The sequence below is a fragment of the Dendropsophus ebraccatus genome, chromosome 8, assembly GCF_027789765.1.
Source record: "Dendropsophus ebraccatus isolate aDenEbr1 chromosome 8, aDenEbr1.pat, whole genome shotgun sequence".
In the NCBI taxonomy this organism is placed as follows: Eukaryota; Metazoa; Chordata; class Amphibia; order Anura; family Hylidae; genus Dendropsophus; species Dendropsophus ebraccatus.
In genome coordinates, this window is record NC_091461.1 from 33,409,497 (window position 1) to 33,481,585 (window position 72,089).

The following is a 72,089-nucleotide window of genomic DNA, read 5'->3' on the forward strand; positions in this document are numbered from 1 at the left end:
GTGAGTTTTAAAATAAAATAGTTTACGATCCAGTTCACATTTGTTTTCAAGTGCATTGTTCTGTATACAGCCAGGGCGTCGCGGTAATGGTAAGGCTACATGAGCAGCCAGCTGCAAGTTGCCGGAATGTGGCAACCAATGGGTGCTTGATTTTTCCAGCAAAAGAGTGCTTCCATGGCTGCTCATTTGGCTCTCCCCTTAAGGTGGCTTGTGCTTTTTTTCTTTTTTAGCTGTAGCTTTCTGCTACCCTCTTCCTGATATTTAACATCTCTGAAATAAGCTGTCCAGGAGGGGGCAGGTTTATACCCCGATCATTATGACCAATTGCTGCACAATGTCACAGTAAGCGCCAGGGAGCTATAGACTACAGTCGTCTTCTGCTCCTTGGATAACCCCTTAGGTCACTATGATGTACCAGTACGTCATGTGGCTGTTAAAGATATAGAGCGGGTTTGGGAGTCCTGCCCACTCCCTATACTGTAGCCCTCTGCTGCATTCAGCTTATAGAGTATGTGCGCACTCTGGAATTAGCACGGATAACTTCCAGTGCAAGCTCACGGTGCAAGTCCCACCCACTCACATACAGTCTGCCCAAGGAATTGACATAATTCTTTGGGCGGATGGTGGAATGTGCCTGCGCATAGAATGGAGCCTATGGGACTGGCTGTACTTCGAGAAGGGACGAGCCATGGAATCTGCTGGAAGTTATCCGAGCGAATTCTGTAGTTTGCACATACCCATACACCAAAAAAGCACATCATGGGTGGTTTGGTTGATCTGTCGCACTAATCAGCCAATTCGGCTCCATGGCTGGCAAGACCTCTCTATATTGCTGCAGCTTGCAAAAGCCAGGATGTAGCAATGAAGTGCTAAATTAAAGGGGTAGTGCGGCACTAAACAATTATTCACTAAATAACACACAATCGCAGCTGATGACGCGGCAGAGGGCGGCCGGCATGAGGGACAGTCGGAGCGGTTTGGCCGGCTGCCCAAAGATTACATCATTGTCGGAAAAGGTGAGTATAGCGCATTACACTTTCAGGGGTGGCGTGGGTGGGGGGAAACACTGGGAAGAGGGCCATTCACTAACATAACATACATTACAAAGTTGTATAACTTTGTAATGTGTGTTATTTAGTGAATAATTGTTTAGCGCCGCACTACCCCTTTAATGGATCAATTTAACCCCTTAAGGACCTCGGGCGTACATTTACGGCCCCGCTGCCTGGGATTTAAGGCAACAGGGCGTAAATGTACGCCCGCGGTTTCCCCGATCGCTGTGTGTACACACGCAGTGATCGGGGAAGATGGTCTGCTATAATGTATAGCAGGCCATCTCTGCTCGTCGTCATGGGGGGTGGGTAACCCCCCCCCCCCCGTGCCGACGATCGCTGCTATAGGCTGATCAATACAGATCAGCCGATAGCAGCTGAATACAGCTTTCCGGTCATCTGTGACCCGGAAAGCAATGGCCACCAATCGCCATTAGTGACCCAGCAAAAGATGGCGCCGGTGCCACCCCCACGATCGCCATGATGGGCCGGCCAGTATGGCGTGAAATTCCACAAACTCTGTGAGAGTACCTCAGGGTACACTTACAGATTTAGGGTACGTGCACACTGCGGAATGGCGAAGGATAACCCTTTGTGCATTCCGCAGCTGGCACCCACCGGCGGACTAATGCAGGCATGCGTCTCCACCCGTGTCATAGACTCCATTCTATGCACGGGCGGATTCCGTCGTCCGTCCAAAGAATGAACACGTTCATTCTTTGGACAGAGGGCGGAATCCGCCAGTGCATAGAATGGAGTGTGACACGAGCGGAGACGTATGCGCCTCCATCAGTCTGCCGGTGGGTGCCAGCTGCGGAATGCACAAAGGGTTATCCTTCTCCATTCCGCAGTGTGCACGTACCCTTAGAGTGTATGAAGGAAGGGACACCCAGATTCCCCCCCATCCTCCGAGATAGTGGGAAGATCGTCCGGAAACTGATCTTACCACTTCTGGATAAAGATTACCACCTGTACGGGGATAACTTTTATACCAGCACCCCCTCTTCCGGTCCCTCGATGCCCGAGCTACTGTAACTTGCGGCACGATCCGAACATATCAGAAGCAGTAATACCAGCCCTAATATTTAGCAGCCATGGAGCGGACCTAGCGCTTCTGAATATGAAGGACCCCGTATCGCACCAGGGCAATATTTTCCAGGTGACGTTCCCCACACTGGAGAACAGGAGATCCCAGAAGAAGTGCAGAGTGTGGCGTAACGGGGGGATCAGGAAGGACACCATTTTCCAGTGTGACACCTGTCCTGATCGCCCCGGCCTCTGCATACTGGATCGCTTCAAGGCATACCACACGTCATTGGGGTTCTACTTTATCTAAATTCTGTCCCTTATTCCTATTTCAGGGATCACGTTGATCCAGGGATTATTCTGATCGCCATTATGGAGTCGGGAAGGAATTTTTCCCAGTAATGAGGCTACTGTCGTCTGCCTCACAAGGGTTTTTTGCCTTCCTCTGGGTCAACACAGGTTGAATTTAAAGGACACCTGTCATTTTTAACCTTATAAACTAATAATTGGCCTAATACTTCCAAATAAATTAGAATTGTCCCTTTTCCCCAGCTAAATAGTAATGGCCGCCATTCCCATTAGAGGATGCCATGATGCAATTACAAAGCCTCTGTGCGGCCAGGACAGTAGAAACCCCCCACAAGTGACCCCATTCTGGAAACTACACCTCATAAGGAATCTAACAAGGGGGGCTGTGGGGATATGGCCCCCTGGAGACGGGCACATTTGGGACGTGAAAATGAAAGAAATTGTATTTTTTATTTTCACGGCATATGTTCTACATATGTGCCCGTCACCAGTGGGGTCCATATGCTCACTGCTCCCCTTGTTAGATTGCTTGAGGGGTGTAGTTTCCAGAATGGGGTCACTTGTGAGGGGGTTCTACTGTCCTGGCTGCACAGGAGCTTTGTAATTGCGACATGGCCTCCATCCTCCATTCCAGCCTCTAAATGGCGCTCTGTCCCTTTGGTGGCTTTCACTGTGCCCATATGGCACATTATGTCCACATGTGGGGTATTTTCGTACTCAGGGGAAATTACCCTACACGTTTTGTGTTCATTTTCTTTTTTAACCCCTTGTGGAAATGGAAAAAATCAACAGATCTTGATCTTTTCATTTTTACAAGGGGTTAAAAGATAAAAAAAAAAAAATGTGTAGAGCTATTTCCCCTGAGTACGGAAATACCCCACATGTGGACATAAAGCGCCATGCGGGTGCAGGGTAAGTCTCCAAAGGGAAGGAGCGCCATTTGGTTTTTGGAGGCTGGATTTTGCTGGAATAGATTTCGAGGGCCATGTTGCATTTAAAAGGCCCCTGTGTTGCCAAGACAGTTGAACCCCCCCCACAAGTGACCCCATTATGGAAACTACAACCCTCATGGAATGTAACAAGGGGTGTAGTGAGCATGTGGACCCCACTGGTGACGGGCACAAATGTGGAACAATGTGGTGTGAAAATGAAATATTACATTTTTTACACTGTAATGTTGGTTTAGCCTTAAATTTTTCATTTTCACAAGGGGTTAAATGAGAAAAAAAACACACAAAATGTGTAGAGCAATTTCCCCCGAGTCCGTAAATACCCCACATGTGGACATAAAGTACCATGTGGGCGCAGGGCAAGCCTCCGAAGGGAAGGAGCGCCATTTGGATTTTGGAGGCTGGATTTGGCCAGAATGGATGATGAACGCCTTGTTGCATTTACAGAGCCCTCGTGCTGCCAAGACAGTGAAAACCCCCCACAAGTGACCCCATTCTGGAAACTACACCCCTCAAGGAACCTAACAAGGGGTGCAGTGAGGATATGGACCCTTTGATGACGGGCACATTTGTACCGTGAAAGTGAAAAACTGAAAATTTTCCCTTTCATGTCACATTGTTCCACATTTGTGCCCGTCACCAGTGGCGTCCATATGCTCCCTGTACCCCTTGTTAGATTCCTTGATGGATTTAGTTTCCAGAATGGGGTCACTTGTGGGGGGTTTCCAGTGTTTTGGCAGCACGAGGGCTTTGTAAATGCGACATGGCCCTTGAAATCCATTCCAGTGAAATTCAGCTTCCAAAAGCCAATTGGCGCTCCTTCCCTTTGGAGGCTCGTCCTGCGCCCGCTTGGCACTTTATGTCCACATTTGGGGTATTTCCGTACTCGGGAGAAACTGCGCTACACGTTTGGTGTTTTTTTCCCCTTTTATCCCCTTGTAAAAATGAAAAATTGAACGCTAGAACAACATTTTAGTGTAAAAATTAGAATTTTTCCTTTTTTACACCACATTGTTCTTAAAATCTGTGAAGCACCTGTGGGGTCCAAATGCTCACTGCACCCCTTGTTACATTCCTTGAGGGGTGTAGTTTTCTAAATGGTTCCCTATAGGGGTATTTCTTATGTTTTGGCACCCCAGAGCCTCTGCCAACCTGAAGTGGTACAGTTGAAATTCACTAGGCGCTCCCTTATATCTGAGGCTTGTGGTTGCGTCAAATAGCACATTAGGGCCACATATGGGGTATTTCTATAAACTACAGAAACGGGGCAATCAATATTGGGGTGCATTTCTCTGGTAATAGGTTTATAATTTTGAAAAATATTGGATTACAATAAAATCTCTGCACAGAAAATTAAAATTTTCAAATTTCTTACACACTTAGCTTTTATTTCTGTGACTCCCCTAAAGGGTTAAAAAAAAACTTTCTGGATGTGCTTTTGCAGAGATTTGGGGGTGCAGTTTCTGAAATGGGGTGCTTTGTGGGGCTTTATAACATACAGTCCCCTCAAATACACTTTAAACCTAAACAGGTCCCTAAAAATATCTGATTTTGAAATTTTACTAAAAATTTGGAAAATTGCTGCTAATGTTTTAAGCTTTCTATTCTCTAAAAAAAATGAAATATAATTTAATAAATGCCGCCAACATAAAGTAGACGTGTTGATAATGCTATTTAATATATAATTTATGTGGCATAACCATTTTCTGTATAAGCAGAAAAGTTTCAAAGTTGAAAAAATTCAATTTTTCACGTTATTTTGGATTTTTTCATAAAGATTCGTTATAAGTGTCGACTCCAATTTACCAGAAATGTGAAGTACAATATGTCACGAGAAAACAATCTGAGAATCAGCTTGATAGGTAAAAGCATCCCGAAGTTATTAATGAATAAAGTGACACAGGTCATATTCATAAAATTTGTCTCGGTCCTTAAGGCCATTTCAGGCCCAGTCCTATAATATTACATTGATCCCTATGAGCAATAAAGCAGTTGCTCATGAAAGTCCTCATGTTTCCCTATTGCCTCCACCTGGCTACAGATTTTTTAGCTAAATTGACATGCGCCAATTATGTTTTATTTTTCATCAAAAAAAAAATTTTTTTCTTTGCTAGCCATGTGTCTGAGAGGAGACGCTTCATTCCTCAGACAAGTTAAGTATAACACATGTACAATGGGTGACCCTTCTAGATGTGGAAGAATCCAGGCACCAGCACTATAATAAAGATGTCATCTTTACACCTCACCTCCTAATACTTATTGTTACATCATTCACCACAGTGTTAACACCTCACTGCTCAGTGCTGAGTTTTATCACCTCTCTATTCAATACTTTACCACACTGCTTGGTTTTAACACCTTTCTGTTTAGCAATGGTAACTAATTCACATATAGTAAAACAATGACACCTCGCCATACCGTATCCACTATCCACCATTATCATAACAATGAACTGTACGAACATGACTGCGTTTCTTGTACAGCTATTCTTCAGGCTCATCTATCAATAAGCGGCGTCAGACCGGGGCCCTGTTATACGGAGAGATTACCTGATAGATCGGACAGATGTTACCCCATCAAATAGAGTTGATCATCAGCTGATCTTTGTCTATAAACTTGTGTAGTTGGAGGGTACAGCTGATCACAGCAAGGTCTGCACAGACATTGCTAACAATATCTGGATATCTGTACTGCCCTCTAGCCGTGTAATAGGCACAGTAAAGGCCCTATTCGTCTGATAATCGTCTTGTGTGATAGAAGCAAACGATCAGCGGACATGAATGATGTCGGCTAATCGTTGCAGTAGTTTGTCTTTCAACATGGAAAGACAAGAGACTAATATAGCAGCGATCTTCTGCCGTCGCTCCGTGGAATAGGAGCAGCGACAGCAGACCGCTTCTATCTGCTAAGGGCTGCCCGGACGATCTAGCGATCACCAGGGCAGCCCCCCGCAGCTCCCCGCAGCCCCCTCTGCACTCACCTGCTTGCTGTCGACAGGTGTAATAGGGGCTTAAGCAAGAGATGATCTAGCAGATCGGTGCCCACTTAGGGTATGTTCACAATGATTAAAATAGGCGTCAGTGTGTCATAGCCCGTCTATGGGAGAGCGCACGCTCCTCTGCTGCAGCCGCTCTCTGCACGAAGAAGTGACATGTCACTTTATTTTACTCAGTGTGAACATACCCTTACAGTGCAGGGTCTGGCCATCTAATATGGTCCTAAAGCTACTGTCAATCTACTAGAGCCGTCAAATCTAAAGCTGTGATTTATTGACCCATGAGATATCTACAGCTATCAATAAATCACGGGTTTGGATTTGACACAATCTGTAGGGCTTTTTTTTTTTTTCTCATTTACACAGTTTACACCTGCGGAAATATTCCTGGAGAGTAGGGATGAGCAAATTTACAGTAATAGCAAAGTGAAACACTTCGCTAGGTTCCTTTTTTCTCCAGAGAACCCCTTTAAAGTGTCCATACACCTTCAATAACTGTCACCTTCAGCGTTGGGCCGGCGGTTATCTTTTCTGTCCTTACCATACACACGAACATTGGGCATAGCCTATCATTCTTCTCTTTTCTAGGGAAGGGTGCACCAACATCCGCATTCGCAGGTTCCGTGAAATTGAATCCACGACCACAGACAATTTTAGGGGCCATTGAATCTTATAAGTCTATTCAGACAATCCGTGCCAAGAAAAAATAGGACGTCATAACTCACATTATCAGGGCACGGATTAGCCAGTAGAAGTCCATGGGATCCATGTTTTTCACGGACGTCTCGGATGTCACATCTGTGAAGAATGCGGTTAAAAACAAAACAAACCAGTCAAATTTTTTTCTTTTGCCAGGTCAACATTTTACGCGGATGCAGATGCATCAGGATGCAATTGCATGGACCAAATTGCACGGATCATGAAGTAAAAATACACTGAACATGTGAATAAGACCTTACAAACAAGTCAGGCCAATCTGCATTACTACACTAAGGGTACTATTACACAGAACGATAATCGGCTGAATCGGCCCTATCCGGCAGACTATCGTTCCTTGTAATAAACACAGCGATCATCCGATGACAACGATAATCGAATGATCGTTGATATAGGTTCGGACATATAATTGTCGGGCACCGGCCGCGCATTGCTACGTGTAATAGCGGTGTGAGACCGGCGGCTGACGATATGCAAAGTGCATACATTACATATCCATGGTCCAGGGCTCCTACTGCACTCTGCTTCTCCCCGGGTCCCGCACGCTGCAGCTTCAGAGCGGCCTGTGTTAGCTGACAGGCCGCTCAGCCAATCACTGGTTAAGACAGGCCGCTCTGAAGCCGCAGCGCGCGGGACCCGGGGAGAAGCGGACTGCAAGAGGAGCCCTGGACCATGGATAGGTAATGTATGCAGTTTAAGCAAGGGCTGCAAGGACATCGGTAACGATGTCCATGCAGCCCTTGTTAAACGATTATCGGGCCGTGGAATAGGCCCATTAAACAAGCGCCAATTTAGCAGATCAGCACTCGTTTACAGGTATTATCGGGCCCCCTGTAATAACACCCTTAACCTGTGGACTGGCGTGACACTGTTTCTAGAATCCTGGACAACCCCATTTTCTAAGTGCATTATCCAATACATGGTGATGTTATCTGTAAAGTTAATGTAACTATGTAAGCTTTCTACACTCCGACTCCATTGGGAGTCTAGATGGGATGATTTGTTCACTGTGAACAGGAGCTAATAGATACTGTGGATAAATTCATTAGAAAAAAGTATTGTCCATGTTGGGGAACGTCCCTTTGTACTTATTATAATTTGATTGTGTCATGTACAGATGTAGCAGAGTTTAATGAGTTTATCGTTTGTCACAATTCACAGTCAAATCATTGTGTTATCTGTAGTTTCACCAGACCTGACAAATCATCGGTGAGTGTATATGCCATCTAATAGAGAGTAGTAAGAGCTATTACAAGATCAAATTGAGTCCCTTGACTGTTTAGACCTTGTATAGCTGCATATGTTGTAAACATTGTATGTCTGTCTCTGTTAGGCTAGGTTCACACTAGCATAATATGGAGACGTTATTGTGTAGGTATTATGGCTACTAGTCCTGGCCCAACCACTGTCCTGGCCCAACCACTAGACCTGGCCCAACCTACAGTTCTGGTCATCAGTCCTGCAGTAAGGCCAGGATTTTCAACCAGAATATGGGTGTGAAAAGGGACCATATTATGCTAGTGTGAACCTAGCTTTAGAGTCCTTTTAGACTTAAAGGGGTTGTCCAGCGAAAATCTTTTTCTTTAAATCGACTGGTTTCAGAAAGTTATATAGATGTGTAATTTAATTTTATTTAAGAATCTCAAATCTTCCAGTACTTATCAGTTGCTGTATGTGGTGTATTCTTTCTGGTCTGACACAATGCTCTCTGCTGACATCTCTGTCAGAGACAAGAACTGGCCAGAGTAGTAGCAAATCTCCATAGAAAACATCTACTTCTCTGGCCAGTTCCTGTCTCGGACAGAGATGTCAGCAGAGAGCACTGTGTAAGACCGGAAAGAAAACATTTCCTGCAAGACATACATCAGCTGATAAGTATGTAAGACTTGAGATTTTTAAATAGAAGTGAATTACAAATCTATATAACGTTCTGAAACCAGTTAATTTAAAAGAAAAAGATTTTTGTTGATAACCCCTTTAAGGCCCTATTACACCAAGGATCTTGTTGGATTACTGACCGTTGCGGCTGATAATCGCTTGGTGTGATTTCGGCTGATCATGATCTTTCAACATGCTGGAACAAAACAATCAGCACAGTGACGGTCTTCTGTGTGTCACTCCGTGTAACAGGAGCAACGGCAACAGACTGCTGCCCTCTCCTATGGGCCCCTCAGACAATCTAAAAATCGTCCGGGCAGCCCCCACACAATCCCCCTCCCCCATTTAATAGCACAGACGGCAAGCAGGAAACAAGGAGGAAGTGAGAACTGATCTGACAGGTTCGCTTTCTACTCAATATTGGCCCATGTAATATTAAGCAATAAGGAATTTTTTACGATGAATGTTCGCAAACGAGATTGTTTATCATTTACCTGAATTCGTTCATCATATTACACAGAACGATATTCATTAGTTGGTTACTACGATCATTTACTCCATCTGATCCCAGCAAATGAAGCAACGATGTGGAACGATTAGTGAACGATTTCTCATTGGTCATTTTATTGTTGCCTGCATTTACACGAAATAATTATTGTTTAAATTCAAACGATACAATAATCGTCCAATCGTACAATAATAATTGCAGAATAATCGTCCCGTGTAATAGGGGCTTTAGAATTGGCCATTATTAGTGTTGAGTGAGCACTAAAATACTTGAGTGGTAGTCTGAGTATTTTTCAATGTTCTCGACTTGAGTAATGAATGACATTGATATCAATGGGAGACTTAGGGTGGTATTACACGGGCCGATGGGGGCCTGATAATACCTGTAAACAAACAGCGATCTGCTAGATCGTCGCTCGTTTACTGGACCTATTACACGGCCCGATAATCGTTAAACAAGGGCTGCAGGGACATCGTTACCGATGTCCTTGCAGCCCTTGCTTAACTATATACATTACCTATCCACGTTCCAGGTCTGCTGCTGCGGTCTTCTTTTCCATGGGTCAGCTGACAGGCCACTCTGAAGCTAGAGCGCGCAGGACCCGGGGAGGAGAAGACCGCAGCAGCAGCCCTGAAACATGGATAGGTAATGTATATCGTCAGTCGCTATCGTTGTCATCGGCTGATCGTTGTATTTATTACATGGAGCGATAATCGGCCGATTATCATTCCGTGTAATAGTACCCTTAAGCAATTAACCAGGAGCCCACTGCTCGGCAGAGTGGAGAGTGCCTGGGTCACCTTCAAGTAACATAATGCATTATTTTATTATTTTGTTATTATTTTTGTATATTTTGTCCCTTGAAGGGAGGTATAAATGAAATATACAAAAATTAGAACAAAAAAATGCAGTAGGTTTCTGCAAGACACATTAAAACTCCAGCATACTGCTGGGGTTTTGCGGAAACCTATTGCATTTTTTCATCCTAATTTTTTTTATTTTCTTACACATTTCTTCAAGGGACGGAAAACACAAAAATAGAAAGAAATAATGCAACAGATTAATGCGGTGGCGGGAGATATAGCTGATGGCCAAATGATAGTTTGACCTTCTGTTATTGAAGGTGTATGGCCACCTTTATCCCAGCACCTCGGATGAAAAACGGATTGCAAAAACGGATGCAGTTGTGTGCATCCGTTTTGATCCATTTTTCCATTGACTTCCATTTAAAAAAAAAACGAATCAAAACGGATTGCAAAAACGCAGTGTGAACCCAGCCTTACACGGGGTGATATATGCCTGGCTGTCCTAGTAGGCATTAGATTGCATTGAATGTCTATGGTTGATTTTAGATTATTACAACTACTGATCTGGTGTTATTGGGAGTTGTAGCTGTAAGTTGTGTACCCTCCTGCTACATACAATATATAACATTTCCCTCCCTCATTGCAAGAAAATTAATAACCAAAGCAAAAGCCAAAGTTGAGAACGATTTATAAATTAACATATTTACAAACTTCAATATTTTACTTATTAGGTTGAGACCAGACAGAATATTACTGTACAATTTAAAGTTATATTACTCAGATTGTCGACATTTCACACAATAGTTCATGGACTGATATATAATTTAAATTATCACAAAAACAAACAAACACAAAAAAGCAGCAAAAAAATCTGTGAAGTCAAAAAGTCCCATTGTTACATGAACTACATGTAACGAGAGCTGAAGAAAGGACTGTATTGTTCTGGATGGGTAGCGCTCATGATGGCCTGGTGCGGTACTGGTGGAGGCAAGAACCGTGGGTCGGTGGTGTACGCGGCCTCCTGGGCTTGATATGAATGGCTCTGAGTTTGGTAGAAAGGTAAATTATTTACAGATACAGGCGGTCCATGATAGTAAGGGAGGGGGTGGGTGTAGCAGACAGAAGAGGTGGTCAGCCGATGTTGGTGGTCTTGCATTTGTCTCTTGAGTTTCATCCTTCGATTTTGAAACCAAGTTTTGACCTGGAAAGAAATAATATTGTCATTGGTCTCAATGTGGAGGAAAAAGTATTTGGCTATGCCTATAAATAAGGAGGGACAACAAAGAAGGAAAATAATATGTACACCAGAGCACTGACACTACCCATGAACCTCCGTAGGAGTCCTTTTCTTTTTTATCAACATTTCAGACACTTGGAATACCAGCTGTCTCCCCCTAGTGGTGGAAATAGCCAATTACTGTTCTGCCCGATTTGAGGCAGAAAACAAGAGCCAATCGATGTTCATTTGCTTTGCAGTGCCTTTACAAGACTCGATTATTGGGCTTTCGGGGCTGCATGAATGATAGCTGGATCATTTGTGAACCCATTTAAATGCATTGTTATCAGTCATACATCCTGTGTTTAGTCAGGGCGAAGGGCAGACAAAATCGATAATTTATATGGTCGCACAAAAGATTCCGACAGACAATGAACGAGCGTTTACTGGCCCTTTAACACAGTACGATTATCAAGTAAACAAGCATTCCTAGGAAAGTCTTTCACCAATAATGGACCCGTGTAATAGGGCCATAAGTTTTCAGAATATTTTTGTCACATACATTTAGATAGGGCAGTACGTTTTCAGAATCTTTTTGTCACATACATTTAGATTGCATAAATTGACAAAGTCAATGGCTCAGATACAGCATGATTGGTCATTATGTTGTCTTAAAGGGGTAGTGCGGCGCTAAAAAATTATTCACAGAATAACACACATTACAAAGTTATACCACTTTGTAATGTATGTTATGTCTGTGAATCGCCCCCTTCCCCGTGTCCCACCACCCCCGTCCGTGTACCCGGAAGTGTGTGGTGCATTATACATTACCTGATCCGTGTCGAGGCCGTCCGCCATCTTGTGCCAAACGTCATCTTCGGATGGACGGCCGAATCCCTACCGCCGCCCCCCCCTCCACCGCGTCATCAGCTGCTCAGCCGCTATTGGCTGAGCATAACTGTTCTCAGCCAATCGCGGCTGAGCACAGTTGTGACGCAGCGAAAGGGGGGACGGCAGTAGGGATTCGGCTGTCCGTCCGAAGATGACGTTTGGCACAAGTATTTGCAACTTTTTTTTTTTTTTTTTACCCTTTTCTGGTTTGGGCTAAAAATTCTGATCAAGGGAGATTTATCAAACTGGTGTAAAGTAGAATTGTCTTAGTTGCCCCTAGCAACCAATCAGATTCCACCTTTCATTTTTCAAGGAATCTGTGAGGAATGAAAAGTGGAATCTGATTGGGCCAATTTTACATTACACCAGTTTGATAAATGTCCCCCTAAGTGTGAACCAAGCCTAAGGGTCCTTCTACATGGTCAATTATCAGCAGGTAGGAAATAAGTTTCGAGGACAGACGGGAACCCCACTGCCGATAGATGATCAGTGTAAACGGGCCAGCGATCCCCCGACAAACAAGAAATCTCTCGCTTGTCTGCTGATTGCATCTTTTGGTCGGGCATCAAAATCATGGACAGTCGCTTGCAAAAACAGAAATGTGAGCGACTATCGTGAAGTTGACAGGCTGCACAAACAATGCGGCACTGGTTGGTGCTCGTAATACGGCTCACAACGGGCCATGTAAAAGGGCCCTAAGAGAAGGAAGATAATATATGTAAGGGTTATTGTCCCACCAAGCAATGTCACATATAAGAGCGTCCTTATTTCACTAGTGTTGATGTATTGTTCTTGCTGTCATTGATGCCATAGTCACCTGAATTTCAGACAGTTGTAAGGAACTCGCTAACTTCTTCCTCTCAGATGCTCCCAGGTATCTTTGCTTCTTGAACATTTCTTCAAGTTTGCAGATCTGCTGGGGCGTGAAGGCCGTTCTCATTCTGCGTTGCATTTCACTTTTTGGACTGGTACCCCCATGGTCTATATCTTCTTGGAGGCCACTCTCTGGGGTATTACAACGGGCCTGCTCACCCTCATCCTCAGAACAACTGGGAGTCGACTCATCCGCACTTCCCCATCCTTTATGTGAAGCTGTATAACAATAAAAAGAACATATATCAGCCATGTAAACACTCCATACAATAGAGAAAGCAGATTACCGGCACGTTAGGTAGATGCAGCGGCTGTCAATATCCCTACCTCGAGAAATGTTATCACCTTTTCAAAGAATAAAGGTGAAGATAAGTCAAAGGAGAAGAACAGAGCATAGAGCTAAGGTTAGGGGATGTCATAAAACTATCCAATGTTACCGTTACTGAATCATAGGTTAACAATGCAATATAAACCAAGGTCTTATTGGTGGTACGATAGCCTGACTTTATCACATACTTTAATCTCAAAACCTATGTTTCATTTGTATTATAAAAATCATAACCTAATACATTAAAGAGACAATATTAAACAGGTATTCAGGACTTTGATATTCACGACTTATCCTTAGAATAGCCCAACAATAGCAGTACCGGCCTGGATGATCTTCACAAACACTGGCCATTCTGTGACCTGGCCGGGTCACAGAATGGATGGTGTTTTACACCGTGTGAACATGGCCTAAAAGTTCTTGTGAATGGGAAGAGGGGAGGTAAACCATTGTCAAAAAGCACTGGCAGCGGCTTATCCCTATAGCCAATATCTGTTAAGGTAGTGCCAGGAAGCTCCCATAAACAATAGATAATACTACTCAAATCACAGGGATGGCCGACCTTCAATAACTGTTGACCAATCATTAGGTCATATCCTGGTGGATTTTCACTGCCCAACCCCCAATCTCCAACAATATCATCTGGGACCAGGGAGACCCCAATGTATATTAATGGCCAAACCTTCATGGTTTACCAGGCACAAGTCTATATATGCTGTAGTTGCTTTGTTTGGCACTAGAGTTCCACGTGGTTCAGTTCCATTCAAGTCAATAGAACTGAGCTACCATACCAGATATAGCCACTGCAATACCAGATACAGCCACTGGAGAATCTATGGCGCTGTGTTGGGATTCAGACCCCACTGATCTGATATTGATGGTATATATAATCCATCAATATCAGATCAGTGGGGTCTGACTTCCATCATCAACTCGAAAGTTGCTCATTTACAGTAGTTGGAAGTATATAGTATAGCATAAATACATAGTACATACTGTTCTATTATACTATAAAATTTAAAGTTAAAATAAGAAAATGAAATGAATTTAAGTGTAGTTATACAAAAATGATACTCACTGCTAGTAGAAGACACCACGTATTGTAGACAATTTTCTTGTTCTTCTGTAAGGTTCTTTGTATCCTCAGAAGGTTCTGGTGGGTCACTCCTTTTGTGTTGGTTGGGCCTCTCACAGTACTTGCTTGGAGGCTGCGGCTGTGGAACACAAGGGATGTGGGGTCTTGAGGTTTCCTTCCCGGGCAGTGTCTCCTCTTTACTCCCTGTTAGGATAAAGTCTATAGAAAAGCTTTGTCTGACCATGTTGAAGCCCGATGTGTGGTGGCTGGACCCACCAGCTTTTGTCTTGTGTGCGTGTTTAAGAGCTGAGCCCATGGTGAGTCTCTGTTTTATAGCTTGTTGGATATGCAAGTGTGAACCACATCAAAGGCGAAACCAAAAACATGGATAATAGCTATCAGAAAGGGCTAATTAACGTAACCATTCCAGGTTCTCACTTCCCGACAAATGTCCCTGGCCTTGGCTCCAGTAAGTCTGCTGGATTACCGGTGTCATCTGGTGAATTTACAGTAAGGTTCTAGTCTGGGCTAATAGCACTGCTCCATTCTAATGTCCATGGATAGAGAAGGTAGAAATGATGGCTCATCCCAACACATTTTCCTTTCATAGCTTTATTTTATTTAAGAGCCGAGCGATAAGATGAGTCTATTGTTCCTTATCCATTTAGATCCTTTTATCTCCAATTATCACGGAGAGGAGGAAATAATGAAAAATTAAACAATTGTTTATAACTTTAAGGATGGGCCGAATCAACACAATGATACCGGTGAGTCCGACACAATGGAGGAATATCAGCTATATTTGCATATGTATACCAGTATGGTTTGATGCGGTCAAAGATATCTCTGATTCTAAACTTTATACATTAAGATAAATGATCTCTTTACCTTAGATGGGCTGAAGGCCTGAGGGGTAACCTGAACCTTGGATGATCCTAGTGTTAAATCGCTAACAGTGCTCTCCTACTTACCATGGTCCATTTATAATAGTGGTGTCTCTCTATGGAACAAATAGGGTCTTTTGGCTTCCTTGGGAACCAAGATCCAAGTATGACTTCCACCAATGAATCACCTACTACATACTATACAGGTATCCATTAATGCATGTTAAAGGATACCTTTAAATGCTAAAGACACGATCAGTTGATGAGACACGATCATTGGCTGATCTTTGACTCTTTGGCTGATTTGGCCAATTATCGCTCCGTGTATTAGGGCCCTAACCCGAACGTGCTCAAGGCTCGCTCATCTCTAGTCATTTTCAATAATTGGCCTATGTAAAAGGACTCTTAGAATGAAGTCCATAAATATCATCTAAAACATGTACCTCGTGCTTATTCCATCTGCATTGCTAGAACATAAACATAATTCTGAAAGAAATATGGGGGAACACCACTTACTAATCATAATATTGCCCCCCCTCCCCCACACTCTGTGTGACCCTGTCTGACCCCTTTTTTTATATTTAAATTTATTTAAATTTATGTTGTTTTGGGGGAGGGGTATTTACTCTATGAATAATTATCTACCTGTCCTTTGTATTCTTTGTAAACCTAGGCTTTTTACCTTGACTCATAAATAAACAGGGGTCATTGTGGTCAGAATATATCTTTTTCCACTTGTAAATGTCTATTTTGGTTTGTCTCTAGGATTTGTTGCTGCATTGCTGCCTTTTTTTTTTTTAATGCACTTGCCCTTGGCTCACACCCAGTTTTTGTTGTGGAGTGTCATGGGGTTGGCCTTTGTCTTTTTTGTTTTGGGTGATCCTCCAGACAGGCGAATAACAATGGACTTGCTGTTGACATGGAAGGAACTCATACAATTTTTAGAAACTTCTCGGAATTTTCTGAAAGTTGGGTCTGTCAGGTATCAACTTAATATGGGAAACACAACAGTGGCCTTACATCACTCTATTGTAGTCTGGTCTTGTATAATTAGGACTGTGATTAGCATATTTCTTGGCACAATGATGTCATAGGGCATTCTCTCTCAATTGAAATTCGTTGTCAAGGGGGCAATTGTATCAAAATGGTTATAAAAAGCATCAAGTCAAGTAATGGTGAAAATTGGTCATTTACTAATACATGTTATTATAAATGTATGGCAGGTTTATGTCACTTTTCCTACACCACTGAATGGTTTCTGAACCTTTGAAATTAATTTTTTTACAAAAAATTATGCACACTCTAAAGCTGGCCATACTCCTTCAATAACTGATGGTCGAGCGATCATTATCTCTCTCGTCTGGGCCCCATCCTTCCAGTACACAGGAACGTTCGGCAGGCTGATCGATCCTGTGTTCTCTAGGGAATGGGAGGGGTAAGCCGCACCCAGAGAGTTCTGGTTTTGGCTTATCTATCCCATAACAAAAAGGTCCATCACGCCCGAACCCTATCTCTTCTGACATAATCTGTTGGTGGTCAGGCGAGAGAGGCCTGTACACTTTTTGATAACATTTTATAACAAATTTTCTAGATTTGACAGGCGGGTTTTTGACGGGTTTTTGCGCTTATGCCATTTACTGTGCGTGATCAGGAATGTGATCATTTAATAGTTCAGGTGATTATGCACGCGGTGATACCAAATATGTTTATTCATTGATTTATTTTTATTTATAAAATGGTGGTGGTGATTTAAATTTTTATTAGTGGAGGGGATTTTTTATTAATGAAAAAAGATTATTTAAAGATCAGTGTAATAAACATAATACAGCACTGATACATTAGATCAGTGCTGTATTACTCTGGTCTGCTGTAGACAAGATCTGTCAATTACCGAGCCAGGATCAGTATTATTCCAATGCTAAAGCCACGGCTGGATAAGTTTAATGGATCGCATCGTGGGATGGGGGGCATCCGTCCACTAGACCACCATGGATGCGGGAAAATAGCTATTTAAATGCATCTTAATAGCAAATTAGCAGACGTGGCGTTCGGACGGCATCCGCTAACTGACACGGTCCTGGGCTACTAATAGCATCCGTGAACGCGGCAGTTTAGAGTAGGATCGCCTTGCGGCCCCCTTCTGAACTCCCCTGCCCGACCAAGGACGTACAGTTACGTTCTGGGTCATGAAGGGGTTAAAAGGCCATAGCACTTGCATTTTTTTCCCTTCAGACCCATATTTTTTGCGACAACAATTGTACGTTGCAATTACAGACATTTTTTCCATAAAATATGCTGCAAAACTGGGGAAAAAAAATATTTTTGCTGTAAAATTGAAGTAACAAACAATTTTTTTCTTTCATTCCGAGGGGATTTGTGTTTACTCTGTTCTTCCTATGGTAAAACTGACGTGTTATCTATGTTCCTCAATTCAGTATGATTACAATGATAAGCAAATTGTATAACTTTATTTTATTTGACAGTTTTAAAAAAATTTAATTGTTCTATTCTGATCCTTATATCCTTTTATTTTTTAGTCTATGGGGCTGTGTGGGGTGTCATTTTTTGTGCCATGATCTGTACTTTCTATCGGTGTCCGCTACCTGTGTCTTCATAGATGTCCCCCAATGTTTCCAGAGGAGAATACATCTGTAATATGGCATGGGATGAAATATATTCTGTAGGTGACCATACACATTAGCTTTCAGAAGAACATTTGTCTGGCTGACAACTTGCTGCATAGTATGGGTGGGTTCAGACTACGGAATCCGTGCAGATAAATTCCGGCGGATCCAGACGCTAGTACACACTCGGATTCCAATGTCAATTCTTTCGGCAGATAGCAGAATCGGTCCGCCCATAGAATGGTGTCTATGGAGCTGGCGGAAAGGCGTGGCCGTGAGGGGTTACTAGCGACGGAATCTGCCAGAACTTATCCGCGCAGATTCCGTAGTCTGAACCCACCCTATCTGTGGAACTTTCCGGCAATGAACTGTCAGCTGCGCATCCCCTATCACAAGGGGAGATGAGTTACTGACAGCCAATGATTTTTCTACTTGTCAGAATGACCTGATCAGCCGATAAATGACAGTTTGCTTGTTAGTTGTCTGATCGCTAGCCTTATTACACAGGCCTCTTCAGCTGACAATAATGGAGCCCTTTATGGTTATAGTATAGTGTATATACAGTATACAGTATGAAAAAAATGTTATCTAAAAACAAAAGTAATAGGGACCAAAGCATGATGCACTGTACAATATTAGTCCATGCAGGAACAGGATAAGCGTTACCTTGGACTTGAAGTCTACTCTATAGAAGAACCCTGTGGAGAAGGGATCAAAGCATCTCGGAGACGTCACACTCCATTAACTGCAAACAGTCCTCTATATAAAACCACAGTATACTGAGGAAGCGCACTTGTCATGCATCAGATATATGAGCAATACAAAAGGCTACAGGTAGCCATAAATAGAACTGCAGTATATAGGATACACGGTCACAGCCATTATCTAGTATAGGTAATTATCTACATAAGCCTTGTCCCTCTTGTATTAAATGTTCAATGAAATATATCAGATCAAACTTCTAAAATAATGGTGCCCTATCATGACAAGTAAAAACTACCTATATGTAGTACTGATCACACTATCATGATCACATGCGCTGCTGCCCCCATTCACTCTGGGCACATTTGAGCTTTATTTTCGTGATCAGTGGGGTTCCCAATAGTCAGACCCCCACCAATCAGCTAATTGCCTCCAATCTTGTCGACAATATTTATATTTTATATAGCACCATTTTATTCTGCAGCGCTTTACATAGCTTGTCATTACTCAGACCGGTCTCTGTCCTTATTGCGGCTCACAATCTCAATGACACATTGAACTATTTGTATGGTTTTTGTAGTGTGGGAATAAACCTATGCAAACACAGAGAGAACATACAACCTCCCTGCAGATGGTGTCCTTGGTGGGATGTTGTATATGTTGTATTTTCTGAGAGTAAAGCTGAGAAGAAACCTCTATACATTACCTATCCATGCTGCAGGGCTCCTCTTGTCCTCTGCTTCTCCCCAGGTCCCACGTGCTGCAGCTCCAAAGCGGCCTGTCTGAGCTGACAGGCCGCTCAGCCAATTACTGGCTGCGGTGGTTCCGTCCAGTGATTGGCTGAGCGGCCTGTCAGCTCAGACAGGCCGCTGTGAAGCTGCAATGCGTGGGACCTGGGGAGAAAAAGATTGCAAGAGGAGCCCTGCAGCATGGATGGTAATGTATAGAGTTTGGAAATCGTCAGCCGTCGGCCGCGCACCGCTGTTACACATATCGATGCACAGTCGGCGCCCGACAACTATAGGTCCAAACCTATATCAACGATCAGCCAATGATCGTTGTCATCGGCTGATCATTGTGTTTATTACATTGAGCGATAATCGGCTGGATAGGACCGATTCAGACGACTATCGTTCTGTGTAATAGCGCCCTAAGCGATTTTTTGTTTTCTGCAATTAACAATAAACAATCGCAAAAGAGAGCTTTTGCCAACCACCGGAGATCCTTCACAATAATACACAGAACAATAGTCATTGGTTACAATCGCAATTACGGTTGTTCGCATACTCTAGTATACAAACGATCGTAATTGCAAACGACATATGAACAAATTTTCATTAGTCATTCGATCATTGCCTGCATACAGACGGAAAGAAGATAGCTTATCAATGTCTTTATTACACAGAGCAATAATCTGCTTAATTGGTCTGATTGGGCAGATTATCGCTCCATGTAATAGGGCCTATACACCCTTGTCTCTGGATTACCCCAGGGGCCCAAACTGGTGAAAGATGCTCTTAGGGCCCTATTATACGGATGAAGCAATAATCTGTCCAATCAGGCCGATTCAGCAGATTATCGCTCTGTGTAATAAAGACAACAAGCAGCCAAATAAAAAAGATTATCAGCTGACTGTGTTATTTAATCCTTGCTCCTCGAAACTTCAGCCTCTGAAGTGACAGGCTGCCCAGCCAATCACTGGCAGAGACAGTGCCGCAGCCAGTGATTGGCTGAGAGATCTGTCACTTCAGAGACTCTCTGAAGTTTCAGAGGCAGTTGCGGGCAGAGGGTAGATATGAGAAGGACTCCAGGGAGTGTGGACAGGTGTGTATAAAGTTTATTATTTTACACTTAAAGAGAACCTGTCACTGGGGACGCGGGCACAGGGCCCGCCCGACCCCCCGGTGCAGCTCCCGGATACTTACCCTTTGCGATGAGTCCCGTTCCTGGAGCCAGTCCCGGGACGAAGATATCAGCGCCCGAAGATATCGGGCGGGCTCTGTGCCCGCGTCCCCGGTGACAGGCTCCCTTTAAGGCAAGGGCTGCACAGACATCACTAACAATATCTATCTATCTATCTATATAAATTAGACGTGTAATAGGCACAGTAGGCGAGCGGGGATCTAGCAGATCAGTGATTGCTTACACTGCTCATCGCGACTCATGACGTATCTCATGCATCATGGCGCCATTAGGGGCCACGCCTGCTAATAAGGACATTTAAATGCAGCTGTCAAACATGACAGCTGCATTTAAATGCCCTGCAGAGCAACATTCCTGATGTCTAGTGGCGGGATCTCCCCTCCATGATGTGATCAAGGAGGGGAGATGCCTTCTTCTGAGCCGGCCGGGGCTCAGAGTCGGACAGACTCTGAACCTGGCTGGGCAATCCATGCATCTGGTCTGATGCAGACCAGAGCAATACAGCTCCGATCTGATGGATCGGTGCTGTATTAAGTATACTACACTGTTCTCTATGAGATTAGTGTAGTTGTATTAGAAGTCCCCCAGGGGGACCTCTAATAAATGTGTATATTAAAAAATCCCCTCCTCTAATAAAAGTATGAATCACCCCCCCCCCCTTTTCCCATTTAATAAATAAAAATAAATAAACATATTTGGTATCACCGCGTGCATAATCACCCGAACTATTAAATTATACCCTTCCTGATCTCTCATGGTAAACAGTGTAAGCGCAAAAAAATTCCAAAGTGCGAAATTGTGCATTTTTGGTCACATCAAATCCATAAAAAGTTTAATAAAAAGTGATCAAAAACTCGCATATACGCAATAAAGGTACCGATAGAAAGTAAACATCATGGTGCAAAAAATAACACCTCACACAGCCCCATAGACCAAAGGATAAAAGCCTTATAAGGATGGGAATTGAGCGATTTTAAGGAACATTTAATTTTTTTTAAAGATTACATTTTTTTAAAAGCCATCAGATAAAATAAAAGTTATGCAAGTTACATATCATTGTAATCGTAACATTTTGAGGAACATGTATAACATGTCAGTTTTACCATAGGGTAAATGGCGTAAACACAACCCTTAATACAGCCCTTACCCAGGGAGACTTTTGTGTGATTTTCCTGGAAAATATGAAAATAGGATTTCACATGGCCTGAATTTAAAGACTGATACAATATGTTGTTTTTTTTATTGAAGTGGTATTGCCATTAACAAGCTGATCACTGGGTTCCAACCGCTAGGACTCTCACTGGTCCCATGAATGGAGAGACAATTGTCCCTGGAATGAACATAGCACGCGGTGCTTCTACGGCAAGTGCTCCCTTCATTCTCTATTGATAAGGGGCAACTTCTACAGATAGGAATACCCCATTTTGATTCCCCTGGCCCTATGTGAAATATGTTAGTTGCTACTGCAATTTGCTAGATTTTATACTTATCGCTGGATTTAAAAAAAAAAATTAAAGCCATCGATGCCGGAGCGTCAGGCCTTTCCTACACAGGGGCTTCTCTTTTATTTAACTTGATTCACCTTCATATCAGCTAAAGAAATATTACGGCATCTGGCACATTAGGACACGCAGCAATAATAATGTATATATACATAGCATGGCCTGACATTGCAAATATATATATGCCCTTAAATTAGTAAATATTTAAATGTTATTTAATTTACATATAATTAAATAAACATATTCAAACCATGTAACATCGAGAGACACAGTCAAGCGATTAGCAGCCGTCGTGCTGTTTGTAAGTTTGGGTTTGTCACATGACCAGTAGCTCAAACACTATAATCTTTTATAATGCAGTCTTTTGATAATATAAAGGTAGCAGTTAAGTCGAGGAGGGCACCACTTAACCAGTAACCATACAGGACAGCGCAGGACATCAGAGATCTATGACACACCCAATAAACTAAAAAGGGATTTGGGCTATTGATCAAAGGGTCTGTTAATGGGAAACTCTCACCTCATCCTGTTTGACTTCTCATTGTCTTCTATGCCGGCTGAGAGGAGACAATGGGCCCCAGCAGTTAAGTGGGTCATTTAGAATAGCACCTAATTATCTGTGGTGAATGGAGCGTCCATTTAAATATGACTGATAAGGAAATTGATCACTGCTTGTAGCTCTGCTTTCTTCTTCTTGAAGTGCTAAACCATTTACGCTCTACTGGCTCCGTTTTAACAGGCAATGACGTCTCCCATTAAAATTAATATCTGGTTATCTCAATTTGCGGCCAATTCTTCAACTGGATACTGGGGTTAAGGGACCAAGGGGGCTTTTATTTTTTTAAGTCCGTTGTCTAATCAACAATCTACTCGTAATAAAGAGAATATAAGGCATGGTGAATCTTTGGCCCTCCGGCTGTTGCAAAACTACCATTTCCATCAAGCATGGACAGCCAAAGTTTTAGCTTTGGCTGTCCAGGCATGAATGGAATTGTAGTTTTACAGGGCTGAAGGTTCTCCATCCCTGATCTAAAGACTACACAAGGCTACAAACTTGATAGTTGCATCTTAGGGTGGGTTCACACTGCGTTTTTGCAATCCGTTTAACGGATCCGGGTTTTTTTAACAGTCAAAAAAGTAGTCTCAACAGTACTTTATTGTGTGCCAAAAAACACGCATTCATTTTGATCCGTTTATTTTTATAATGGAAGTCAATGGAAAAACAGATCAAAAACGGATGCACACAAATGCATCCGTTTTTTGCAAAAAACGGATCAGTTAAACGGATGCTATAAACGCAGTGTGAACCTTGCCTCAACCAACATGTCTCGATAGCCGCAAGTCAATTGTTCCCTGGATAGTATAATGCTGTCTTTTTTAGAACATCATTTATGAAGCAACAACCCCTGTATTGAGCCGTAGTGAAGATCAGAAGGGAATAGTTTACATTTCTCTAGACTATTTTTAGTTCAAAGAAAAATTCGAAAGAACTCAACAAAAGGGGTGTTCATATGGGAAATGGTAGGCATGAAGATGATCTAGCGACACCAGTATTTCAGGCTATACAAGGACAGATCACAAGTTCTTCTGATGCCTTCACTCATCTGGTTACGAGGTTCATTATGATGTGAGAAGGTTTCATTCACCATTTACCTTAGTAGTGTTAAGGAAGCAATAGACCTAAAGTTTCTCCCCCCTCAGGTGTCTTTTATGAATGCATCACTCATCGAGGTTTGCATTGGTAGATATACTATATCTTTTATTGTATTTATGAGAAGTAGAGAAGAGCAAACATCGAAAGTAGAGACAAGCGAACCCCAAATGTCGGGCGTGGGGCGTTTGATTACCAGTGGTTGAAGAAGTTAGATGCAACCCTAAGACTCCCTAGAGCTGCATCCAATTCTCCAGCCACCAGTAAGCAAATGCTGCAGGATCGGGTATGGATGAATAGAAGCGTGCTTGAGGTTCGCTCATAATGAGAAGGTATCCAACCCATTGAGGAGACTACCATCATCCAGAATTGATTTGGAATTGCAGATAATGGCTGTTAAGGTTAAATTTATATGTTGACCTCTCTCTATGGAGAGAAGCCAAAAACCCAGGTGAAGGATGGTTTTTAAATTATATCTAGAGTTGGAATCCTGCAGTATTACCAGCTCGTTACTTATACGTCATGGACACAGATAAGACAATGTATCATGATTATAAGCCTGGAGAAAATGGCCCAAGTTTTATTATGGTCATCACATTTTATAGACAGATAAAATATAGGGTGGTAACAAATGCTAATAAGACATAGATGAGGCGGTGCTAGTGATTTAGATATTCAGTCATGCGCAATGGCATCTATATTAGTATTCATTATTATTATTCAAAAAGGTTAGAACAATACATTCTGTGCAATGATACTTTCACATTATTCCCACTGTAACAGACAGTCAACTTTCCTCTGAGAACGGCCTTGAACGCTGATAAACATGTCTCTGAGGGAAAACATTCTTTCTAGTGTCCATATCAGAAGTTTTCCAAGGTAAGAAATGGTCCAACTATAAGTTAACCCTATCAGGGACTCTCTAATGTACTGGAGCTTCTGAGCAAGAGGCCTATATATATGTGTAGTCATATAGGTACGGTGCAGGTAGGTAAAATCGCATATCCTGGCCTTATCATGGCTGACCCCCAATCCTATTAGAGGAAAGTCCCCCAACTTGTGGGTTTCAGGTTGACTGGTTGACTACCTTATGGTTAGTTGGGCTTCCAACTCCTCCCTACAAGATGATCTTGGGGAAAAAAGGATCAGACACATTCAATGTAATTCCCAGATCCTTTCATTGATATAAGCTACCAGCAGAGTTATCTGGTATCTCAACCCAAGGAAAAATAGTGTTCGGTATGCACTTTACTGATAAAATATCTTATGCATAGTCTATTCAGGTGTAAGTAGAGTTTTGCATGGTGGATTTTGGTTTGGCTTGTATGGGGAGATAGTAACCGTCTGAAGATATCCAATTCAATGGAACACTATTATCCTCAAGACTGCACAGCTGGGTGTGTCTCAAAAAAAAACAAAGATGGCCATCAAGCCTGAAGAAATGGTTTGAACACTCATCCATACACATCATTATAGGGGCTTTGGGACTCTCTCTTAATAGGTGATGTAAGTGTGGAGAAGGATCAGGTATTTTTCTGTTTTTGAGATACGCCGCCATCTGTTCAGAATACATCCCAGCTGAACATTCATCTTGTATATGATGGACATTCGTGTGACATCTATCGAAGGTGTATGGGAATCTCCTCAATGTCCATAGGTACCTTAACCCTCTATAAACATTTCACTCCTAAAATACAATAGCTTTCGAGGAACTACATGCCCCAACATGCAATGACACACTGCCTTGTCATGTCTTATGTGTAGATTCCTACCCTCTCTGAAGACTGTGAGGACACAGCAGGTCATTGGCTCCAACATTGTTTGATTCACAATTGCAAAGGCTGAAGTCATTACCTGAATTGATAAGAGTGCTGATAGAGTCACCATACTCAATGGTCTGATGTTCACCTCCCACCCTTGTCTCCAAGGCTAGTCCTTCACTGAGCCTCAAACAAGTCCCCATGTCTACAGCAGAGGCGCAAACAGCCTGAGATGTAAATGCTATCTGTCTTCAGGACTGTTTGCCATCTAATTGGCCATCAAAGGGAGAGATAATATGGGGCAATAAGATCTAATGTCTTAGATGTGTGAGATGTGACTAGATTAACAAGTAACACTTTGGTTTGCAGATGTGCTAATCGATGGCTCCAGTCTGTCTGCAGGGCCTTTTCCACAATCTGATGTGAATCTCAATGACATCTCCTCTGCTGCGAGGACAGCGCCGCTGGCATATCCTGGATTGCAATGGATTTTGGACCTGTACATGTGCGTCACTACAGCTTCTCCCATTTGGGGCACTTTATTGGATATGATCGATAAATAAAAGGATTAGCCATTGAGGTTATTATTGTGGGCCTAACACTGTACTAATAATTTCCTAATAGACATGAATGGAAGCTATCATAAGATGCTAGATTTCACTATCACTATAAGGTCGGGTTCACACAGCATAAGACACCGGCTGGGTCACAGACTGGCCAGTACAAGTTAAGATCATCCCGGCCGGTACAGCAGTACCAGCCGGATGAACTTCATTTATGTTGAATTGGGATGTGGGCGCACACATTCCAATTCACCATTGCACACAATGGAAAGTGCAGCAGGAGCCACACTTTCCATTGTGTAAACTGACAGGTCTGTGCGGCCGCTCAAAACTGACATGTCAGTTTTTCTTGCGACCACTAGAGATCCCGGTCGGAGCGTATATTATGTGTATACACTCTTGCCGGGATTCCATTGATTTCAGCGCAATGCATATTTTGTGCAATACATTGTGTGTATTCTTTTTTGACAAGAACTGTCATTGTTATAATTGGCAACAATGTCCATTTTTGTCAAAAAAAGAATACACTGTGTGAACATAGCCTAAATCTATTCTCTATGATTGTTCTTCTCTGTTACATTGAATGCAGCTGTATAAATCTTATATACATGGGGGCAGCAGATTTTCCTGTGATGTCTTCTATTTAGGGGATAAAACTTTAACGTTTGATGCTTTTTTTCGACAGTAAGAGATGTGTATTGAGGACAATGTTTTCTTCCAGCCTTATAAAACTGATCCTCAGTATAGGCCATCAATACAGGATTGGTGGGGGTCTGACTCCTGTCACCCCCTCAGCACCTGTTTGAAGGGGAAATAGCACTCATATGAGATCCGGAGATCTGCAACCATTTGCACCTGTATCATACACAGTGCTCCTATAGTAAAAAGCATAGGTGAATTCCTCTAAACCCCCCATCATGATTGTATATGGCAATACAACTGGCTCAGTTGCCCCTAGCAACCAATCAGCTTTCACCTTTCATTTTCCAAAGAGTCTGTGAGGAATGAAAAGTAAAATCTGATTGGTTGCTAGGGGCAACTGAGCCAATTTCACTTTACACCATGTTTGATAAATCTCCCCCCATGTCTGTATATGTCCCTTTAAATTAAAAGAGTTGTCAGCCACTGGTGGCCGCAAACAAGCGATGCTCAGCAGGATTGGCACTCGTTTGCCGTGCCTTTACATGGCACTACAAATCAAGCAGCTGGCTGCATGAATGATCCCTGCATTGTTTGTGCAGCCATGGAAACAGAACAGATATGTATATATCCATGCTGTCAGTTTCCAGGTCACAAGCAGCAGTGTATACTTACCTTCTGTGCTGTTTGTCGCATCCTGCTTTACCGGCAATCCTGTCTTTTCCGACTCCATCTACTCCGGCTGTCAATTGTTCTGGAGGAGGCAGAAGCCATTAAAGACACAGCAGTGGCCAGAAGACCGAAGAGCCGGGTGCCAGATCACAAGCAGCGCTGATGTAAGTATACACTGCTTGTAATCTGGAAACCGACAGCACAAATATATGTATATCTGTGCTGTCAGATTCTCTTTATCATTATCGGCCGCACATAGATGTGCAGCCTATAACAATACATTTTGAAACCTGCTCTAAAAACAAGATCTGCTGGGAATTGGACTTTTATTAGGTCCTCTGCTGATCTGTGTCACTTTAACACAGACTGATTATTGGCTGAAGGAGGGTTTCTAGCAATGCTCTAGGCTAAATGGCTGTGTAAAAGGCCCTTAAAGAGGTGCTCCGGCGGGGGGACCGGGGAGGAGGTGGCTGAAATAAAAGACGTAATATAGTAAACGGAGACAGCACTTAGGTGAAGGTGAAAAAAATCGTGGCTTTATTCACACCCCTGCGACGTTTCGGCTATATACACTAGCCTTTCTCAAGCAGGCTTGAGAAAGGCTAGTGTATATAGCCGAAACGTCGCAGGGGTGTGACTAAAGCCACGATTTTTTTCACCTTCACCTAAGTGCTGTCTCCGTTTACTATATTGCTTGGAGTCCGGATTTTTTGAGTTCAATCTGGTGAGGCGTGCACTACTCTAATTTTTATTATCTTTTTTGCCCTTTTGGCTGTTGTGCTGTTACCTTTTGCATACTCAGTTTGAAATAAAAGACGTTCACTTACCTCCCCGGTTCCAGCGGCGGGTCCCGCATCACGGCGCTCCGGTCCCCGGCCGCTTCCGGGTGTCTGACGCCACCCGAGACGCTACGTCTCAGGGCCGCTCAGCCACTCAGTGAAGGAGGCGGGATCCGAGCGGACTTCACACGGATCCCGCCTCCTTCACTGAGTCAGACACCCTGAAGTGGCCGGGAACTGGGGACCGGATGCCGTGATGCGGGACCCGTCGCTGGAATCAGGGAGGTAAGTGAACGTCTTTTATTTCAGCCACCTCCTCCCCGGTCCCCCCCAAAAAAGTGCCCCCACGCTGGAGCACCCCTTTAAGGGCCCTATTCCACCGGACGATTATCATTCGCATAATCGTTAACGATTAGCGATTTTAAACGACCGCTATTGCGAAAGACCTGAAAACGTTCACTCATTTCCATGGAACAATAATCGTTACTTATGATAGTATTTGCGATTGTTTTTTCTTCACTATATCTTTACTATTGTGTTCGTATCTACTGCGAACGACCAAACGATGTCTTCGAACGATTTGCGAACGAGCAACGATAAAAATAGGTCCAGGTCTTATAAAGCGATCAACGATTTCTCGTTTGGTCGTTAATTGTTAACTGCATTTCAACTGAACGATTATCGTTTAAATTCGAACGATTTAACGATAATCTGAACGATAATCGTCCGGTGGAATAGGGCCCTAAGTCTTAAAGGAGTAGTCTGGTAAAAACAGCTTTAAAGGGCTTAGAGAGAACTTACCTCCCCCAATCCCTGGTCTCCACTGATCATCGATCCCCTGTGCACACAGGGAATGGCGGCTTAGCTAATACCTACCCACAGTAGTAAGGCACCTCAACCTCTGATTGGCTGAGCAGCAATTTCCTTGTGTCAAAATATAAACCAGAAAGCGTTTATAGAAGGGAAGAGGTCACAATCATAAGAGCTATGACACCGGATTGGGCAGGTGAGAAGCCCATTTGTTGAGGCCAACTTGAGCCCAAAATTCTAGTGCTGGACAATCCCTTAAAGGGGTTATCCAGCGCTACAAAAACATGGCCACTTTTCCTCCTCTCGTATCCAGATTGGGTGGGGTTTCAAACTCAGTTCCATTGAAGTAAATGGAGCCAAGAGAGGGGGCAAAGTGGCCATGTTTTTGTAGCGCTGGATAACGACTTTAAGACTTTAAAGCTGGCCATACACATTCTGGTGGAATTGACTAGCTATTAAACGCTTCTCTTCATTTAGCAATTATTAACGCTCAACCAAGCTAAGCATAAATGTGGGGATCAGGAGACATAATGGATATTTGGCTGGGTTGTCCAGCGAAATTTTTTTTCTTTCATATCAACTGGTGTCAGAAAGTTATATAAATTTGTAATTTACTTCTATTAAGAAATCTCAAGTCTTCCAGTACTTGATGTATGTTATGCATGAAAAGTTTTATTTTGAATTTGACAGGGATTCCCATAGAAAAACTCTCCTGCTCTTGAGAGTTCCTGTCTCGGCCAGAGAGCACTGTGTCAGACTGAAAAGAAAACATTTCCTGCATGACATACAGCAGCTAATAAGTATGGGAAGACTTGAGATTTGTTAATTTGTTACAAATCTATATAACTTTCTGACACCAATTGATTTGAAATAGATTTTCGCTGGATAACGCCTTTAAGTCTAAGGAAGTTTCGAGTCCTGCCGGGGACAAAAGGTCGCCAGAAATATAATTGGCCTCAGTAAACGCAATATAAAAAGTCTGTATTTTTAGACAAATATTGAGCCCAATGTAATGTATATGCTGTATATTATAGAGGTGGTTACAGGTATAAACTACTGTATATACTCTGCAACCTCTGTAAACACTGTAACTTTAGCAAAAAATTTAAAATAAAATCTTACCATTAAGGCCAACAATGATAGACTAGAATCGGGGAGTAGGCATAAAGTGGCTATACCGTTAAGATAATGGTTGTGCAAAGTTGCATATTTTGGCAACCATGTTCCCTAAAATATGCTTGAATGGTAGTTTACGCGAATTCCACAGAAAACCCAATTAGATATAGGAGGGGGTAACGTCCTCCACGCCGATATACACACTCCTGTGCTACTATAAAGCAACAAATTTAATTCATAACAAAGTAAGCACTTAGGAACTAAAACATAGCTTTTAATCAAGATAAGAATAAAAAAGAAAAGTATATATAGCTCAAATATATAGAATCACCAATCTGAATCAAAATCACCGCACTTAGGAAAATAACAGTGTGAATGAATAGACAACGGAACGTATTAAAAGGGAAACACACAAGAGGACAAGGTGCACTCTGTCCACTCCTAGATTGTGATACTTTCCCTACCTTTTGGGGTGACCCACCTCCTTAAAAGGGTGGCCCCAACCACGATGACGTTCCCTTCCCTCCTCTAAGTGCAGGACAAGACACAAACAAACACAAAATGTGAATCACACAAAATGGGGTACCACACCAAACCAATATACAAAAAAGAATCCAACGCGTTTCACCTGTACAAATAATAACAGGATCATCAGGGATATAGTGGTGTACAACAAACAATAACAACAAAAGAAAATGTAGTGCAATAGATATACAGCGCAAAACCACCTGCACCACCTCCGGTGGATTGCTGGATAATGCTGAGGAGTAACTCAGTGACACATGTGTGTCTCAGAATACACATGGGATGATGCCAGTACTAGTAATCAGGACAATAGAAATCCTAAGTATTACAGCAAGTGAATACCACCAATAGGACTCTTGGGAGTCAGTACCCAAATGCCAGGATATAGCAGAAAATGAATGTGACAGGCATGCTAAGATACAGTATACTGTTTGCAATTAGCCCAGTCAGGCAGCTGATAGCTGCATCCTACTATCACTGGATTATTAAATGCTCAATAGCACAAAAGCACAAAGTATACATGTGTCTGAAAACCAGCAATACTTATCAATAGCGTCCCGATGGTGGAACAGGCATCCTGTTGCAGATGTCCAGTGTACTCCTAAGGTGGTAGGTGCCAGGATGTAATGCCCCTAGGGCATTACATCCTGGCACCTACCACCTTAGGAGTACACTGGACATCTGCAACAGGATGCCTGTTCCACCATCGGGACGCTATTGATAAGTATTGCTGGTTTTCAGACACATGTATACTTTGTGCTTTTGTGCTATTGAGCATTTAATAATCCAGTGATAGTAGGATGCAGCTATCAGCTGCCTGACTGGGCTAATTGCAAACAGTATACTGTATCTTAGCATGCCTGTCACATTCATTTTCTGCTATATCCTGGCATTTGGGTACTGACTCCCAAGAGTCCTATTGGTGGTATTCACTTGCTGTAATACTTAGGATTTCTATTGTCCTGATTACTAGTACTGGCATCATCCCATGTGTATTCTGAGACACACATGTGTCACTGAGTTACTCCTCAGCATTATCCAGCAATCCACCGGAGGTGGTGCAGGTGGTTTTGCGCTGTATATCTATTGCACTACATTTTCTTTTGTTGTTATTGTTTGTTGTACACCACTATATCCCTGATGATCCTGTTATTATTTGTACAGGTGAAACGCGTTGGATTCTTTTTTGTATATTGGTTTGGTGTGGTACCCCATTTTGTGTGATTCACATTTTGTGTTTGTTTGTGTCTTGTCCTGCACTTAGAGGAGGGAAGGGAACGTCATCGTGGTTGGGGCCACCCTTTTAAGGAGGTGGGTCACCCCAAAAGGTAGGGAAAGTATCACAATCTAGGAGTGGACAGAGTGCACCTTGTCCTCTTGTGTGTTTCCCTTTTAATACGTTCCGTTGTCTATTCATTCACACTGTTATTTTCCTAAGTGCGGTGATTTTGATTCAGATTGGTGATTCTATATATTTGAGCTATATATACTTTTCTTTTTTATTCTTATCTTGATTAAAAGCTATGTTTTAGTTCCTAAGTGCTTACTTTGTTATGAATTAAATTTGAATGGTAGTTTAGTTGTGATCAGCCATACTGGATTTTTTAGGTCAATTGTGGCTGGAAAATCCATTGTTTGACATATTCAAAGGAATTTAGCAAATCATCTGCGACTATACACAAGCTCAGTGTGGCTAGTTTAGTCTATTCAGCTGTTTCTACCAGCTCCTTCAGAGAATGAATGGTGCAGTTGCACAGAAGCCTGACCCACAGCTCCATTCTAACAAGAGACTGCAGTCCCCATTCTCAAGATCCCCTGTGCAGTGGATAGGGGATAACTTCCTCAGATGGGAATACCCCCTTTAAAACTAATTCTACATGTATTGGACTGATCAATCAAAGCTAACTACATTGATATGTATGTGCATTGAACATTATTAATTTTTTTATAGAATGCATACAAGAAAATCTGGCTTTTTTGCCCCTAAGAAGTAATCAGAGCTCAGCTTTTATTTTATCAGTGCAGCTTGAACGAACAATTGAACGGGTCATGGAACGGCCGGTCTCTGAAAAGATCATCCCAGCCGGTAATGCAGTACTGGCCGGATGATCTTTGCAGCCGCAGAGTTCTGATGTAGGCGCATCCGTGCGTGCCTGCATCAGAACTCCTCACAGCACACTATGGAGCATGCAGCCGAAGCCGCTCGCTCCATAGTGTGCACTGACAGGGTTTTCTGCGGCCGTTATTCAATAAATAGCGACAAAGAAAACTGACATGTCAGTTATTTGCGGCGCCGCAAGGGATCCCAGACATAGCGTATACTATGTGGGATTCTATAGGCAGCAATGTTACGTATATTTTCGTATAAATCACGGCCGTTGTTGCAATCTGCAACAACGGCCGTAGTTATACAAAAATATACGTAGTGTAAACATAGCCTAAAAATGTTCTTTTAATATATATTTTTTTAATGCAATTCAAAATAATTATTTTATCAAATTTAAATAGTAATAATAATAATAATAATAAATTATTATTATTGTTGTTTTAAAATGTTTTAATTATAAATTGCATTAAAAAGTTAAGAAATATTAAAAGAAACTATTTTTATACTGTGCTAACAGAGGGCAAGTGATATTCATAAGGGCTTTATTTGGTGTCTCTAATGATAATAGAGAACAATTATCAGCCACTTTAACTGTAACAACAGAACAATAGTAAACCAGAAATATTTAAATAGTTTTATTACACCATTTATCAATAATATTAACTTACACTTTAATTATTAGATGAACGCCATAAAATATAATGTAAACAAGATATAAAAATATTTTATCTACTCAATATTCAATATGAATAAAGTTTTCCATAAAAGTTTTCTCCTTTTACAATAATATATTACATATCCATCGATATCCTGCTGAGAAGATTTAGTGCAAATATTTTGTCTTCCTTTACAATAGGAAGGTAAATGGGAGCTTCTTTCTTACAAGTCCTAGCTCAGTCCTGGGAATACGGCCCTTTGTTGTGTTAATATCTCACAAACTGCTGGTCTTCATGGTGGACAATAGGGGGCATGAATGACTGCTGGGGTAGGTACATCACTTGTACTGGGGGTGGGCTAAAAGAATCATAAGCAGCAGGTGGGCTGGGGTAGTTGTAAGACATGGGGTCCACCAAGGGGTTCTGAACATGGTTGTACTGGTAGGATGACGAATAGCCGTACATGTTGTAGAACTGAGCGGGATGAAATTGCATTTGTCTTCCTTCCTGTATTTCACGCTTGTGTTTCATCCTTCTGTTCTGGAACCAAGTTTTAATCTGGAAGAAATAAAGAGGAAAATCACATTACTTTCATGTTTTCGAGAGATGCCAAGACTAGAGAAGACGTGGGACTCTAGAAAAATGGTAGGATACTATAGGACATATAGAATCATAACAAGGGGGCCAAGGACTTATATTTTCTTATAAGTAGAAGAGTACATACCTGGACTTCAGATAAATTGAGCTTAGCGGCAAGTTTTCGTCTCTCGGAGGCCCCCAAGTATCTGTGTTTTTGGAAGGTGTTCTCCAGGGTGGTTATCTGCTCAGTGGTAAAGGCTGTTCTCAGTCTTCGGCCTACTTTGCCCTCTTCATCAGATGTGTCACTAGACTCCTCTGCCCCACCACTTACTGGGGTTGTAGTGCTAGAGCGACTGGTTTCACTGTCATAGCCGGATTCAGTGCTAGAACTGCAGCCTATTGTAATAAGAAAAGGAAATAGAATTAATACATACAGTTCATAAACAGGAGAAAAATATGTAAAAACTGGTCTAATAAACAATATCTAAGCATGGTAGGTACTAAGCTTAAACTACAGATGCATTGTAAGAGGCAAAATGTTCTGGTAGGTTGTGGTATGTGCTCATGAACTTACCAGAATGGGCAAAGTCCTCATTGAAGCTTGTTTGTTCTCCTTGATTTTCGTATGGCTCTTGGTCGGATGAAGGAAGGTCTGGAGAAATGTTGGAATCCGGGCTGGTGCTGGTAAAATTCTCTGGTCCATTGTACTTTCCATTGTAAACTGGGCTACAAGATGCCTCCATATGCCTCTCACTGAAGGGAGATACTCTTTGGTTATCCAATGGGTAGGATGAAGTCTCATAGTCACTGGAAGGAGTAGAGCGATCACTGTCCCATAGGTAGGATGATGTATGGTTATTCCCTGAATATGCCAAACTCTGAGATCCTGGATATGGAGCCACATGGGCAATTCTTGGAATAGATCGCATTACTGGGCTCCAAGTATCAAAAGTAGTTTGAGGATCCATTAAGGTCAAGCTGGTGTTCTTGTTGTCCTCCTTGCAGCTGCTTTGGGAAAGCCATTCTACTGAAGCAAAAGACTTAGCCATCTCCTCTGTGGGTCCTTGTGCTCTGTTAGCTGAGGAGATCTTGAAATGACTACAATGTGGAGCAAGCTCAGCCCTTTTATACCCACCCCTAGAGAAAGGCACTGCTTATGTAAACAGACATCAAAGCGGAGATCAGTACCACCTAATTGTCATCAATTACCTTAAAGAAAAGAGATTGTGTCCCTGTATTCACACATAGTGCACCACACTGGGGCCTGGCTCCGCTCTGTCTGGCTTCAGTTGGCTCTCCCAGTAGTCACCCATTTACATTAGATGTTACATCCTTCCCTATATGCTGTGTGACCTGCCTAGAATTCTCACATTGGTAGGCAATAGTCTCCATTGCTAAAAACCCACCTATAATAACACACACACACATTATATATATATATATATATATATATATATATATATATATATATATATATATATATAATTTTTGTATTTTTGGACTGTTATGTCTAGTGATGATTCCATCATAAATTTTTTATATTAGGCAATAGAATGGCATAATATAGTTTTACGTTTTTTAATGGCATTCTCTTTAATTGAATATTCATCAACATTTATAACTTTATAAAGTAATGATCTAAGTAATCTAAGTAATAATAAATATTATGATTAGATTCTTGGATACATTGTATCGCTATATTATAACAATATCATATCATTTAAACAAGCCTTGAAACATTAGTTAAATAAATGATAATAAAATACTAACAATAAATATCAGATACACCGTACACCGATAAGACATCATGGCTTCCATCATTATAGTGATCATGACGATGCAGCAGATCCATTGTGTAAGGATTTTAATGGATCCCATTGACTTTTAAAGGATCCCTTCGGGTTATGCGTTCCTTATAAGAGTAAAAACGGAATCAGGTTACATTGCAGTTTCCAATACTGCAATGAAATTTTTCCATCACTTACTATATGAAACGGATTTGATACAGTTATTAACCGCAATGTAACCTGATTGTGTGTGTTCACCCTTAAAAAAATTTTTTTAAAAAATTATGGCCGCCAGAGAGCATTGTAGACCTGACAGATAACAGAATCTATGTTACATCTGGAAATCTGGGTCTACTATGGTGAAACAGATCCAAACATAGAACAAGAGATCTCTATATTATGCAGAAGCTTATTGCGACTGATAGATTATACATTATATAGATTGCATCCACATGATCTGCTCCCAATGTTTAATACATAGCCTAGACTGTATGCTGTCAATAGTCCAGACAGTCAAAAAATTCATAGACTTTCATAGACATTCATAGACTTTCACAGGATCACAATGAAGAACTAATTTGCATGAAAATATCTGGGACTAGATGGGAACCATGAACACTGGAGTAGGATCTCCTGATCGATGACTATAAACACTGCTGTATGTATATGCTGATCTGGAGACTTTGTGTGTCCAGTAGAAGCATACAGGACCACTGAACTGCAAATAGTCCTGTCTGTCTTATGGAAGAGACAATGATATGTAATAGTTCCCATGCAAACCAGGGCAATTCATTACAAGCAGTAAGCAGCTCCATATCGTGTCTATGGAAACCATATTGGGATTATACCGGGAATAAAACAATTAAGTTGTGCACTCATCTCTTTATACCACAATGCTATAATGCATCAGGTCATGGTCATTATAACACAATGCTATAATACACAAAGTCTTGGCCCACTTAACCGGTTATTCTTGTTGAGCCACTTTTATGGGAAAATTTGTGGGGTGGCAATTATCATTGAGTCAATGACCCATTGTAACTACCAGTAGATGGGATCAGATCAGCTTCTCCATGTGTCTGCCAATATGGCTAGCCTTCCAATGATGGCAGAAACCAAAGATAAATCCATCAGGTCTGTAGACTTTTCCAAATGCTCTGTCATCAGCTGATTGCATCATTTTAATCCGAACAGACATATGATCACAAACGATCCGGTGATCAACTGTGTGACTATCCTGCCCGGTGCTCTAATGTGTAATAGGCTCTGTAAGTGAAGGCCAATAATAATACGGGTCAGGCCTTGTATTAAGCCCCATAAGGTCCCCATATACATTTATACCATTGTTGGCCATAACCAACACTGGGGCGGGTTCAACCATAGTGATAAGGGTTATGGGGCACTCTCAAATGATCACCGATAGATGATGCCCGTATAGATAGGGGTCAGACAGTAAGGGTCCTATTAGACGAAGCAATTTTTAACAATTAGTGATTAGCGATAAATGATTGTATATGAGATTGTTTATCGGTAATCTGAAATAGTTCACCATATTACATAGAATGAAACTCCAGGTTTACTCCATCTGATCCCAGCAAAAGAAGAAAGAATGTGCAATTACACTGATCGATTAGTAAACCAATGCGAAATTACAACGAACGAATGTGGAATTAGGGTCAGATCTTAATCGGCGATCAACGACACACGAAAGATTGCCTGGACGATCTAGCGATCACCTGGGCAGCCCCCCGGGTTCTTTCCCGCTCACTGCTGACGCATGTAATAGCGCTGGCAGAGTGGGAAACTAGGAGCAAGCGAGCGCTGACCTGCTAGGTCAAGGCTCGCTTGCTCCCTCTTGTCGCCCCCTGTAATAGGGGCTTTACTCTATCCATAGAGAACACAAGAGTGCCAAACATTCCTGTGAAAGGGGGACGGGCGGTGAGGATTATTCGGTCGTCAATTATTGAAGGTGTATGGCCAGCTTAAGGCAGAGACTGGAATTTTGTATTATTATTCAGAATAACAAACATGATAGACAAGTGGATCAAGTTTTACTCAATTACTTTTCTAGTACATTTTTAGTAAACAACAGCAAGATGGTGCCATGCAGAATGACTCTGTAGACGATGCTTATACCAATACAATGCTTATCAATCACATCAATGCCATTACGTAAATAAGATATTGTGAAGGCCTTGGTCTCCCAGACATGTTTCTGTTGGACTCCTATCCTTTCCTATTAGGTATCTCTATGATGGGTGGTCTGTGTGGCACTTCACACACTCACACAGGTAATCACACTTGAACTGTTGGTCCCATTATCTATTAAGGATCAGTTTCCCAAATTTAAGGAGACATTAGAGAACATCACAGACACTTTAGCGGAGACTCTTTGAAATGTATTTTCAGTGATCTTAATCTTCAGCCTCTGCCCAACTGTGCTGAGACTCACCATCAAAAACCGTCAGCTAAGCTGTCAGTAGATGGTCAGTCAGATGTCTCACCCATACCGTCTGCCCATTTCTGTAACTCTCCATAACACAGACAACATTCTAAATTCTTTGATCCTTTCATTTTTTTTCCAACTGACAGGGCTGTACGTATAAAACTCATGATTTTTTTATTTAAATGTTGAAATTGCTTTTCTACATGGTCCATACCACAAATTGTGTGAAAATTACTGAGCAGTATAAAGTCATTGGTGTATATAAGGCTCCATTCACACATTCTGTGATATTGTCTGTGATCCACGACCTTGGACAATTTTAGTAACCATTCAAATAAATGCAGCCATTCATACGATCTGTGCCGAATACCCCGCCGCGTAAAAATAGCACATGCCCTAGTGCGGATCACGGCACGGATCCCCCTGCCAGGAGTGCAGAAGACAACTACTCACCTTCTCCCCCCTGTGCCGGTGAAGGGGGGAGCAGGCGAGTAGTTGTCTTCTGCGCTCCTGTCATCTCTGCTGCCGGGCGGCAGAGGGGGGCTTCACTTCTAGTGGGGGATTCGTACCGTGATCCTCCTCCAGTCATCACGGCACGGATCATGTGCATGATGCCTTAGGGTCCTAATAGACCAAATGATTTTTGTTTCTGCCGATTACCAATAAATGATTGCAAACGAGATTTTGGGAACGACCTGAAACTATTTACAGTAATATCCAAAACGATTGTCGCTAGTTACTATTGCAATCACAATTGTAATTATGGACGTTAAAATACTCTAGTGTAATAACGGACGAACTATGTGTACATACACCCAAAGATTGAGTGAACGATTAGGGAACGATTAATGATGATTTTATGGTCAGCTTGAAGGATGTGATCAACGAGATACAAATTAATTTTTGTGGTTTGATGGTTGCCGGCATATACACGGACAAATTATCGCTTATATTCCAATCATGTAAGACTTTTTGGTACGATAAACTTTCTATGTAATAGGACCCTTATTTCTCTCTTTTCTGCTATGTGGTTCTGAGAAGGTCTCAGAAGATCATTACCATATCAATACAGCCACCTCAGTCTTGCATGTTACCTTTCTTAAAAGTAGGTGAGATGACGGCAGTATTATTTCTTTTTGTTATGTCAATATAGGAATCAACAAGTCCCTGTTGAGGCATGTGTAATGACTGTAGTGTAGACAAATCCCTTATGGACCAGGAGTAATACATTCTACAGCAGGGATGGGGAACCTTTAGCCCTTCAGCTGTTGCAGGGCTATAATTCCCATGAAAGCTTTGGCTGTCCAGGCTTGATGGGAACACCAACAATTAATAGAATTAGCACAGTATTTTTCAGCAAAACCTTTAATATTTCACAAAGGCATGTGAAAAGTTTTTTTTTTTATCAATGGGGGTCTGGGTGATAGAGTCCATCTCCTGCAACTTGATGAAGATCGCAGTGAGCCAGGGAGAGAAACTCTAAGCCGTGTTCATCTCCTGACACATTCTAATGATTGGTCGGGTCTGTGCGCTCAGACCCCACTAGATCAAAACTTTACATGCCTCTTGACACTTTAATGGTCCCTTCTAGAGATGAGCGAATTGCTGGTCTCAACGAAGTGCAGCACTTTGTTTTTTTTTTTTAATTTATATTTATTTATGAAAAATTTCCATAATTATACCAAATACAAAAATGACATTTCAGCAAAACATAGCTGCCTACTCGCATAACAAATGTTTTTATACATAACCCCCCCCCACCCCCCCTGGACAGAAAGAGAGAAAGGGAAAAAAAAAAAAAAAAAAAAAAAAAACTTTGTTTAAAACTTTTGTTTAATTAGCGCTCTGCTCATCAAGCCCGCAGCCTTTCAACGCCGCTCCTCCCAGGGGTTAAGAACACATGATTTTTTTGGTTATTTTTTAGCCCCTACACTACCTATATATTACTTGTTGGCAGAGCACCTCCCCACGTGAACTATGATTTTATTGTATAAAGATGGGATCAGGCAACAAAGCAGAAGAGAAGTTTACATCTGGAATAAACATCACTCGCTGGCCCGTATGAAAGGGTGTGATATAGTACTAATGCGTAGGACCATGGATAGGGCACATTCATGTCAGTAAGGACACAATATATTCATAGATCCCTATGGATTTAAGTAAAACATAAAACAGGAACCCCTCCAGTTGCTCGGAATAACACTTAGGGACTGACTATATTTCTATGTATTCTTTATGTTTGGCAATAAACATTTACAATGAAAGTTTTCTAGAATGTAAGGATGGTATGAGCAGCTGCTTGTTGGACACCATCATAGAAAAGTTGCAACCCAAAGAATCGGTAGAGCAAAGTCGCCTTATGGCCGCCAACTGAAACACGTGAATTACTGGTTCTGTAATCTACTATGGATCAGCTTCCCTACATCACAGACACTTCACCGGAGACTCTTTGAAGTTTATTCACATTGATTCCAATCTATAATCTCTACCCACTTTTGTTTGGCTTTTGCCATCTTGTCCATACAGTGGACATCTTCTCTAGCATATACAATAAACCTCTCTATACGGAACTTGAAATGATGCAATGAAGGAGAACGGTTCCTATGTGTTATATAGTAAGAGGACTTTCTATTTGCTGACCCTATACATGGTGGTGACAGGTGTTTATTCTGGGACAATCTGTGTCCCCTTGTCACATACAGTGGCTTATGCTAATGTCCCTATAATAGACCAACCTCTCTCCGCAGGAGGCTGGAGCCAGCATTTTTACCATAGCAAGGGAGAGACACTAACAACTTCCTATTCTAAACGTTTACATCAAAGACATTAGATTGGAATTGCCAAAGTGTTTAGCACCTTAAATCCAAACAGCAAATCAAAGGAAAGCGACTCTTGGTGGCCACTACTGTGCAGGAGCCAGAGGAATCCGCTGCTGGGCCTCCCCCCATGCATAACACAGAGCCATCAATACTCGCCATAGCAGCTAATAATGACCCTGCTCATTGCAAGCCAGTGAGTATATATCAGAGCCCATAAAACTATTTCATGTGTCATTCCAAGGCCCCGGCTGTTCCATTAACCTTGATTTAATTGCTGTCATAGACACGAAAGGGGAACATCTTTCTCCAAGCCTATCTGTACATGGAAGCTGACTTATTGTAATTTATGTTGATTTCAATTAAAAGCTCTTCTCCAGAGAGTAATGTAACATTTTCTAGATTTTGTACCAATTTACTCCCCGAAAACAGAATACGTCAGTCCCATATGATTATAATATCAATAGTGTCAACTATTGTAACTATAGTAAAAGCCTTAAAACATTCTATATCGGGCAGTCAGTTTAGTTAAAGGGATATATCCAACATCAAAAGTTATCCTCTATTCACAAGATTGGGGGGGTACGACCACTGTGACCCCCACTGATCATGAGAACGGAGAAAAATTGTCCCGTGAATCAATGGCAATGTTTGGAAGCCTCGTAGAGAATTAATACACACTTTCTGTACTCCATTTTTTGAGAGACAATTGTCCACCATTCCCTGGTTTGGTGGGGGTCCCAGCTACCGGACCCCATTGATCAGCTGGTATCTCCCATGCTTTAGATAAAGGAAAGGTTTTAGTTTGGGGAAACCTTCTTTAAAATCTATTACTGCAATCACTTTCTTTACTCCTAGGGTATTCCAATACTACAGGCTAGCCACCATTGAAGACCATTGGCTGCTGGGAAGCCACAGGTTCCAACAAACTAGGTTCCCAATGGAAACAGTAATCTCCAGCTCCAAATAAACACAAAATCCACATTTTATGCGTGAAATGTGAACTCAATGCAAATGAGACCCTGACGTGTATTGAACTGTGACAGATCTTCCTTTGCCATGAGTAAGAACTGTCACTATTCGAAATGCGTTGGTTTTGCATTTGCATTCTATATTAATTTGATAGTTAACTTGACACTATCATCAAATTTAGTTTGGGCTAATTGGAGCTGGAGACCATCTTTCCTATTGCAATTATATATAATGTGAGCTGATTTTTTTTTTAATATCTTTTATTCCCTATAAATCCATTGGGCAGTATGGTTGGAAAATAATTTTTGCTGAACAATTTGTAGATTAATTTGTATTCGGGAGTAGGGCTTCGGCTCCTGTAGCACTGTTCTATTGAGGACAACACCAATGCTGTGGCTGATGTACTTTGTTCGATGGCCTGTTCTATTGAATGGAGGCTTAATAGAAGGCTGTGATCTGGTATTAGAGGAGAGGAGGGGTGGACTTTGCAGTTAAGTTGCGGCTTTGACTTAGATCATTTAGCTAAAGTTTCTTTACTAATCGCTTGATAATATGCTACATTGGAGGACAAAGGAACTTGCTAATTGCCACTCCATTTTCCAGAAGTCTCCCTTTGAAAAAGAAGCCGTGCTTACAATCCAAGATAATCTGCTGCAGTTAATGAGTTATTTAACATCTCAACAGGATGCTGATGAGATGTGAAACCGCAGCCTCTGATCTCTGTTTAGTATTCAATTAGAGGGGCTTTGAAGGGGCCGCACCTACAGTGACTGACAGCCTGATGTTCACCCTATGACACATCCATCCATTGTCTTCACCAGTAACATGAAAGGAGGCAGAATCTCCAGATTGGAGCCATAGCTGGCCATAGACGTTAGGAGCTCTGATCTGGATGCTTGTCCTCGAAGGAGTATAGACGAATAGATCATTCTTGTGATATTTTTCAAATGGAACATTGCGAATATCATGTATTTGCAATGATGGTCAACTGGCTAATGTGTATGGAGGTCTTGCAATGGATGTTGTCATGGAGAGCTCAGCTGTCCAATACTTTAAGGCCATGTTCACATGGCGTAAGAGACCGGCCGCTCCGTGACCTGACCGGGTCACGGAGCGGTCGGTCTCTGAAAAGATCATCCTGGCCGTTACTACGGTTCCGGCCAGATGATCTCTCAGCCCGTGGAGTTCTGATGCGGGCGCATTCATGCGCCCCCGCATCAGAACTCTCCATTGCACACTATCAAGTGTCACTATCACTATCAGCCGCTCGCTTCATAGTGTGCACGGACATGGTTTTCTGCAGTCGCTATTCACTGAATAGCGGCCGCAGAAAACTGACATGTCAGTTGTTTGCAGCACCGCTAGAGGTCCTGGCCAGAGTATATATTATGTGTATACGCCCCGGCCGGGATACCATAGACACCCAGCCAGCGTATTTTCTCGTATTTGCTACGACCGTTTTTGCAGTCTGCAACAACGGCCGTATAAAAACAAAAAAATATGTTGTCTGAACATAGCATAAGGCTGCATTCCCACATTCAGTGATTTTCAAGGTCCGTGGATGAAGTCCGCTATCTACCTCCATGATCCGTGAAAAACCATCCGTGATTGCATCCGTTTTGCATCTATGTCCGTGTTGTTCACGGATCTGTTTAAAGCTTTTTAAATGACACTGATTACATGACATCCATGTTTTTCACGGATTGCACGGATGTCAGATCTGTGCAATCCATAAAAAAACACGGATCTCATAGACTTCTATGGAGGAATCTGTGCTGTGATCTCATCCAAGTTATGACATGTCCTATTTTCTTAAAATACGGATCGCTGATCCGTGAACAAAACGGAACTTGTGAATAGCCCATTATAAAGCAATGGGCTATAATATTGTCCATGATCAGAGATCATCACGGACAACTTCATGGAACTTGTGAATGCAGCCTGGGCTATGTTCACACTATGGGGGAGATTTATCAAAGGGTGTAAATATACACCTGGTGTAAACTGCCCGCAGCAACCAACCACAGCTCAGCTTCCAGCTCTGGTGAAAGGAAAGAGGAGCTGTGATTGGTTGCTGTTGGCAGTTTACACCAGGTGTATATTTACACCCTTTGATAAATCTCCCCCTATGTGATTACTACGGGACCTTTGTAGTGCTGGCGTCTATGGAATCCCAGCCGGAGTGTATACACATAGTATATACACTCCGTCCGGGATCCCTAGTGGCGCTGCAAAAAACTGTCAGTGCACACACTAGTGGCGACCACAGAAAACCTGTCAGTGCACACAATGGAGCGTGCGGCTCCGGCCACACGCTCCATTGAGTGCAGAGGGGAATTTAGATGCGGGCGCGCATGGATGCGCCTGAATCCGAATTCAGCAGCAATGAAGATCATCTGGCTGGTACTGCAGTACCGGCCGTTCCGTGCCAGTGTTTTACGCCATGAGAACATTATTATGTTATTATTATTATGAAAGAAGCTAAGGCTGGCAGCGCTGTATCCCCCTCCTCCGCAGAAGTCAAAGACACTAGGCCATGATTAAGGTTCACGTATAGAGAAGAATCGGGAGAGATCGTTCTACGACTATTTGGCTGATAGCTATTTCATGTTTATGGGCAAATTATAATAAGTGTCCATATTGAATAATAGATTTCTTGCAGGGGCAAAGATTAGGAGGTGCGGTGGAAGTATTTGCACACGCCTAGTACCTATGGGGCTCACTGGCCTCACAGCCACCTTCCCTGTCTAGTCTAATGACAGATTTCGCATCAGGGCCCAGAAACGACATGTCACACCTCTATGTTCTGTATTCTATTAGACATAAAGGACAACAGCACAGCAAGGAAAAATGGTCAAGTGACACTTCAATGGATGACAGCCGCAAGGTGTTAGTCCCAACAGACTATCTAACAAAGATCCACCGAAGATTCATCAATAAATGAATGAATGAAAATTATTTCATTAAATATTTCTCTATATTTGAACCTGGATATGTACTATGACCCCTAAAAAGCTTCTCACAGGAAATCAAGAACACATTTAAAGGGGTATTGTAACCTAGTGAGATATAGTTATGCCCTATCCTGAGAATATACAGAATAGAGCATAACTAAGAGATCTCAGGGGGTCCGACAGCTGGGGAACCTTGAAATCCTTGCATGATAGAGCTGTTCCAGAGACTGAAGCTGCATTCGGCAGCTCCATAGAGAATGAATGGAGCTGCAGCCCACAGGTCTATTCTGCTGGGATTTCAGGGTCCTCACTGTCAAATTAGATTTGTATCACCAATAACTATCTCTCCAATCAGAGAGCTGCTGCCAGACTGCTCTGGTGGTGGCTTAACCAGGGCCGGGACAAAGGGTAGGCAGGGGTAGGCGATGGCCTAGGGCGCCATCTGGTGGTCAATTACAGGGGGCGCAGTTCATTAATCCAGCTAAGACACAGCAAGGAGAAGGCTCCTTTCCCCCAGGCATGTCCCTGCAGCATGGCACCATCCCCCGCCTCCCACAGCCTCTCCCTGCCAACAACCCCCGCCCCTCCACGAGACAGATGAGGAATATGATCCTCCTCATGTCTCATCTGAAGCTGTGTGTGCAGAGAGCAGGCCGCAAGCAGGATATTAGGGGACAGTGTCAGGCTCCGCCCCTCCTCTCAGTCTGTGAGCAGGAAGTGAGACCGCAGAGGCAGAGCAGCCAGGACACAGAGAACACAGGAGAGCCTGGTCCTGGAGCTGCTGCCTGTACAGGAAACCCACAGACTGCAGCTCAGGAGCCGCTCTCACAGCTACTAACAGATCACCTGCACATTGTCTATGGTCTCTCTGTCCCTGGCAGAAACCAGCCCCATTTCCTCCCAGCATGCTCTCCTTCTCCAGTCCTCCAGGCACAGTAAGTTATTTGGTGAAAGATTGACTGCCCAGATACCTGAAAGAGCATGTGAGGGTCCTATACTGTACTATAGTGCAGCTGCCCCCTTTCCCTCAGTCCCCAGTCTGCAGCATCCTGCCCAGCTCCATCATCTAGTGCTGATATCTGTGCATCATATGACTGTCTTATGATCTCTATCTATCTATCTATCTATCTATCTATCTATCTATCTATCTCCTATCTATCTCCTATCTATCTATCTATCTATCTATCTATCTATCTATCTATCTATCTCCTATCTATCTCCTATCTATCTATCTATCTATCCATCTATCTATCTATCTATCTATCTCCTATCTATCTATCTATCTATCTATCTATCTATCTCCTATCTATCTATCTATCTATCTATCTATCTATTATCTATCTATCTATCTATCTATCTCCTATCTATCTATCTATCTATCTATCTATCTCCTATCTATCTATCTATCTATCTATCTATCTATCTATCTATCTATCTATCTCCTATCTATCTATCTATCTATCTATCTATCTATCTATCTATTATCTATCTCCTATCTATCTATCTATCTCCTATCTATCTATCTATCTATCTATTATCTATCTCCTATCTATCTATCTATCTATCTATCTATCTCCTATCTATCTCCTATCTATCTATCTATCTCCTATCTATCTCCTATCTATCTATCTCCTCTCTATCTATCTCCTATCTATCTATCTATTATCTATCTTCTATCTATCTATCTATCTATCTATCTATCTATCTATCTATCTATCTATGATCTATCTATCTATTATCTATCTATCTATCTCCTATCTATCTCCTATCTATCTATCTATCTATCTATCTATCTCCTATCTATCTATCTTCTATCTATCTATCTATCTATCTATCTATCTATCTATCTCCTATCTATCTATCTATCTATCTATCTCCTATCTATCTATCTCCTATCTATCTATCTATCTATCTATCTCCTATCTATCTATCTATCTATCTATCTCCTATCTATCTATCTATTATCTATCTCCTATCTATCTATCTATCTATCTATCTATTATCTATCTCCTATCTATCTATCTATCTATCTCCTCTCTATCTATCTATCTCCTATCTATCTATCTATTATCTATCTCCTATCTATCTATCTATCTATCTATCTATCTATCTATCTCCTATCTATCTATCTATCTATCTATCTATCTATCTCCTATCTATCTATCTATCTATCTATCTCCTATCTATCTATCTATCTCCTATCTATCTATCTATCTATCTATCTATCTATCTATCTATCTATCTATCTCCTATCTATCTATCTATCTATCTATCTCCTATCTATCTATCTATCTATCTATCTATCTATCTATCTATCTATCTATCTATCTCCTATCTATATCTATCTATCTATCCTTCCCATGCATCCCTCTGGTCTGTCAATCTTATATCGGCCTAGTCATATAATACAGTAATAGGCCACATTCACACAATGTATTTTTTGATTAAACAACAGCTGTTATTGCAAGTCTGCAACAACGGCCGTTGCTTAATCACAGTGGCTGATCAAATTAATCCTGGCTGGAGTGTATACACTCCGGCTAGGATTCTATGCGGCCGCACAGAAAAGTGACGTGTATTTTGTGCAGCTGCTATTCAGTGAACAGCGGCCGCACAAAATAGACTGCGCACACAATTTAAAGTGCAGCTTCCCGTCATACTTTACATTGTGTGCTATGGCTAATTGGAGTGTGGGTACACCAGAAGGGGGCTATACTCTGTGGTCACTATACACTATGTGGGGGCTATACTATGTTGGGATTATATACTATGTGGGGGCTATACTGTGTAGTCACTATACACTATGTGGGGGCTATACTCTGTGGTCACTATACACTATGTGGGGGCTATACTCTGTGGTCACTATACAGTATGTGGGGGCTATACTCTGTGGTCACTATACACTATGTGGGGGCTATACTGTGTTGGGATTATATACTATATGGGGGCTATACTGTGTAGTCACTATACACTATGTGGGGGCTATACTCTGTGGTGACTATACACTATGTGGGGGCTATACTGTGTGGTCACTATACACTATGTGGGGGCTATACTGTGTGGAGATTATACAATATGGGGGGCTATACTATATTGGGACTATACACTATGTAGGGGCTATACTTTGTGGGGATTATAAACTATGTGTGGGCTATACTCTGTGGGTACTATACTATGTGAGCACTATACAGTATGTGGGGGCTATATTGTGTGGACATTATACACTATGTGGGGACTATATAGGGGAGCACAGGGGTTGGCCTAACTACTATATGGGGCACAGAGTTGCAGAATTAATACTACAGTACAATCCTAGTGGCTGGAGAAGATGGATGCAGCCTAGGCATCCATCTTCTTCAACCATCAGCATTCAAATAGCAAGCTTTTAGGTTTGTGTGAACCTGAACTTATTGTATTTAAAAATGTGTATATATGTCTTTTTATACAGATATATCACTTTTGTGTGTGTGTGTGGGGGGGGGGGGGGGGGGGCGCCATTTGCCCTCTCTGCCTAGGGCACCGAAACTCCTTGTCCCAGCCCTGGGCTTAACTATCCAAGAACAAATGGTTAGGGCAGTTAAACTCCAACATGCTTGATCCTTCTTTTTCCCAACATTATCCACAGGGGAAGAGTTCAGTGCAGGATCAGATGACTTTTCTCTATTGAGCATGGGGGCCTTAATGGAGGCGTTGATATGCTGTTGTATTACAACCATGTGAAACTGACCACAGTGTATACCAGGGATGGGTAACCTTTGGCCCTCCAACTGTTGCAATACTACAATTCCCATCATGCCTGGACAGCCGAAGCTTTAGCTTTGGCTGTCCAGGCATGATGGGAATTGTAGTTTTGCAACAGCTGGAGGGCCAAAGGTTCCACATCGGATGAGAAAAGGATTGGGCATGTAGGATTTTATCTACCCAACCCTTTTGCTGAGCGGAACGTTTATGTATATGGAGTTATCAAGAGAAACAGTGGTCAGCAGACCGCTATTAGAGGTGTATGGGTACCTTAAAGGACTTGAAAATACACATGTACTTTCTTGCAGAAACAGCACCACCCCTGTCCTCAGGTTGTGTGTGGTATTACAATTCAGCTCAATTCACTTCAAGGGAACTGACCTTCAAAACCCATACTCAAACTGAAGACAAAAGTGGTGCTGTTTCTGGAAGAAAGTGGCCTGGACAACGACTTTAAGAAGCCATATTATCTGTACGCTGTGTGCTTTTTTCTTCGTCATTATATTATATTCCCTTTGCTCACAGGACATGGGCACAGATGACAGCGGAGAGGAGAATACACCGGCAGACGGCTTTCTCATTCATAATCATTAGGAAATAAAGCTAAAGGTGACTACGCTATCGTCCCATAATGATCGAGCGCTTCGCTGGCTTCTTTTCCTCCTCTTTACCGCTCAGCTGTGATCAATGACAAAAAGTCACAAATAATAGGAAATGATTATAGTGAAGGATCCTGCACACAATATCTCACCTACACCTTGTTCTTACACTCCCCGCTGTGCTGGCGGTGCCGTCAGCTGTCTCAGCCTGTCTTCTCTATGGAGCAAGTTTAAAAAGATGGCAAAGAGGTAACTACACATCGGAGGTGCTCAGCCTCCCCCAGCTCAAATGGTGCCAGGGGACAAACTATCTGTTGGGATATGGGCTGCTTTGTAGTGTATAGCCCCCGGGTATGTATACCCCCAGGAGGAGGGTGGATGGTCAGCTATAAAGAGGTGGAATTAAACAGCAAAGATGGATCAAGGCTTTCCTACTCAGCAATATGCCCTAAATTTGAGGCTGAGTAAAAAATAATAAGATCATAATATCATACTGACACTAAATCATATCAAACACTAAATATGGCCACAGCTATTAGGGCCCTATTCCACCGGACGATTATCGTTTGCATAATCGTTAACGATTAACGATCTCAAACGACCGCTATTGTGAAAGACCTGAAAACTTTCACTCATTTCCATGGAACGATAATCGTTACTTGCGTTCGTATCTATTGTGAACGACCGAACGACGTCTTATTCAATGCGAACGTTTTGCGAACGAGCAACGATAAAAATAGGTTCAGGTCTTATTAAGCGATCAACGATTTCTCGTTCGGTCGTTAATCTTTAACTGCATTTCAACCGAACGATTATCGTTTAGATTTGAACGGTTTAACGATAATCTGAACGATAATCGTCCGGTGGAATAGGGCCCTTAGATTAATGTTGGTTGAACCCACCAACCGGCTGACTATCTAATGTGTATTGTGGCCTCCTTAGGTAGATGATGCAGGAGAGAAGGATCAGGCTGATGAATTTCAACATCCACAATCCCTGTGATCTCCTGGCGGAAAGGCTGGTTCCCTAGTCTCTGGCTACTGCTTAAAGGGGTTGTCCAGTGAATATCTTTTTCTTTTAAATAAACTGGTGTGAGAAAGTTATATAGCTTTGTAATTTACTTCTATTAAAAAATCTCAAGTCTTCCCATACTTATTAGCTGCTGTATGTCATGCAGAAAATGTTGTTTTATTTTCAGTCTGACACAGTGCTCTCTGCTGACATCTCTGTCCGAGACAGGAACTGTCCAGATCAGGAGAGGTTTTCTATGGGGATTCATAGAAAACCGAGACAAAGTTCCTGTCTAGGCCACAGATGTCAGCAGAGAGCACTGTGTCAGACTGAAAATAAAACATTTCCTACACGACATACAGCAGTTGATAAGTATGGGAAGACTTTAGATTTTTTAATATAAGTAAATTACAAATCTATATAACTATCTGATATCAGTTGATTTGAAAGAAAAAGATTTTCGCTGGACAACCCCTTTAAAGGGGTTATCCAGTGAAAATCTTTTTCTTTCAAATCAACTAAAGGTGAATATGAGGCTGGAATACCCCTTTAATCTATGCTCTGGTATTTAAGAAGACAGATGAAAAAGAAATAGATTAATCTAGACAATATTGTGAACAATACCATTCACAAGAATCTCAGCTGGCTGCTTTACAAGTCAGAAGGAAATTTTCTTTGCCGAGTATACTGCGCATAACAGGCTCATGCCTTCTACATGCCTTTTCTCCAGATGAGTGCTGCCCCCTACTGGCAAATAGTTTACCAACACTCAAAATGGAACACTTTTCTTATCCTGATTCATTATTCATTCAGAGCCAGGCATTCACATGTTTTGTGAATATTAACCCATTTTGGCCCTTTGTTCTTAGGTTCTTCCTTGAAGACTTAAGGGGTTGTCCAGGCCTAGAAAACCATGTCTTATTTCTTACGGAAACTTCATCACTCCTGTCGTGGGTGTGGGGTTTGGCAGCTGAGTTGCATTGAAGTGAATGGAGCTGAACGGTAATACCACATACAACCTGAGGACAGGGGTGGTGCTGTTTTTGCAAGAAAGTAGCTTTGATTTTTCTAAAGATCTCATGTTTCAGGCCCTGTCATATTTTAATAGGGAGAGATGGGGCATGTTCAGAAGCTGTACAGAGAAAGCTTGCTTCATTCATTCCAGGGACAATGCCCTTCTTGGGAATAGTGGAAGAGCCCAGCAGTTGGACCCCCACCACTAAAAAAACTGTGGATAGGGGATAAATATTCATGTTGAGAGTACTCCTTCAATCTCATCTAATACACAGGTCATAAAGCACCAAAACAAATCTTAAAGGAGCACTCTGGAGGAAATTGTTTTCAGATCAAGTGGTGCCAGAAAATTATACAGATTTGCAAACAGTGCTCAGGTACTCACCTAACTGCCTTCTGCCCCACAGTGTCTCAGGGTTTCCGTCCTACTGGGGTAGTATGAGTCCCAGGTCCCTGCTCTGGGTGTAGGTGGCTTGTACAACCCTTCCTACAAAGCTGAGTGGCTTGACAGTAGAGAGAGGCTTGCTAGCACTGTGCTCTACTGCAGGTCCAGTCTTCAGTTATCCGTCACTTTTCTCTAAGGTGGTCGATTGTCCTGTTTTTGCTGTATGTCTTTGGCATAGGCAAGGGTGTAGACTCCCTCGTCTCTGGTTTCCCTAGAGGTCTGGTCTAGTTACCCATAGTGGTTGGGTAACTAGTGCAGGAGCAACTATATACACGTCCTGCCTGGCCTGTGGCCAGGCACTAACTAACTAACTACTAAAGGAAGTTGTCACTATCAAGGAAGTGTGTATGTAGCTAGACCTACGTGTTAGTTGCAGCTGTGCTGTGTGAGTGTGACATCTACTGGTTGGAATAAGGAACAGCGGCCTCCTGTCCTATCCTGTGACACTAGAGAGATACACTTTTAACAAGGTGTATAAGGAAGAAAAGAAAAACGCGTGCTATAGAAAAACCTCCAGTATTCCAGTACTTATCAGTTGCTGTACGTCCTGCAGGAAGTTATGTATTCTTTCCAGTCTAACATGGTGCTCTCTGCTGCCACCTCTACCTTTTTCAGGAACTGTCCAGAGCAGTGGTAAATCCCCCATAGAAAACCTCTCCTGCTCTGGACAGTTCCTGTCAGGAACAGAGTTGGCAGCAGAGAGCATTATGTCAGACTTGACAGAATACACAACTTCCTGCAGGGCATACAGCAGCTGATGAGTACTGGAAGACTTAATATTTCTCTATAGCAGTAATTTACAAATCTATATAACTTTCTGGCACCTGTTGATTTGAAAACATAATTTACCCCACCGGAGTACCCCTTTATAAAAAAAAAAAAAAAAAAAAAAGACAGAATGGGACAAATCCTTTATGAAACAAAACACCAGATGCTTAGATCAGTAGCACAGAGTTGAGGTTTGGCATCTTGCACTTTCTTTCCTCATGTAGGGTGTGTGATAAGTTATGGGCACTCATACTTAAAGGACTTCTACTTCTTCATAATAAATGTATTTATTTTTTGCATTTTTACATCGGTTGGCAGCAGTAAGGGGCAACATGGCCTCTCTGCTGCCAACAATGGCTCTTTTGGAAACTGCAGGGCTGCTCAAGCTCTGGTGCAAGAACAGTTCCATTCCATGCACATTACTTATAATAGCGATACTAAGCCTCCCTGGATGTTTATTTGAATGCATGTTAGCATTAGAGTGAACGTTACACTTAAGGAAGTCGCATAATATAGTAGAGCGAGTGGGAATAACTGTCAATCACCGCTCATTCTGCTACACTGTTCAGGGGTCCTGACAAAGACAGCTTCCCTTAAAGGGGTTGTCCAACAAAAAATATTTTCTTTCAAAGCAACTGGTGTGAAAGTTGTATAGATTTGTAATTTACTTCTATTTAAAAATCTCAAGTCCTCCCATACTTATAAGCTACTATATGTCCTGCAGGAAATGTTGTTTATTTGAACTCAGAAACTGTGCTCTCTGCTGACATCTCTGGCCGATCAGGAACTGTCCAGAGCAGCAGCAAATCCCCATAGAAAACCTCTCCTGCTCTGGACAGTTCCTGACTCGGCCAGAGATGTCAGCAGAGAGCACAGTTTCTGAGTGTAAATAAACAACATTTCCTGCAGGACATAAAGCAGCTAATAAGTATGGGAAGACTTGAATTTTAACCCCTTAAGGACGGAGCCAATTTTCGTTTTTGCGTTTTCGTTTTTTTCTCCTTGTGTATATAAGGCCATAGCACTTGTATTTTTCACCTAGAAACCCACATGAGCCCTTATTTTTTGTGTCACTAATTGTACTTTGCAATGACAGGCTGAATTTTTGCATAAAGTACACTGCGAAACCAGAAAAAAAAAGTCGTTACGATTACATCGATATATAACATGTATAACTTTTCTTGTATCTGATGGCCTGTAAAAAATTCAAACCATAGTTAACAAATATACGTTCCATAAAATCGCTCCATTCCCAGGCTTATAGCGCTTTTATCCTTTGGTCTATGGGGCTGTGTCAGGTGTCATTGTTTGCGCCATGATGTGTTCTTTCTATCGGTATCTTGATTGCATATATGCAACTTTTTGATCGCTTTTATTACATTTTTTCTGGATTTGATGCGACCAAAAATGCACTTTGGGATTTTTTTGCACTTACGCCGTTTACCGTGCGAGATCAGTAATGTGATTAAGCAATAGTTCGGGCGATTACGCACGCGGTGATAGCAAACATGTTTATTTATTTACTTTTATTTAAAACATGGGAAAAGGGGGGTGATTCAGACTTTTATTAGGGGAGAGGGCTTTTTACTAATAACAATACTTTTTTTTTTTTTACACTTATACTAGAAGCCCCCCTGGGGTTAGGGTTATTCCCCCTGGGGTTAGGGTTATTCCCCATGGGGGACCTCTAGTATAAGTGCATTGATCTCTCATTGAGATCTTTGCTGTATAGTTAAACAGCAAAGATCAATGAGATCGGCACTCGGATGCTTCCGCCTGCTGCAGCCTAAAGCATCCGAGTGCCCAGCCGGGATCAGCGCCATTTTGGAGCTGACACCCGGCCGGTAAAGATGTGTGGATCACCCCCACTAGACACCAGGGAAGTGCTGGATCTGGTAATCAGATGCAGCTGTCATCTTTGACAGCAGCATCTGATTACTGTATTAGCGGGCACGGCGATCGGGCCGTGCCCCCTAATACCCGCGGCCCCGGGCTACACGCAATATTCCATTACTTACTGAGATGTAAATATCCCTTTAGAATCTGACCCCAATATAGATAGAAATACAGATTATATTAGAAAATACAACTCTTTAAATCTGGTCTGTAGATTTTTTTTTTTCCATGTGCAGCTGTAATAATCAGTGCTGCAGGGAGATCTGGGAGACGTTCAGCGGCCGCTATCAGCCACAACATGTTTAATCTGCCAAAATTCATTAAACTCAAGGCCGCCGACATGACAGTGAGATAAACAGGACTTACAGAAGCCGGGAAATTTACTGGAAGTAAAACAAAGTTAATTCTTCACAGATGGGAACGTACCAGGAATCTGGATACTGTGTCACATCTTAAATGTAAGATCTGTTATAGAGCGCCCGGCCACCCTCGCTGTAGGAAAGTATCGGGTTCCCAATGAGTAAAGGCCACATTAGATCTGTTAGATCGGTGCTTTAAGGAGCCTATTACATGACAGCATTTAAAGAAATGCTTTACGGTAATTTGCATGGATGTAGGGGTAAATAGACTTGGCCTCGCTCTATTCAGTCAGCGCAACCTAGAAACACATGATAAAGTATGGCTATAGTAATATATCATCCCACTCCAATTTTATCTGAGGCACACAGCCAGATTATTGGTTCAGTTCTGTGGTAGAGTTTTCTAGGCATCCTATGTGACCTGTGCAGAAGAGGTTATTGTGCTGGACAGGGGAGAAGGGAAGCTGTGACCATGATCCTATTGTGAGTGGCATCAAGCAATCTTATCTATATACTGGTGTCGCATTTCATTAGGATTTTAGCTAGGATGATAATTACAAGACTGCTGGAAAGTGAAAGTGTTATTTTTAGGCCTCGTGGCCTGAATGAATACTGCAAGATTTAACAGTATAGATAGCAGAATGAGATAGTAGAGAGAAATAATTTTAACACCAATAATCACCTAAGGAGGTCAAAAATGCTCATATATTCCCCCATCCAATTGCATTGTAAATATATGTTTTATTCAATGTCTTAGCTAAAAAACCACAGTGACTCCTATTCACAATGTAGGATAGTGATGAGCAGGGGGATGGATGACATCATGAACTGCAAGGAACTGAGGTAGGCGAGTATGCTGTTTTTTTGTTGGTTTTTTTTTAATAGCCCTCTACCTAAAAAATTTATATATATATATATATATATATATATATATATATATATATATACACGTGCCCAGATACCCCTCTTTAAAAGGGAATTTGTCCTCAGAAAACTACCTATGGTTTAAATCAACTTTTCATGTTCAACAGATTTTTAATTTTACAATTTTGGTAAAGTTTTTTCTAGTTTTCCATCTTACTATTAGTTTTATAAAATAAGCCTAAAATCTTGCAGTTTTCATTATGGCCACTTGGCTTAAAACTAAGCTCAGACATCATGTTCTCTTTGTGATGATACATAACGGGCTGCTGGAAAGTGACCTGTCCAGAATTAGGCTACGTGCACACAGAGCAAAAGTGACGGAATTCTCCACCGCAGAATGCAGCCAGCCTCCCTGTCATAATGAATGCGTGCCTCTTCTCTCTGCTCTGAAGAATGAACATGATCATGACACCAGTAGATAAGAGAAGGCAAAAGCAGACCTGCTTCCCTCTCACTGTATAATAACCTTCCCACAGGTCACTGAAGCTACTGAGCATGCTCACAGCTGTGCCCCATGCAAAGAATAGAAGTCTATGTCCATGAGGCTTCCAGTAAAGCAAGTCACTAAATGCTGTTAACAACAACTCAGGTGAGATAACTACCCCATAATAGTGTACTAAAATAAAATTTTAAAAGTTACAAAAAATAGAAACAGATTATTCACTTATAAAAAAAACAAACACATTATTTCAGTTAAGGATGGTCCGAACCTGCCGAACACTCGGCATCAGATGCCCGCTCTCCGGTCGCTCCGTGCCGCGGGTGGACACGGCAGGAGGACCGCCTGGAAAACTGGGATATAGCCTATGGCTATGGCTGTATCCCAGTTTTCCAGGCAGTCCTCCCGCTGTATCCACCCTCTCCACGGAGCGGGCAGACAGCGGGAATCATTGCCGAGAGTTTGGGTTCATACGAACCCGAACCTCGGCAGGTTCGGACCATCCCTAATTTCAGTATCTGATTCTAATCAGCAAAAACAAATCTAAGCAATTTGTGTCATGTGCAAACTTGAAGTGGTTGTCTGGGATTTAAAAAACAAAAAATAAAAAACCCCACAGCTACTGTGTTACAAAATGAGCACCACTCTTGTCCTTGAAGTTGTGTGTGGTATTACAATTCAGCTCTATTCACTTTTATGGAATTGAGCTGCAAAACCGGAGGGAGAGAGGGAGAGAGAGAACAAAAAGAAAAAAAAAACGGCTCTACTGGATTAGGACAAATATGGAAATATAGTAGCTTTCTTTGAAAAACAGCACCATACCTGTCCACAGGTTGTGTGTGGTACAGTTCAGCCCCACCAGCTTTATAGGAGTGGAGCAGCAATGTCTGATACAACCCATGGACAGCTATGGCACTGCTTCTGGGTGAAAGACAAGCTGTTTTTTAATCCCCCTACAACCCTATTAATGGAGTTATTCAGGATTAGAAAACACTTAGCTACAATTTTGCAAAACAGCACCACCCTGTCCTCAGGTTGTGTGTGGTAATACAACTGGACTGCAGAAGTTGGATGCAGCCCTAGGGAGTCTGGAAAAACATGGACACAGCCATTAGCCACAGACTGCATCCATGTTTCCCGGGACCCCCTAGGGTTGCATTCAACTTCTTCAGCCTTGGCAATGAAATGCCAAGCGATCGGACTTGAGCATGCTCGGGTTGCACTCGTCTCTAAGGGCCCTATTACACGGGACAATTATCGTGCGAAAAATCGTTAAATTGAATTTAAACGATAATCGTTTCGTGTAATTGCAGGTAACGATCGAAAAATCGTTAGTATGTCGCTGATCATTAATATAGATCTGAGCCTAAAATTATCGCTAATCGTAATTCCACATTCGTTCGCTCAAGTTCCGCATTTCTTCACTAATCGTTCAGTGTAATTGCACATTGTTCATTGTTTTGCCGGGATCATTGTAGATGTAGACAAGAAAAAAAAAAAAAAAAAAGCAGAAAAATGCAAACACCAACACCTAACATTAAACAAGTGAGGCGCATTTATTATACAAATACACAGATCAGACACAACAAACCAGCATTACACCAGGGAAACTAAACAATAACCAAATCCATTGGAAGAGATATTTATTTTTGTATCGTTTCAACACGTAATACTGAGGCAAAAGGATCATACATACAAGAGAAGTACAGACAAGGGGTTAAAAAGGGGGAGGCAACACAAAGACCATAAAGCATTCTACACAGTACATCTGTTTCATGGGCCGTGGATAACAAATCATACAAAAATAATAATATAACAATAATAATAATCATGGAAGGTGCCTGACCCGGCCCGTCACACTGGCCTTTCCACCGGGGTCATGATACTGTACATATAAAGCCCAGCGCTCCAAGCAGTTCTTTTTAACCCTTTCACACACTGAAGACTCACCAATATTTCGCAGACCTCGGTTCCAGTAAGACAAAAATATTTCTGAAAGTTACTTCATGCGGATCTCAAGCAAAAAAATATTGAGTTGACTTTAGTACCAAAATATTAAGAAACATGCTTGTCATTGTCCATTGGATGTGATTTCTCATCGGCCTGTTCACATCCAGACAGATTCACTCCATTCCAGGTGTCAATTATACAAAAAAATATTTTTTATTTTTTTATTTTTGCTTTACGTCTTCCCCCCCCCCCCCCCCCCCCCCCCCCTCTCATCAGGACAAGTATGGCTTTTTCTTTATGGCATATTATATCTACTTCCAGCAAAAGGTAAAATAGGAATAGAACATGCCAAGAAGATTCTGCCTGTTACTGTTCTGAAGTCTTATCCGGCACAAGCACTTTTTTTTTTGCAGAGTGTTTTTGTCGCTTATATTGTTTACAGAGAAAAACCACATGGTTCTTTAAGGTTGCATGTTCTAGATTCAGACCTATGGTAAATGGTGGACATACCATAAATCCAGATCATGTGGCAGATCATGTGGCTGATATGGTCTGCTTTGGAGAGAGGGAGCCCATCCCTTTACTATTTAGTGGTGAGAACCTGTCCTAGACCCCTCCCTACTCAATAGGGGGTCGGGGTATTGGTCCAATGGGGGAACCAGCAGACTCTTCTATCCTGGGTGGAAAAACCATTATAGGGGGGGGGGGGGGGGTCATTTTAAATGGGCACTGTCACTTTTATAAAAAAAAAAATTGACTTTGTAGATTTTTACAAGCCGGAAGTAGTGCGAGTCAAGTGCATTCTCTCCCGGCTCTGTGCCATGTGACCAAGATGGTCTCATCATGCACGGCTATGGTACAGCCTAGGAAGAGAGCAGGGAGAGAAGCGTAAGTTCTTACAAATACTCAGACCGGACTGATAAAGCTGAAAAAAGTCAAGTTTTTTTTCCGTAGTGACAAGAACACTTTAAACTTTGCATTAGGTTCTCTGTGAGTGGCCCAAGGTGTTCATTGTAATATACAGTACGTTTATACAAGTATAGAAGCTCAGAGACATGCAGTCATATAACCATAAGCCAAGAACAGTTGTAAGAATTGTACGATGAAAACCTTTGACACAGAGGTTCTCACTCCTTGGCAATTGAATATAAAACACTACTTAGCTCCTCCCATGAGGAACCAGGAAGCTACATTTTATGTTATACAATAGGTCATACTTTTGGCGCATCCCTGCTTTGTACAGCAATTGGTTGATTTGTTCCTGCGTCTCTAGGCTAGAGAAGTTAAACAGCCATCACCATGCAAAATTATCACAGTCTGAACATGGAAGACAATTGCTTGTAAACATTTAATGTGACCATGTAATCCTATGGACTAATAAGCATATGGATGCACTTAAAGGGGTTATCCAGTGCTACAAAAACATGGCCCCTTTTCCCCCTCTCTTGTCTCCAGCTCAGGTGTGGTTTGCAATTAAGCTCCATTTACTTCAATGGAACAAAGTTTCAAACCCCACCCAATCTGGAGAAAAGAGCGGTGCAAAAGTGGCCATGTTTTGGAGTGCTGGATAACCCCTTTAAAATATTATCAACTTCTGTCCATCTACAGAAAATGGTGCCCACACATGGCAAGAGGCTCTAAGTAATCACAATCGGTGCATAAAAATATCCTTGAACGCTACAAAATATGGGCCCACTTAGTCATTTATGTCAATGGAAAGTGGAAACACTTTAGTGCCTGAGGTCTAGTGATAAGATGGTGGCTCATGAGCTGTTACATATCTCTGGGCATATAAAAAAAATTAAATACACTTACTACTACTGGTGGCAATAAAGGAAAAAAAAACAAAAAACAGCTGAACTCCCCTGAGCTCAGTAGCTGCTGCCCTGATGCTTGTGGTCTCCGCTACTCACCAGTCACATGTCCCTATGTGCTCAGCTGATCACTGGATGCAGCATTGTCCTGACAAGGACTAACTGAGTGAGCAGTTCCTGTGAGGACGAGACGTCACCGGGAAGTAGCGGTGATAAACGGAGACCAGGAGTAGTATAGCTTTTAGTTTATGCCACCAGTCGTCATTTGTGATTTTTTTTTTAACATACAAACAGAAATCAGGCAAATTGTTCATCAATCTCAGGGTCCGTTTACACACACAGATTATCTGACAGATATCTGACAGATTTTTGCAGCCAAAACCAGAAATGGATTTGAAAAAAAGAGAAATCTCAGTCTTTCCTTTATGACCTGTTCCCTGTTTATAGTCCATTCCTGGCTTTGGCTGCAAAAATCTGTCAGATAATCTGTGTGTGTAAACGGACTCTTCTGCTAAGTTTACACAAGGCGATTATTGGCCCAATCGTACGATTAACGATTTCGGAGTAACGATTTTTTTTTTAATAACGATCAGCGTTTAGATAGAACGATATATCGTACAGAAAATTCGTTTTGCGATCGTTTTGCGATCGCTTAAGCCTATCTCACGCATAGGTAAAATTAGTTAACGACTGTTTACACGGAATGATCGGCGAATTTTTTGCAAACGGCGATTTAAGAACATATTAAAAGATCAAAATGAACGATTTATCGATCGCTCGCCGCGTTTACACGTACGATTATCGTTCGAATTCGATCGTTATAGCGAAAATTCGCCTGATAATCGTTCTGTGTAAACGTAGCATTACATGTATTGATGAAATTGGTGGAAAGAAGAACTGGAAATACTGACATTCAACACCCAGACCTTATATTCTCGGTGAAGATCTGCTGCCTCCAAAGGTTTAAAGGGGTTATCCAGCGCTACAAAAATATGGGCACTTTCCCCCTCTCTTGTCTCCAGATTGGGTGCGGCCATGTTTTTGTAGTGCTGAATAACCCTTTTAATCCTCCTGTCCCATTAGAAAAAAAACAGCTGAGCCCAGCATGCATGGACATTGGAAAGTTGACAGGAATGGAAAGGTGGAAGTATTTCCACCAAAAAACCTTTACTGTCTTTTAGAATATCCCCATAAAATCTGAATAGGACCCTCCAGTTGTTACAAGACTACAATTCCCATCATGCCTGGAGAGCCAAAGCTTTAGCTTTGGCTCTCCAGGCATGATGGGAATTGTAGTTCTGAAACAGCTGGAGGGCCTGATTTTTACAAAGATGAAGAATTTCAGTAAATACATTATATGCTTACTATATTACTAACATCCCAAATATCAGCGTAAAACATATCTAAGTACCGTAGATAGAAAAAATATAAATAATATTTTGCAATGGCGCTGCTAGACTTTCTATTGGCACAGGACAATTCCATATTCTATTGCACTTGGTCTATGGTTGAAAGAGACAACTATCTATAGGAGGATGAACGGTATAATCAGAGTCCTATGAGCCGATAAGAAAACACTTGAATTATACATGGCACATGGTACAGAGGCCCAGGAGCTTTTAAGAGACTCTGTACCCACAATCTGACCCCCCAAACCACTTGTACCTTCAGATAGCTGCTTTTAATCCAAGATCTGTCCCGGGGTCCGTTCGGCAGGGGATGCAGTTATTGTCATAAAACAACTTTTAATCCTGCAGCGCTGTATCTAACGGCCAGGGCTTACATTTGTATATGCATTAGGCTGGCACACCCTCTCTGTCCTTCCTCCCCACCCTCCTCATTATTAGGAATGCTCCAGGCAGATTGCTTCCTATTCCCCACCGGTGCGTATAATGAACATGGGCTGGATCGTTAATACACCTGTGAAAAGCTCAAACAGCAGTAAATGTTCCTGGATCATTCCTAATGATGAGGAGGGTCGGGAGGAAGGACAGAGAGGTGGTGCCAGCCTAATGCATATACAAATGTAAGCCCCGGCCGTAAGACACAGCGCTGCAGGATTAAAAGTTGTTTTTAGGAAAATAACTGTATCACCTGCCGAATGGACCCCAAGACAGATCTTGGATTAAAAGCAACTATCTGAAGGTACAAGTGGTTTGGGGGGGACAGATTATGGGTACAGAGTCGCTTTAAAGGGAATTGGTCACTGTAAATGCAGTCTTACCTATGGGCAGCATGTTATAGAGCAGAAGGATGAGCAGATAGATACAGTAAATGAATTTATGGGTAAATATTCAGTTTAACTAGAAATGTAATCATCTAAACCTCTGCTCATTCTAGGCTTAGGAGTCCAGTGGGAAGTCCTAGTCAGTGATTGAAAGTTATTACTGTATGCACACTCCCTGCCCACTGGACTCCTAAGGCCAGGCAGAGTAAAGCTATGAATTACATGTTACACTTCTTTTCTTTCCACAAATATGTATATGAATCTGCTCTGTAACATGCTGCCTACAGATTGGATTATATTTTGAAGAGGTTATTAAGAAAAACGTGACCACTTTCTTCCAGAAATAGCACCTCTCCCGTCCTCATTTTGGGTGTGGTTTGCTAGGTCAGTCACAATGAAGTGAATAGAAACGAGTTGTAACACCACACACAACCTGGAGACAGGGGTGGTGCTGTTTCTGCAGAAAAGTAGCCGTGTTCTTTAAAATTCTTGATAACCCTTTAAAAGAAAAACCAGTCCCTCGCCAGAGAAGTCTGATCGAAGTAATACTTCTTTTAGATGTCTGCATCGTACTATGTCCACCTGCCAAAGATGGCTGTCACTGCATGATCTGTGGGCACTGGCTGAACTGTGTGTGAGCGTGTGGTCACAACCTACTGAGATAGAGGCTCTTAGCTAAGTGCTTCCCTCTGCTTCTTCTAGCGATCAGCAAGGGTGTTAGCACCCAGACCCCCACGTGTCAAAACATTTTGAATGGCCGTAACACTGTAATGCCACTAGTCACTCTTTCCTATAGCTTGTATGTTAGATTTAAGGGTCTGAACTACAGATGAGCGAACCGGGTTCAGGTTCGAGTCGATCCGAACCCGAACGATCGGTATTTGATTAGCTGGGGCTGCTGAAGTTGGATAAAGCTCTAAGGTTGTCTGGAAAACATGGATACAGCCAATGACTATATCCATGATTTCCACATAGCCTTAGGGCTTTATCCAACTTCAGCAGCCACCACTAATCAAATGCCGAAAGTTCGGGTTCGGATCGACTCGAGCATGCTCCAGGTTCTCTCATCTCTAGTCTGAACTTTTTTTTTTTTTTTCTTAGAATCATGAAATAAATGAATAGCTGCACAATAACATATGATATTATATCGGCAAAAAAAAGTCCATAGTAAGGTTTAGGACGTACAATACAGTACACAAGGTACACGTGGTAAATATATTTGGAAAACTTTGGTGTGCCTAGAGTGTACCACAGGCCTAAACCTAGTGTAACATGAAGCAGTCATAGGGATTACCGATCCCCGTATCAACAAATCTACCTGACTACACAAACAATCCTTATAGCCTTCCTAGATCAGTGCTAGGTTTGCATAGTCAGATCAAGCTACCATAAAGATGAGCAGTAACAAAGACCACCACAGGATAATAACAAGAATAAAATATCAAGCAATGGTGACTATGTATCAAAATAGTGCAAAGTGTGTGTAATGGCGACCAGACCAGTTCATATCCTAATTCAGGAGCCATAGGAAGCTGTCAGCAGTTTTACTTAATAAATCAGTGGTAAAGCATGTGTCCCTGTTGAAATCACTTAAAACAAGGCACCATTAGGTGCTGTACTAGAGAGAGTAGTAGTGACTATGCCCTAGCTTAGGGGTAGGGAACCTTGGCTCTCCAGCTGTTGCAAAACTACAACTCCCATCATGCCTGGACAGCCAAAGCTTAGCCAAAGGCATGATGGGAGTTGTAGTTTTGAAACAGCTGGAGAGCCAAGGTTCCCTACCCCTGCCCTGGCTGTAATCTGCCCACTGCCAGAGCTTATGTGGATTTCACACGTCAATGAAGGCAGGGTGGACACACTATGAGCAAGGGCACCATGACTAGTCACCACTGCAGCACCACCCAGATGACTACTGGTGAATGGCCGCTTTATACCTTTTTTTTTTTTTTTTTTTAAAAAGGAATATTTATATTTATAAGCTGCAACAAGGGTGTAGTTTAAATACTCCAAACTCTGCTGACAGGTTTGTTTAAAGCTTACCCCCATGGTGAAATCTTCATAGTAGATAGATCATCATGGGAAGTACCTTACCTAATCCTTCTGTTGGTCAGGCTTCAGATACAGTGGACCTGCAACCTTGTTTGCTCATCTTCATGTACCATTCATTTAGTTCTTTCATACTGCAGGTTCTACGTGCTTGAAATGTTGCAGAGGCTGCTGTAATCCCAGGACCTTATACACATCCACACACACCTTATCATTCCCTGTTTAAGATATTCAAGTTATATAAACTATCTATCTAATCTATCAGCAAGAAGGAGGTAAAGTGCTGCAGTAATTCAAGTCTCCTACTCTGCCTTATAATGAAATGAATGGGGTGGGCATGTGCATACTCATGGTTATGTGGATGAGAACCAAATCCAATCTGTAGCTCTGGAAGTCTGGAGTCTAAAACTTGTAGGCATAGAGAATACTACATGTCATCATACATCAGTCCTTATTTTTCATGGACATGGAGAACACTACATACATCATACATACATCAGTTCTTATTCTTTAAGCAGAAGCCAAAAATAAGACTTACTATATTATCCAAAACCAATAAGTGCTATATAGAAAAAAACAGGGATGAGTACAGATCTCCTTGGATCATTGTGTAAGTCATAGTGACCTGGTCACCAGTACAGGAACAGGAACATATTAAAACCGATTAGAGTACATAACAGAGAGCCTACATTACTGAAATACGTGAGCCCTTGGCGAATATCTGTGTGCCCCTCAACTGCTCCTGCCACCACTTTGCCCGTCCATCACCCAGAACGTTGGACGGTTCTTAGTTTACTCTTTGGTTCTCTTGAAGGGATACGAGTGCGCGGGTACAGTAACGTGTATGGCTTTCACTGAAACGTCGCCTTCATCCTGCGCAGTGTATCCTGTATCTTACGAGCATGTTTCTCAGAGTTCACATGATGGAAGTTGGCGTTGTTGTCGGCTGCCAGTACGGAGATATCTGCATCGCTGAAATGAGATATGCGTTGGCGGAGGTAAAACTGCAAGTCTGGATCTGGAGTGAAGGAGTAAGGGATTTCTTGAAATGCGTGAACCTGGCTGACAACTTTTGCAATATTCCTGTGGAGCAAAGGAGATAAAAACATTTCTTAAGTGTGCAGTAAGCTCTAGCTCCCCCTAGTGGCCGCTGCTGGCAGCCGTAATTTTATCATAAATAATATATTGGGCCCCCTTCACACTTCATGAAAATCTATCCGGATTTCTTATCAGGAAATCTTGATAGATTTCCTGATCCATAGGGTTCTATTGGGCACATGATACACATCTGGAAGTCTTCATATATTAGTCTTCATATATTACTTAGCAGCTGGGGCCACGGCCAGCACCGGGGCAAGTGCTGCCAAGAGCCAATCCTGGCCCTTTAACTGTGTACACTCCTATGCGTTAACAGTTAAATGTGGCAATGTGCTCGACAAACCTGGGAGCCATTGGCTCCCGGCCCTGTCAGTAGTTTTTATGGCCAGAGGCAGCATTATACCTCTGGCCAGAAGAACCCTACCCCCGCCCCAACGTTGTGGCACACGAGTAATGTCACTCATGTGCTCGCAGAGTCGGAGGTCAGAGAGAAAAGGCAGATGGGAGCACTGCTGCATTGGGAGAGTATAGCCATTTGTTTTTTCCATGGTCAGGAAACACTGATGATTTTCTGAAAGGCCTCCTGCTCAGTGTTTTCTGACCATGGACGTGAAAGAGGCCCTCAATTGGGACATCTTCAAACTCTTTTTTTGCTTAAAGGGAACAATTAATCTGAAAAAACTCAGGAGAGATGATAGTTGGTGGAATGAACAATGGGCTAACAGTCATTGAATTTACTGTAGGCTGTAAAGCAAGTTTTGTTGTTTTTTTTTTACCAATCGGAAATGTAGTTTATTTAATTATTAGATGTCAGCAAACTTTAAAAGCGTCATTTTATATTTTTTTTTTCACAGGCGGACATAGCTTACTAAAAAACAAATGACATTTTTTTCCCCTTTAAAGTTTGTCAGTGCAATACTAGTGGCCATTAATAGGAATAATATATCTGTGTAGAACACTAAGTAGTTTGATCCCTGGCGCTGTAAGAATCCCATCCTTGTAGCGCTCACCTTAACTTATTCCACTTAAATGCTCCATTTGCCATAGTGAAGCCCCCGGTCTCGAGCTGTTGAATGTGCATTGCTAAGAGGTATGCTGAAGGAATCGTGGGTAATGTTCTGAATCTGTCTCCTTTCATCAGACACAAGCTGTCACTCTTCAAAAACACCTGGTGAGAAGCAAGTTTGGAAACAGGAGCCGCTGATAAATTATAGCACGTGAAATGTGTCACCGAGGACAGGACATTGACAGACTTAGCAAAAATTACCAGAGGCTCAGTAATAAACACTGATGTTATATATATGCAATAAACAGAATTATAAATGTACATGGAAATTGGATCTCAGAAGCTTTCATTGAAAGCAAAATAAACTTTTACTAAAACACTGAACAACTAATGAGACTAGATACCTGATGAAGGCCAAGGTTACGGACTAGAAACCTGATGAAGGATGCTAGGCCAAGGTTACGGACTAGATACCTGATGATGGATGCTAGGCCAAGGTTACGGACTAGATACCTGATGGAGGATGCTAGGCCAAGGTTACGGACTAGATACCTGATGATGGATGCTAGGCCAAGGTTTTGGACTAGATACCTGATGGAGGATGCTAGGCCAAGGTTGCGGACTAGATACCTGATGGAGGATGCTAGGCCAAGGTTACGGACTAGATACCTGATGGAGGATGCTAGGCCAAGGTTACGGACTAGATACCTGATGATGGATGCTAGGACAAGCTTACGGACTAGATACCTGATGATGGATGCTAGGCCAAGGTTATGGACTAGATACCTGATGATGGATGCTAGGCCAAGGATACGGACTAGATACCCGATAGAGGATGCTAGGACAAGGTTATGGACTAGATACCTGATGGTGGATGCTAGGCCAAGGTTACGGACCAGATACCTGATGGTGGATGCTAGGCCAAGGTTACGGACCAGATACCTGATGGAGGATGCTAACCCCAAGGTTACGGACCAGATACCCGATGGAGGAGGCTAGGACAAGGTTATGGACTAGATACCCGATGGAGGATGCTAGGACAAGGTTATGGACTAGATACCTGATGGTGGATGCTAGGCCAAGGTTACGGACCAGATACCTGATGGAGGATGCTAGGCCAAGGTTACGGACTAGATACCTGATGGTGGATGCTAGGCCAAGGATACGGACTAGATACCTGATGGAGGATGCTAGGCCAAGGTTACGGACTAGATACCTTATGGTGGATGCTAGGCCAAGGTTACAGACTAGATACCCGATGGAGGATGCTAGGCCAAGGATACAGACTAGATACCTTATGGTGGATGCTAGGCCAAGGTTACAGACTAGATACCCGATGGAGGATGCTAGGCCAAGGACTCCTCCCATTCCTATTGAATCTAAATGGACTTTATTAACCACAAAATTTTGGGGGTTATATGTCTAGGATCTGAGTTTTCGCTGATTCTGGGTGCCAACTGTATAACACATCCAGAACGGTTTATATATATAGTGGGCTCAGCTCCAAAGACCGGTCCATACTCCCTCTTTCACATTGTTTGTCAAAGGGAGTGGTTAACTCAGCAGTGTAAAAGCTTTGGCTGTCAAAGCAAGATAGGAATTTTAGTTTTGCAACAGCTGGAGAGCCACAATTTGACATCCTTAGGTCAACTCATCAAGGCAACTCTTTTCCTAGGTCAGACATAGCACAGAACGCCACAGTGGGAGCCATAGCCACTATATACAGCAACGTCTGCTCTGGCAGACTCAACGTGACTATATTTTGCATGAGAAATTTTTCATATAAATAGCAGTAAGCTATGGGTGGGGAGGGGCTATATTCAATTAAAGGGAACCAATCACGCTAAAATTGGCCATAAAGCTAAGGAAACATGCTGGTTTCACCCAGCATGCATCCCACACATACCCCTGTAGCCTGCGTCCCCTGTACATATAGACCGCAAAGTTACTTTAACAATCTCCCTGTATGTAAATTACCAGCTAAGTAGTCATGGAGGGATTAGCTGGTAAATTACATACAGCGTGGGAGATTGTTAAATTATTTTTGCGGCCTATATGTACAGGGGATGCAGGCTACAGGGGTATGTTTAGGAAGCGTACTGGGTGATGTACCAGCACGTTTCCTTAGCTTTATGGCCAATTTTAGCGTGATTGGTTCCCTTTAAGGGCCAGTTCAAGCTTTTGACTTTAAAGCAACTCTGTAACTCCCTGACGGCTTACAAAGTTGATGGCACCACCGATTAGATATCAATGAAAGTATTAAGAACATATCTTTTTTGCCTATTTGGGCTGTGAATGGTGTCAAAGAGGCGAAGACAATTAGTCACTGGGCCCTAGGACTGCTCCACCTTAATGTGCTGTATGCAGAGTGCACTGTGCTGATTATGCAGGGGGCAGACATAAAGCACGGTAAGGCGTAGAGGTGCTAGGGCCCAGAGTATAATAGGCTCAACCGCTTTGACACCACTTACAGCCTGAATAAAGTTTTTTTTTTTTTAATGAAAAACAGATGCAGGCAACAAGGGTATTTTCTGAATGCTTTTCATCCAGTGGTGCTGTCAGCTCAGCAGATGGTCAAGGGGTCACAGATACACTTTAATCTTTAGGCAATCTTCCAGATTACAGAAGAAAAAACACTGGCAAGACATCTAACATGCCTGAGAGATACATCATTTTCATAAATTTGGGACAATTTTGCCCATTTCTGGCAAGTACTAAATTCAATTGTTTCATACACCTCCTTCAGTGAGCCTACAATATTATTACCTCCACAGCTTTCAGTTCCTCCAGAATTTCTGCCACCTTAGTAGGTAAGTTTTTCCAAGCCTTAATATAGAAAGAGCAAAAATAATATATAAATATAAATGTCATTACAATGACAAATAAATAAGGAATAAATGAAACCCCTTTTGTTTATTGGAACATAAATGAACAAAACAAATCTCACCGGCAGCTGCCGCACTATGAGGTTTTCAAGTGCCCCGAGAATCTGAACAGCGGTTGCAAAGTCTCGTTGTTCATAGCATAATTTGGCGACAAGGAGAAATTTTGTCAAGATGCTCGTCTGTAACTAAAAAGCGTAACGACTTAATAAAAATAAGCTGGAGGGACAGCAAGAGTGTAAGAGGAAGGGAGAGAGTGCAGGAAAGAGCTGGAGAGAGAGAAGAAGGAGCTGATAGGAGGGAGAGAGAGCAAGAGGAAGCAAGAGAGCACAAGAGGGAAGCAAGAGAGCACAAGCAGGAAGCAAGGGAGTGCAAGGCAGTGGTGCTGGAGAGGGAGAGAGAGAGCAGAAGAGGAAGCAAGAGAGCGCAAGGAGGAAGCAAGGGAGTGCAAGGCAGTGGTGCTGGAGAGGGAGAGAGAGAGAGCAGAAGAGGAAGCAAGAGAGCACAAGGAGGAAGCAAGGGAGTGCAAGGCAGTGGTGCTGGAGAGGGAGAGAGAGAGAGCAGAAAAAGAAGCAAGAGAGCACAAGGAGGAAGCAAGGGAGTGCAAGGCAGTGGTGCTGGAGAGGGAGAGAGAGAGAGCAGAAAAAGAAGCAAGAGAGCCCAAGGAGGAAGCAAGGGAGTGCAAGGCGGTGATGCTGGAGAGGGAGAGAGAGAGAGCAGAAGAGGAAGCAAGAGAGCACAAGGAGGAAGCAAGGGAGTGCAAGGCGGTGATGCTGGAGAGGGAGAGAGAGAGCAGAAGAGGAAGCAAGAGAGCACAAGGAGGAAGCAAGGGAGTGCAAGGCAGTGGTGCTGGAGAGGGAGAGAGCAGAAGAGGAAGCAAGAGAGCACAAGGAGGAAGCAAGGGAGTGCAAGGCAGTGGTGCTGGAGAGGGAGAGAGAGAGAGCAGAAGAGGAAGCAAGAGAGCGCAAGGTGGAGCTGGAGAGAGAGAAAGAGCAAAAGAGGAAGCAAGAGAGCACAAGGAGGAAGCAAGGGAGTGCAAGGCGGTGATGCTGGAGAGGGAGAGAGAGAGCAGAAGAGGAAGCAAGAGCACAAGAAGGAAGCAAGGGAGTGCAAGGCAGTGGTGCTGGAGAGGGAGAGAGAGAGAGAGCAGAAGAGGAAGCAAGAGCACACAGGAAGGAAGCAAGAGAGTACAAGGTGGTTCTGGAGAGGGGGAGAGAGAGAGAGCAGAAGAGGAAGCAAGAGACCACAAGCAGGAAGCAAGGGAGTGAAAGGTGGTGGTGCTGGAGAGGGAGAGAGAGCAGAAGAGGAAGCAAGAGAGCGCAAGGTGGAGCTGGAGAGAGAAAGCAAGAAGGAGCTAGAGGAAGAGAAGAAGGAGTGCAAGAAGGAGAGGAAAGGAGTGGAAAAGTGCAAGAGGAAGCAAGAGAGTGCAAAAAGGAGTTGGAGAGTCAGAACAGAGGGGGGAGAGCGTAGAAGTAGAAGAGAGAGCATAGGGGAGCTAGAGAGAGAGAGAAAGCAGACGAGGGAGAGCGCACAAGAGGGAGATAGAGGGAAGAAAAGAGAGAGTGTGACAGCACAAGAGGGAGCTTGAAGGAGAAGAAGAGCTCAAAATGAAGTAACCAGCAGCAAAGAAGACAGTGCAAGTGGAAGCTTGAAGGAGGAAGAGATTGCTAGAGGGAGGGAGAGTACAAAAGGGATTATGTGAAAAGGAGAATAAAAGAGCAATGGGGAACTAAAAAGAGAGTGCAGAAAGAAGATGGAGAGGCGGAAAGCACACACGAGGAAGCTAGGAGAAGTGAGAAAATGCAAGAGGGAGCTCAATCAAGGGAATGAAGGAGAGCTATTATCCTACACAGCTCTACCCATATATGTATGTATACATAGGAATGGACACAACACACACAGAAACAGTGGTTTGAGCCAAATACTGAAAGAATACACATTAAAGTAGAGGGCACTTGGTGAGAAAATGTAGAGAATGCGGTTTTGATAGCAAATATCTGAAAACATGTAAACTAACCTTGGACGTGTGGCATGTAACAATCTCAGCTGCCACCCAGCTACTAACATTGTCTGCGAAGCGTAATATCTGGAGCAGATACTTGTCCTGTGTGCAGCCGGGGGAGAAGAGGCTGCAAACATCTACAGGAAGGGGCTCCACAGAAGAAGTCCTAGCAAGAATACAAGAAATGTATGGAAACATGAAACAAGAATTCATGTCATATAGTCATTGCACTCTATGTCAGTAAAGGGGTCCTTATATACTCATCCCATCCTAATTCTGAAAACTTAACCTTTAATACAGGGATGGGGAACCTTTGGCCCTCCAGCTGTTGCAAAACTACAATTCCTATCATGCCTGGACAGCCTTTGGGAATTGTAGTTTTGCAACAGCTGAAGGGCCGAAGAGTCATCCCTGCTTTAATAGGAAGTTGTAGAACAAGAATGAGATTTGATCACATATTGGTGCTGGAAAGCAATAAAGGGGTCATGTTGCTTCCCACCATTGGACTATCTCCCATGACACCTGCATCACACTGGTATCTCACTTGGCTAAGAATGTATTTTCCTCTCCCCCGGCTCTGAGCCTCACAATATCGCCTGGTGATGTGCAGACTTGACCTTGGTTCACTATTTCACAGACTTACTTTGGATTATTGCTGGTCTTGTCTTTAACTCCTAGCGCTCGTGAGTTCAAGAAGTTGACAGGATGGCACTTCTGAAACATTTCCTACCAAGCATTAATGCAATAAAAAAAAAAATCATTAGCGGCTGTAGTAAT

At 42.4% G+C, this 72,089-nt stretch overlaps 3 protein-coding genes across 4 annotated transcripts in view; all 3 read right to left on the minus strand.

Annotated features, from left to right (window-relative positions):
- Positions 1 to 11,145: 11,145 nt before the first annotated feature.
- Positions 11,146 to 14,868, minus strand: LOC138800001 (homeobox protein pv.1-like). Its single transcript, XM_069981810.1, has 3 exons — positions 14,628 to 14,868; positions 13,166 to 13,440; positions 11,146 to 11,442 (listed from the first exon to the last, which is right to left on the minus strand). The coding sequence occupies exons 1-3, from the start codon at positions 14,866 to 14,868 to the stop codon at positions 11,146 to 11,148; spliced, it is 813 nt and encodes a 270-aa protein (XP_069837911.1).
- Positions 14,869 to 33,688: 18,820 nt separating this feature from the next.
- LOC138798510 (homeobox protein vent1-like) lies at positions 33,689 to 35,181 on the minus strand. The gene is made up of 3 exons (XM_069979006.1): positions 34,691 to 35,181; positions 34,262 to 34,512; positions 33,689 to 34,095 (listed from the first exon to the last, which is right to left on the minus strand). The coding sequence occupies exons 1-3, from the start codon at positions 35,163 to 35,165 to the stop codon at positions 33,805 to 33,807; spliced, it is 1,017 nt and encodes a 338-aa protein (XP_069835107.1). The 5' UTR covers positions 35,166 to 35,181; the 3' UTR covers positions 33,689 to 33,804.
- Positions 35,182 to 64,042: 28,861 nt separating this feature from the next.
- The window catches only part of KNDC1 (kinase non-catalytic C-lobe domain containing 1), an 80,711-nt gene continuing 72,664 nt past the window's right edge, over positions 64,043 to 72,089 (minus strand). For both annotated transcript variants that reach the window (XM_069980131.1, XM_069980132.1), the window contains exons 25-30: positions 71,956 to 72,038; positions 71,328 to 71,478; positions 69,376 to 69,498; positions 69,195 to 69,254; positions 66,433 to 66,590; positions 64,043 to 65,407 (exon numbers count right to left, since the gene is read on the minus strand). In XM_069980131.1, coding sequence (XP_069836232.1) covers positions 65,176 to 65,407; positions 66,433 to 66,590; positions 69,195 to 69,254; positions 69,376 to 69,498; positions 71,328 to 71,478; positions 71,956 to 72,038 — 807 coding nt within the window. In that variant the 3' untranslated portion in view covers positions 64,043 to 65,175. The remainder of the gene's footprint in view (positions 65,408 to 66,432; positions 66,591 to 69,194; positions 69,255 to 69,375; positions 69,499 to 71,327; positions 71,479 to 71,955; positions 72,039 to 72,089) is intronic.

Excerpts from the sequence above, each read along its gene's own strand:
- LOC138800001 (XM_069981810.1), bottom strand. The coding sequence starts at position 14,868 with ATGGTCAGACAAAGCTTTTCTATAGACTTTATCCTAACAGGGAGTAAA. Across the intron at positions 13,441-14,627 it reads CGTGGTGTCTTCTACTAGCA|CTTCACATAAAGGATGGGGA; the intron begins GTGAGTATCATT and ends ATTGTTATACAG. Across the intron at positions 11,443-13,165 it reads TACAACTGTCTGAAATTCAG|GTCAAAACTTGGTTTCAAAA; the intron begins GTGACTATGGCA and ends ATTTCTTTCCAG.
- LOC138798510 (XM_069979006.1), bottom strand. The coding sequence starts at position 35,165 with ATGGCTAAGTCTTTTGCTTCAGTAGAATGGCTTTCCCAAAGCAGCTGC. Across the intron at positions 34,513-34,690 it reads TGAGGACTTTGCCCATTCTG|GCTGCAGTTCTAGCACTGAA; the intron begins GTAAGTTCATGA and ends TTATTACAATAG. Across the intron at positions 34,096-34,261 it reads TCAATTTATCTGAAGTCCAG|ATTAAAACTTGGTTCCAGAA; the intron begins GTATGTACTCTT and ends TATTTCTTCCAG.